General features: G+C 39.5%; 1 pseudogene; it reads right to left on the bottom strand.

Moving 5' to 3' along the window:
• Window positions 1-26,768: 26,768 nt before the first annotated feature.
• Window positions 26,769-26,884, bottom strand: LOC139669152 (5S ribosomal RNA; annotated as a pseudogene).
• Between the last annotated feature and the right edge of the window lie 45,205 nt (window positions 26,885-72,089).

Genomic DNA, 72,089 nt, shown 5'->3' with positions numbered 1-72,089 from the left:
TCTCATTACCCACAATTCAGTTTATTCAAGTCTATGTCTACTGGAGACCCACATTTCTGCTGCCATAAAAAGCAGCTACATCCCCATGCAGAGAATTCCCATTATGATATGTCTTCCCACTCTTCTGGTCAATGTTAAGGTGAAGTCAAAAATGTTGGCTTTTCAATTTGTAAATCCTCATAAAATTTGAATCCTGACTTTTTGTCCCTTCAGCACTACCACTGAAAGCAGGGGACCATTGCTAAAATAATGTAATGCAACTGGATCCAGAGTTTAGTAAATGATTTAATGGCATCAAGTATCAGCTTATTTTTGGAACCTGTCAGTGGTTCCTCTGAACAAGAAATCATACTAAATTCCTGCTATTTTGTAGTGTAAACAGGCCCTCAGAAACTTCAGGCCAACTCCTCAGCTGGCAACATTAGAAAAGCATGGCTGAGCTCTTCTTTCAATGCAGATGAGATTCTCTACTAATGTCTCTCAAATTTAGGGTTTTTTTCTCCCTTGAAATTTCTGTCATGACTCCAGTAGCAACACGTTCACTGAAACTTACAGTTCTCCAGCATCTGATACCAGCTGTCAGGCTGTGTTTCATCAGACTGAACTCTTTGTCCAAGTGCTACCAGCTGGCGTTGCTTCAGCCATCTGGAATCACAGTGCTCTAACCTACGGACTAACGCAGCTCCAACAGAGTCAGTGCTCCCTATTCTTTCGTCCAACAGAATTTATTAGGAAAGTGAAGGGAAGCAAAAGCCACTGCCCCTAAATCAAAGCTCAAATCTTCCTAGTGCTCACAAACCTCCAAACATCAGAGGAAACTCAGTGCTTTGCAGCTTTCAGATGCTGGCTGCTAACTGCTGGCATCGTTCTGATTCCCAGACTGTTGTTGGAAAACACACTGTGTAATGTACTCTGAGGACAGTGCAACAAGATTTCCTCTATTTCCTGCCTACCCATTTGTGGTTTCTTGTGTAATTCAGTGTTATTTGTCACTTTCCAGCCCACACACTTCCAATCTGCAAACTTTTAAAAACTTTCTACTCCTTCCTCCCATTTTCCCTTCACTTCCATTAACTGTATGCCATGCCCCTTCTCAAGATTGCTTTTTTTTTTTAATGCAACTATTAACATTCTTTTAAGAGGCTCCAAAAGTAGAAACTTTGAAAAGCTCTACTTAAAATTACCATAGGAAAAACCCTCTTCTTTTCATTCAATATGTTTTGAACATCTGGCAATACGTTAGACCTTCCCTTCCCCACCAAATTTTGATTCTTTATTTGATCTCATTAGTTAAATTCCTCATGGTAATCTTATTATTCTTATTGACTGCCAGTAATATAATTGGCACTGTAGAAGAGCCTGGGAATTGCCACACTGGATGAAACCAGTGATCCATCTCCCCCAGTACTCTATCTCCAAGATTGGTCAGTACCAGCTGCTTCAGACAAAGAAACACTACAGCTGGCAGTTTGGAGATAATCTGCCTGGAAGCTAAGTTTCCCTTGTTTAGTGTTACAGACTGGCTTATGCACTGAATCCTAGAGATTTATATCCCTCCCAGAATACTTGCTTATGAAGCCAGGTACTGTCCTTGCCTGGTAAACTTACAGATTGGGAAAAAAATGGAAAAGGCAGGAAAGGAATACAGGCACTTAGGTCAATGAGGCAGCAGCTCAGAAATTGTTATCCTCTGTACTGCAAATTTTCCTAAGGCTATATAAATACATTAGGATGGTGGCAGGGGCTGCAATAAAACTTAGAACCTGCTCACCCTGAGCTCGTCTTCGTGGATTATGTTACATCTCAAAGCATTTTAGGTGTGTTTAAATGTTAATTTTGTAGAACTGAGCTCATACTCACTCTTTTTTAAATTTCCTTGCCCCAAGCAGTTTGCAGAGATCAGTACATTCATTTGTTTTCATCCAAAAATACCAAACTTCCAAAAAATGGTAGATGGTAATTTTGGTAGTAATAAATCCAACCTGTAGCACTTTTCAATCTGTGTTAATTTTGGGCTAGGAGACCAAATCTCCCTGTAGAAATTAGGTGTATATTGGATATGTACAAAAAGCTCCTGATTTCCACACAATTATCAGAATGTTATAAATGACAGACCTATACGTCTTGTATAACATGAGAAAAGATTTTTGCTATTTTTTAACTTAAAAACTCTTAGAAGATTCTTTAGATTATAATTTTTGACTGAAAAAAATCTATTTAAAACAGAGTTAGCAAAATTACCTCTCTCCTGCTAGCACAATGAAATGTATTTCAAATTCAACAGATTAATTTGAAAAGTAGTGATCTTCTTGTCAAAACAATTTCCAGTGTCATTGCTATCTGATCATGGGAAGAGCAGGGCCTTATTATTCACCATACACTTACAACACATCCCTATTCAATATGTCCCTCTTTCCAGATACTATTTATTGTTCAAATTAATTGCTACTGCATTTCTGCTTCGATTGCATACATTTAATGGTTTATACATTGCTTTTTGGTAAATAACACATGTTAAATAACCATTCATTTCCAAAATATAAAAGACCTTGCCTTTGCTATGTATACAAATACAGGATGCATTCTTTGCATTTGGTGCCTTTCTCAGCCTTTTCTCTTCTGCACCAGCATATAGTGTAAATTAAAGGAATGTTCAATTAAAAATATTTTCTAGCTTTTCTGAGGTGGAAAACGTAGAAGTCAATTCAGTAGTAAACTGCCTGATTCAGCAAGAAATCAGCCAGCCTCCAGGAGAACCTTTTAAAATATTTTCCTCTCTAATAAGGTAGCAAGCCAGTGAAATGCACAAAATGGACCGGGAGGTAGGGAGAGCTTAGATAGACCAGATGCTCTGCTCCTGTAGGTTGCAATCCTTGATTTGATGCAATTTTTATCCTGCATCCATTGCTGCCCTGTTAATTTGTCATTAACGTATTCTATGCACTCAGTACTATTCTTATATTGCACTAAGGCCTCTAAATTTTCTATGTTCCACAATGGAAAATGCTTTCAATTTTTTTCAGTTTTTTTTTAGTTTACAGTTCTACTTGCATAAGGCTTCATTCTCTACAGTTCATTCACCACTTTGAAAAATAGGCACTGTCCAATTTTAAGAACTGATACAAAAACCCAAACAAATAAACTTGAGAATATGAGAATACAGAAAGATTATTTCCAGAAATAATTCTGTCAGTTGAAGAATAGTGTATTTTCTCTGTTTTCCTTTTTTTCATCCACTATGCACCTTATTCCCAGAAAAGGATTCCAACAAACAATAAAAAATATGCAATATTAAAATATTTAGACTGAAAGAAAATAAACATGGGACTGTATCACTAAAATCACAACAATTTGAGGGTTTATTTAATGCAGTCTTGTTTTCACTAATATGTTTTACTAGTTAAAAGGAATTATTTATGCTTTTTTTGAAACATTTGTTTCCTTTGTCAGTAACGTGAGCTTCTAGCACCCATCTTTTTAGCCTGCTTTTCATTATAATCTTTGCTTCTTATTTTATTTAATATAAAAATCCCCAAACAGTTAAACATATAAGATAAAGTTTAGTCAATTTTTATGTGTTCCTTTTGATTTAGTGAAGCAGGGGTACCTGTATTACATCTAGCATTGCCATTAAAATTTAACAGAGTCTCAAATGAGAGAGATCCATTTTCTGGCCTTTGATTCATTTCTCATTTGCTTAAAAAGTTACAAGCCTTTGTAGAAGCTGTAAATCTGGCTAGAAGTGGGACTACATTTTTTTCTCTTGTAGTCCATGCAATAGCTGTGCCTCTTTCACCTAAATGTGTGCTTCAGCCATTGTGTTTTCCTGAATTTGGAGCCATTTGGTACAGCGCTAATTTATTTTACTGACTGAGCACATGAATCCCTGCTTCAGAGGAGCACGGATGCTGCTTTGGCTCAGAGGGGAGCTTGCATAGCAAGTGGAAAAAGGGTATCACTCTGAATGATTAATTGTAGTCCTCAGAAGGGTCTCAGAACATGATCATTCTTTATAGAAAATTGGATTAAAATTTGACACTTCTACGATTTTTTTTCTTTGTAGTGAAATTTTCATTTTTCATCTGTTGGCTAAATAATTCCATGTGCAGTCATCCCTGAATTAATCTTAAATTAATTTTTAAATCCACTGTCCTCTAATATATAATTCAACATAAGAAAACCCAGAGCAGTCAATCTTTCATTAGACATGGGGTGAGAAAGGGTCAGCAGACACTCCTGCAGAACTAAAAATAAAGGCACCACATCTGGTATGGAATGATGTCTGGAATTGTAATGCATATGCATCCACTTACTCGTTCTGCTGAAAACACAAACTACGGAGTGGCTGCATGTTGAAACATGAACCAGTGTAATAGGAGCTTAAACCCTGGAACAGACTGTTTGTGTATGTAGTCAGTTTATTAGCAAATGTGCAGGCCTGTAGAGTACAAGGACCATCGTTTCAAGCCGATCTGTCACACATTTAACAAGCTGTTTGTAATACAGTCCATTTCAGATATAAGAAAAAAATCTTTCCCATAGGTATAAGAAATATATGATACTTTTAGCATATGGTGAACTCTGTTTTTGAAGCTATCCTACATTAGAAACCCCTGTAACATGTTGGGTTAACTTTTTGCGTGTTTCCAAAAATCTTCCTTTCCTTTGTTGAACACATTATAATAAAGCATATTATAGCAGATGTTAAAAATGAGATTCTGTGCAAGATGTGTTCCTAATATCAGGCACAACTGTGCTCACCGAGAATAAATCTAGCCCTGGTGCAAACAGCTTACGCTAAACCTACTTTAAATACCACTACAGGGCTGAATGGGCAGAAATCAATAGCAGAGGGGCCTCTGCTACTCAAGCACAGCTGTGGCTCTGTGCCTTTCCATCAAGGAGGAGCAAGATGCTGGGTTACCACCCCAAAATGAGACCTGTCTGCCATCAGCAGCCAGCAGGGTGGGGAGAGGGAGGAATAAACATCCTGCAGTGCCTGTGCCATTCCTCAGCTTCTAGTATGATTTGCAAAATGCTGCCTGGGATTCAGCAATTTTGCTTAGAGAGCTGCCAATACACCAGTCCTTCTTGAACTCATCTCCCTGCCAGAGGGTCTAGACTTCTCTGCCATGGCCCCAAGCCACGACTGCTCTCCCCACAGCAGTTGCCTGACTTGTCCCAGAGAGAAAAAGCAGAGAATCCTAGAGGTGAGGAAGAGGAGGGGAGGCTGCGTCCTCCATATTGCCCAGCCTTGCCATGGTGGCCAGCAGAGCCAGACCCAAAGTCTCCCCTGTGGCTGAGTCTGCACACTGGGAGTGGGGGAGCAGCAGTGGATGGCCTCTGTCCTGCAGTGGTGTGGTCAGCTGTGAATGCCTTCCCTCCATGGGGAAGGGGAGAACTCCATACGCTGCCCCACAAAAGGAAAGGGTAAGAAGGATGTTTCCACCAGCCAAGTCTCCAGCTGACTGCTGCCTTGCCTCCTTTGGGCTCCACACCATCTCTGCTCCAGCATTTTCTCAGCAGCTGCCAGGTTCACTTCAATGCAGCAACTTTATTTAAGCCTTTCTGTCTGCCATGGACAAATGCTGAGCAATGAGGACTGTAGTTTGCAGGCTGAACCCAAGCTGGGTTATAATTTGAAACAGATTCAGTAATTGCATTGTGTTTCACCTCCAAGTCAGAAATTAAATCTTGCGCATGTCAGGTGCTAGTGGTTACAAGCTGCCTTCCCCAGCCGGGGCCAGTCCCCAGCAAGAACACAGGGGCCACAGCTGGTCCCGCAGGAGCAAAGGGAAACCCCTTACCCCTACTGGCAGTTCTTAAGGCTACTTCCAGCACCAGCTGGACCCTGTTCCCTGCCTCTCTCCACAACAAAATTACTGAAAAGATTTCATCTTTAACTACATATTCCCCAGTAACTACTGGACCTTGTCAACAGTCTTAGAGAAGTAGCCAAAGGCTACTCAACACAACTGTGTTAGTGGGAATATTTTCCTACATTTGAATGGGTATTGTCTCAGACCAGGAATGAACAAGACTGTTCTGCTTCAAGTCTGTCCATCCAGGCACAGCGGGGAAACACTGGAAAGCTCCCACTCCCCAAACTGTGGAGCTGCTCCTCTTGCCCAAGTCATTCTGTTTGTTGGCAGACACACTCTTCCAGGTCCAGCCCTACAAGACAATGAGATTTCTTCTCTCCTGTACCTCCCAGTTACTCTTCTCCCAGTTACTCTTTTCTTTAAACCTGCCAGAGGTTTTTTTTCTGGCAGAGCAGTTTTAACTTCCATTAATCTGTTTCAGACAAAATCAAAGGGATTTAGCTCCCACAGCTTTCATGGGTGATCTGAGCAACACCAGCTGATCTTACCTCACACAAAGGGTAATCTCTACCACTTGTGCAACTGGATGCATAAGAGGATGCCTGCTCCTGCTGCAGAGTCCTAATGATCCAAGTTTTTCTCCTTTGCTACAGTAATTCCAACAGGGTGAAAATAGGCAGGTACCCCAGTGAAAATTGACAAGTAGTGGAAATATTTAGAAAAATGTGTTTGCATGATATCACGCTGAGTAATATCAACACAGATCATGTGAGCTGACCCACTAATCTGTTGCCATCCACATGTTACAGAAACTTGAAGGCTTCATACAGCTTTGATTACAAAAATGTGCATTGTGTCTCATCATAGTGATTGAATGCAGAGGGAATGGGTTTGTCTTTAGGTTTGTTTATTTTTCTTTTTCAGGCATAATGGAGTTTTGAACAGTGAAATTGCTTTCTGCCTTTTCATAGTCGTTTGGCTATTTGAGTGAAAAAAGGCACACCAGACAGTGAGGCACTGCTAAAGGGAGAGATATAAACACAGTAAAAAGCAACTTTAATGAGCATGTTTTAATACTAAAGGAAAAATGTGTTTTCACTTAAACTACCTGAAAATCCACAATGAATCCATTCATGTTAGTGGCATTATTTACCATATGTTAAAGGTAGAGAGTTTACTCCTGAATTGCCATTCTAACTTTGTACTTTAAAAATAAGTAAATGACTACATTGTCCTGTACCTCTCAATTCTTCAACCCATCTTTCATTGCTTGAAGATGGTCAATTATGAAAGTTACACTTTCCCTTAAAGCTAAAATTACACAGTGAGTGAGATACACCTGATGTACCCTCAGAGTAATTTTTGGTGTTGATGAAATTTTTCCATAATTTTAATATTTACTTTGGGTACACAACTTCAATAAAATAAAATAAAGCAAGCATGAAAGGAGAACAACTGTGACAGAGATTATAAACAAGATGCTTTTTCAGGAGGGATGCCAAGGCATGGAGAGAAATCTGTATTCTTCAACTTGTTTATTTGTATTAGTAGCCACAATTTGACACTCAGGAATTTTTCTGTGCAAGTTGACAGCTATGACAATATGGGACTATCCTTCATGATGGCCAAGCAAAACCACCAATGTGTTTCTGAAACCCAAATGCAGGAAAGAGAAAAAGTACTGATGTTAGTAATTGAAAAGGGAAGCTCATGAGAAGTCCTGATCTTGTGCTGAGAGTTCAGTAAACTTTGAGGGCCCATGAGAATGGATAGTCAGAAGGCTGGAGCCATAACAAAAACTAAAGTTTTTCATGATGTCGTCAGAAGGTCTCTCCTTTTTTATATACATAAGTAAACAATGGCTCTCTCTTTTTTTTGTTGGTTTTTTTTTTTGTTTTTGTTTTTAATTGCAGAGCTGTTTGAGGATGATGAAGAGAAACACTCTGACAGGGCAATTCATCTTATCTGCCTGTATGTTTAACTTGCCCATGCCATTCTTCATTTCAGCTCTAAGTGTCAAGCAACTATTACGTAGAAGAAACAAAAAGGTCCTAGAAGGCATAACACTGCCTATTGCTAGTCTTGCCTATTTTTTTTTTTTGGTGGTGAATATGCTTAAAATTACATTGCCTTCCATAAATATCTCTAAGTTATGACTCTTAAAACAACCATGATTTCCATGGCATTTACCATTTCCAGCGAGGGTGCCATTTGCTATGTGACTTTCTCCCCAAACTGCCACAACAAAACTGAGTTCCTTTACATCACAGTCAAGTCAATTAGAGATCTGAGAGTGAGTGAAAATAAAGCAGCAGCCAAAGAATACGTTACTTCTTGATTTTGCTAGTCTGACCAGAAAGCTAGAACAGACAGTGGGGGATAGGCTAAAGGCTCTTGGTCTAGTTGAAACAATGATCATCTTGTTTTGCTTTCCTGTGGCCCCATAACTGCATGGCAAATAAACAACAATGTGAGCACAGCCAATTCTTTGGCTATCTAGATTTGATTTATAAAACAATAACCAAGTGAACAAGGGGATCCAAACCTTTTGGTTGCTTTTTAATTTTAGCTCCTTTCCATTCTATTTTTAAGTTTACTTTTAAAGAGTTTTGAGTGAGAAAAGCAGCAGGGTGGCCCTCTTACATCTTCATAAGGAGTGGAATACATGGCTTTCAGTTTTAGCCTTGTGTGAGGAAGGTTTTTTGCTTCTTCCTATTGCTTGATTAAGACATTCTTCACAACATTATGTTAATACTATAATTTGGATCTTTACCTCTTAGATATTCAGTTGAGGGACTCACTTTACAGACTAAGAACCCATGGCTCCAATTAGAGCTTATAGGAGCTATCTGTTCTCAGTGCTTCTGTAAATCAGCCTTATGACTGATCTGTGAAGCTAATTGCAGCTCTAAAATTCAAAACTACTTTGCCATTTTTCAAAGGAGATTTGGTAAACCCTCAATTCCTCAAGGAACTGCTTATGCTATTTTACTGTTAATGAAAGGGCTTACTGAAAAGGAAAGAAAAAGTATTAATATTGTCCAGTCAAACTAATATCTGTGAACATAGCAGATGCACACTGAAAGAGCAGAGATGGGATTTGTCAATGTGCTCAATCTTGTGTGCTCATTTAAATTACTACAGAATTTTAAATGTTATTGAAAGATAAAGCAGAACATTCCTCATCCACCCTGTGCTGGTGTAAGCAAGCACAGAAGATATAAAGCAGCAGAAATCCTGGCTCCATGCATGTATATGCCATGTTCCAAATAACATGGAAAGGCACTGATCTCAGCAAGAAGCACGCTGCCCAAGAGCTGAGGGGAACTGAGGATAGAGGCATAGCTGCCCTCCTCAGAAAAGGTCTAGTGTCTGTAGTTGGCACAAGGCCTTATTAGCTCCTCGAGTAGCCACAAATTCCAGTTTTATGTCATTCTGAGTCACTGAACATCAGTATCTGATACCTGCAACGCTACCTGCAGTCAACTAAGCAGCCTCATCATCAGCTGTGGGGGCCGCACCCAGTGGGGTTCAGTTCCCACCCAGTCCAGCAGTTGCAGTTAAATGGGATCCAGATGACCTTGCCACTGGGGAAACTGCCCACCAGTACAAGGGGGTTTCACAGCTCCTGCTGATTTCGGAGCCATAACTTTTATAGAAGCAAAAACGCAATAAGCCAGCCATATTTTTTAGCTCTGAGAATCACAGAATCATACAATATGCTGAGTTGGAAGGATCATAAGGATGATTGAGTCCAACTCTTAGCTCAGCGCAAGACAAACCCCAAGACTCACACTATGTGCCTGAGAGTATCATCCAAACACTTCTTCGACTGGGTCAGGTTTGGTGCTGTGACTGCTTCCCTAAGGAGCCTGTTCCAGTGCCCAACCACCTGCTAGGGGAAGAACCTCTTTCTAATATCCAATCTAAACCTCTCCTGACACAAATTCAGGCCATTTGCTCAGGTACTGTCACTTGTCACCACAGAGAAGAGATCAGTTCCTGCCCTTCCTCTCCCCTCACCAGGAAGTTGTAACTGCAATGAGGTCTTCCCTCAGTCTCCTCCGGCTGAACAGACCAAATGCCCTCAACTGCTCCTCACATGGCTTCCCCTCAAGGCCCTTCACCATCTTCATTGCCCTCCTTTGAATGTTCTCTAAGAGCTTAATATCTTTCTTATATTGCAGTGCCCAAAACTACACACGATATTCAAGGTGAGGCTGTTCCAGTGCAGGGCAGAGCGGGACAATCTCCACTCTCAGCCGGCTGGTGATGCTGTGCCTGATGCCCCCCAGGACATGGTTGGCCCTCCTGGCTGCCAGGGCACTGCTGACTCAGATTCAACTTACCATTGACCAGGACCCCCAGGTCCCTTTCCACAATACTGCTTTCCAGCATCTCATTTCGCAGTCTGTACATACATCCAGGTTGCCTCATTCCAGGTGCAGAAACTGGAATTTCTGCTGTTGTATTCCTGTGGTTGGTGATTGCCCAGTCCTCTAATTTGTCGAGGTCTTTCTGCAGATCTTTCCTGCTTCGAGGGAGTCAACAACTCCTCCCAGTTCTGTGTCATCTGCAAACTTGCTTAGTATCTGTCTTAGTTTAAGGAAAACCAAAATGTTTACCAAAACCAGAGAAGAGGATTCCCCCTCAATAACTACATCATCCCTTATTAAATTAAAAAAAACCCTTTAATTAGAAAATGTATATATGAAGGATAACTGTTCTTAACTACTAGAAATATAGAGATATAGATATAGATATAACTATAAACAGACCAGAGCAAACTACTTCCCCAGCACCAAAAATAAAACAACCCCCAAAAACTATAGGTTCCTTCTGATGCAATTATATTTACGGACAGTGGCAGTGTCACACCTCAGTTGGCTGTGAGTTTAATTCTCAATTTTTTTCCCAGAGAATCAGAAACAAGGAAGGGTGTATGACTCACGTGGTGCAAGATGGAGCCTTTTCCATGGGGGAAGAGCAGACTCTCTCTCTGTCCTTGTCCTTTGTTCAAAAAGAGGAAATGCTGGGAATTGAGGAGTGGTGGTAATCCCCAGAAATCTCCTTGCAGTCGAAGTCGGTCCCCAGGAAAAAGGTCTGCAGTATTTCCTGAAGCAGCTGTGACCCTTCTCTCTCTCCTCTCTCTCTCTCCTCTCTCTCTCTCTGAAGCTCAGGGTGCCCAGAGATGGGGGGGGGGGGGAAGGCGAAGAGCAGACCCAGAAGGAGCTCTCACCAGCTCAGCAAACAGTGGCTCTTTCCCAGCAGCTGCCAAAAACAAAGTGAAGCCAGGACCCAGGAAAGAGCTTCTGCCCCTCCCAGGTGCTGGGAGTGTGTTTCTCACCTCTGCCCCTCCATTAAGTTGGAATCTAGAGTCGTTAACCACTCCTTTTTTCTCAGCCCTAGCACTTCAGCAAGCAAAACCTTTGTGTTGGTAGGGTGAGAAAAATTCCCTGAAGGGCTCCTCCCACCACCACCTTCCTTTGTTTGAACCCTTAACAGTATCCCTTCAAGTACTTCATCCAAATCATTTATGAAGATGTTGAAGAGTGCAGGACCTGTGGAACCCCACTAGTGACAGGTCACCAGTCTGATGTCACCCCATTCACTATTACCTTCTGTGCTTGACCTGTGAGCAAATTGCTCACCCAGCACACGATGTGTTTATCCAGCTGTGGGATGGATATTTTGTCTAGAAGGATCCTGTGAGAGACAGTATCAAAAACTTTTCTAAAATCCATAAAGATGACATCAACTCACTGCCCCTGATCAGCCAGGTGGGTTACCTTTTCATAAAAGGAAATCAGGTTTGATAAGCAGGACTTCTCTCTATGAAGCCATGCTGGCTGTGACCAATGACTGCATTGCCTTTGAAGTGTTTTTCAATGCCTCCTGGAATAATCTTCTCCATAGCTTTCCCAGGCACTCAGGTGAGACTGACAGGGCTGTAGTTTCTGGGGTCTTCTTTCTTGCCCTTCTTGAAAATCAGGACAACATTCGCCAGCTTCCAGTCAGCTGGATCTCTCTGGATTCCTAGGACCACTCAAATATGACTGAGAGAGAGGTTTTGTGATGACATCAGCCAGCTCTTTGAGGATTCTGGGATAAAGCTCCTTAGGTCCCATAGGATTTACAGATCCAGCTTGAGCAGCAGGTCCTGCACAGTTTCAGGTTTGACTGGGAGTTGACAAGCCACATGTAAGGCAGGCTTGCCTGCTTCCAAGCACTGCAGAAAACAGCAGCAATTGTGCCTACTGTGTCAAAAAACATTACTCTAAACGCATACTTCATTATGTCTCTTGTGATAGTGGATCCTGTTGTACTAGACATAGTAGGCCACTTGCAAACAAGCCCATTTGCAGATAATTGCTGGATAATTTCTTAAGCAAATATTTTAATAATTCTCTAAACATTAAAATGGTTTTTCTCAAATCACAACTATGAGATGGGTAAAAATATATGTGAAAAAGAACTGGTTTTCAGATACAAAGCAAAATACGCCAAACTAGAAGGACTGTGCAACAGTAAGTGAACTTAAAACCAACAAAGTTAAATAAAGGTAGAAGGTGCCAAATCATTGCACAGCAATTCCTTTTCCATGGAGAAAACTGTTGCAAACCTCATTCACCTTTACTGCAATTGACCATTTACTTCAAATGAAGTGTGGAACTCACATTTTCTTTCAGAGAGGGATGCACCATCACATGCAGTAGAGAGCACAGGGTCAAATGTAGGAAACCTCCATTCAGTTCTATCCCCTGTCTGAATGTTAAACCTCTACTTTCCATGTTAGGGCCAAACCCATAAAAATCTGGTATCTTCTGATGAAGATGCAAGCTCTGCTCCTTACACTGAAGCTGTCTACTTTCAATAGTGGATTTTAAGCCTTAGACTGTCACAGAAAACATGCACACAAGGGAAAGCACAAGGATCTATAACCACAAAACTCATGAAGGACAATGTGGCATCCCAGTCAATGTTTATGAAGCAATTTATTTATTTCAACTGACGATTAAGAATTTTGACCAGATGGAGCTCTTGAGGGGAGCTAGGTAAAAGGGCACCCAGGTACTGGATTCATAGACAGCTTAGTATTGGTAGAGATGTCAAATCAGTCAGTCCTGTTAAAAATGAACAGCTTTCAAGTATCCTAGAAAAAATAAGTGTCAATGGAATTTCACTGCTAATAGCATAAGGACCACGTCCACATTGATCGATTTGGCTGCTCCCAAAGACTACCCTGATCATTACAAGTGTTTATTGAATAAGGGTCCTGTGACAATCACAGGCAGCCTGCAAGCCCTTGGAGGGACAGGGCAAAACTCTGCCTGTAGCCCTTACCTATTCTGTGACCTGCCATGACAGTGTCTTTTGGCACCCACTTTAGTATTTCTTAAGCATTTTGACATGTTGTGAAATTAGTGGTCTCGAAAAGGCCTGGCTTCACTAGTACCAAATAGTACCAACACCAGCAACCTCTGAGGATAAAAATGGATTTCAACAGGCCATCTGCATCTCCATGGAAAGGGGTCTGGGGTTTCTGGTCAACAGTAAGTTGAATATGAGTCAGCAGTACCCTGGAAGGAGGGCCAGCTGTGTCCTGGAGGGCAGCAGGCACTGCATTGCCAGCCAGTTGAGGGAGGGGATTGTCCTGCTCTGCTCTGCACTAGGGCAGCCTCATCTTGAATATTGTGTGCAGGTTTGGGTGCCACAATATGAGGATATAAAGCTGTTAAAGAGCATACTATGAAGGGCTGTAAAGATGGTGAAGGGTCTAGAGGGGAAACCGTAGAAGGGGCAGCTGAGGTCACTTGGCTTGTTCAGCCTGATGGAGTCAGAGAGAAGACCTTAGAACAGTCTGTCAATTCCTTGTGAGGGAAAAGTAGAGGGGAAGGTACTGATCTCTTCTTTGTGGTGACCAGTGACAGGACCCGAGAAAATAGGACATATCAGGGAAGGTTCAGGTTGGATGCTAGGCAAAGGTTCTTCATACAGCAGGTGGCCATGCACTAGAATACAATCCCCAAGGAAGTGGTGAAAGCAACAAGCCTGCCAGAGTTGAAGAAGCATTTGGGCAATGCTGTCAGGCACATGGTGTGCAGTGCCAGGAGCCAGAACCTGATGATCTTTGTGGGCTCCTTCCAACTCAGGAGAGCCTGTGATTCTGTGAATCTATCTCCATTCATCCTAGACCTACCCTGTTTTGGCGTATACTAGAAGTCTCTGTTGATAAGCTCAGATTGTCCTCAGTATTGGGAGGATAGTTTTATGATGACAAAAAATGATGCTGTGACTTACTCAGACATTGGTTCTCAGGCTTAGCAATCATGTCTTTTGAGGTGACCTGAGCTGTTCTCCTGACAGCACTGACTTTGGTAGCACAAAAATACAGGTACTCTGTCTATGATACCTTTATTCCTGGTACCACAGTAGGTGTGACCTCTTCAATCACAATGGCCTCCATGGAGAGATCATCCACATCCTCATGTGCACCCCAGTGCCTGCCAGGCCCACTGTCACTGCCTTTAAGATCAGCTCAATGTTATATGAGAAACGTAATCAAGAGCGCTTGATATGTGCCTTGCTGATAATGAGAGGAGGAGCAATAGCCTGTTCAGTCCTTTTGGCCAAGCACCCTGAGGACAGGGCTCCCACAAAAAGCAGACCAGGACCAATGTTGTCCAAACAAAGAAGCAAAGAAGCCATCAAGGTAATTTAGACTTCCCAGTTTTCTACCCTATTCTCTTTTTGCACTCTTTAAATCCCTATTGTGCATCTGTCTTCTAGACATCAAAAATATATTTATATTGGGGAAAATAAAAAAATCCTACATCATTAGGAAACAAGAGGCTGATCTCTTCCACTATTCTGCCTTACTTCCACATTAATTTTAGTTCTCATATCTAAATATGGTATTTGACCATTTAGATGGAAATCATGAGAGATATTTGTTGTACTTCAGCAGCAAAACACAGGGAGCTAGTACTAATCTGGCAGAACTCATTTTCTGCAACATTGTGTTAATAAAATCTAAGACAGATCTGAAAGCCAACTATCCTTTTTTAATTTGCAGTTACAGCTGCCACAAACCTAAAAGCATCAAGTTGCAAATGCCAGGGTTTCATTTTTTCAAAGTGGGAATCTGTGTTTGAAATAACCAAATCATGTTGAAAGATCATATTTTAAACATTAGAGATAATTTTTAATAGTATTTACAGTGAGGCTATCATTCAAGGTTAAATATGACTCTGAAATCCTATATTTAGTCAGGATGCCTGAAACAGGCTGCTGGCTTACACATCAGTTTCAGGTATTCAGTGAAGCCAAATCTTTGAAGTGTCTACTTTCATCTCTGGTATTATCTGTAGAAAGAGGTGGAAGACATGGAAGGCCTCTGGAAAAATTTAAATTTAAAAAAATATGTTATATTTATTTGACTTTGCTTACACTTCGACATATTAGAAATCTTCAAAGATGTGTAACAACCCTCTTTAACTGCATAACAATTATACTCACCAGTTTAAAAGGATTTGTTTCATTCATGCTTAGGTCGAGGAACCAGTTAGGGGTCTCCATCCTTACAGTATAAGGAAAGGGAATATTTCCTTGGTTATATGGTGTTAGATTATTTATGTTATTGTTGGGCCTACACTATAACCACTTGTGCAAGGACTACATTGTGGAAGAGCTGCCTGTTCCTTTGCTTAGTGACAAATGAAATAATGGAAAACTGTTTTCCAAAGAATAAATGTTGTCAGGAACAGGCTATGCTAGCCAAGTGCTCCAACACTGAACAGACAAGCAGTGACATTGAGTTGACTGCATCTATGTATTTGTGTAGCAGAATGAACAGAGAAAATCGACAAAGACCAGAGACCACTTAGGAGATGTCTGGAATATAATGCTGAAGAGCAGCGATGATAATACATGGGGGAAAACTTCCAGTTAGACGTGGTTTAGAAATTTGGTTACAGAAAATGTGTTCTGCTGTTTGATTCTTGCCATGTCCAAGGGAAAAGAGTCCTTCTCAACATAACTTATAAATAAAAAGAAGGCCTTTTAAATAAAATAAATGAGAGATTATTCAACTCCATCATCAGCTTCTGATACTGATTAATACGATCCGGTCAAAATAGAATACTATTGTGAACAACAAATTATACATCTTCATTAAAAAGAAGAAATTAAAATGTTTCAAGATGACCCCATCTTTCAGATGTCTTAGTTTGGTATAAATAAAACAGATCTTTTTTCTTCGTATCAAAATTTCTGCCATGTAACCATATCCAGAATGTGGTTAGTTTACTCCTTTGTCTGATGAAATGTGTGTATTTTGACACTACAAAATCACAGCCTAGTGAGTTCCTCTTTGGCATTTCTTTTCCTTTCTCCCTTCCCTTCCAAGTAAGTACATTTTGTGATTCTATAATTCACTTTGCTACAAATCTTCTGACTATCTTTTATAGCTATGTGCATGAACTATAATAACAATGTATAAAAAGTACCAGAAAGAGAACATCTTTTTTTTTTTTACCTCATTCATAGTGATCTGTTGTTATTATTGCTGGCCTGAGTGCCATTCCCATGGTGCTAGTTCCTTTCTACTTATTAAGAAGCTGATCAGATAAGGTAAAGAAAGATATATTAACATGAGCCTGGTACACAGATATTATAATAGTAATAACAATGTAATAAACTTATAATACATTTTTTATTCAAGTATCAATTGGGGGAAAAAAGAGAGAATCTGTTCAGTGTACTTTGTCTATGAAGACCAAATTTCTGTCATAGATTCAAAAGATGCCTGCTAAACAAGATAAACTAATGCAGGACTGCATCATATTCTGCACTGGTTCTGCCCTAGCCCTGGATCTGTGTCAGGGTCATGAACTTTCTGTGCAGCGTAAATAATTGATTTTTCACTATGGTTGTAGAACAGAAAAGAAAAAAGAAAGAAAAAAAATCAGATCAAATAAATTGTTGTTTTCTTAACTCTCCCATACCCCTAAAATTGCATTTAAGGGAAATGTTCTGGACTACCAAAAGCAGAAAGTATCAAGTTTGTTTCTGAAAAGGAACATAAACATTCTAAAATCATAAAACTAAACAGAAAAGAGAGAGCAAAAAGCAGAGTGTGCTGCCTTGTGTTAACTTCAGGATAGAAAAGATTCAGGCCAAACTTCTGCATTGGCTCCTACAGAAATTTGAATATCTGTGTGCCACTGCAGAGACTGTGCCCTATTCCCTGGGCTAGTATGGGCTATGCAGGAGCAGGACATTCCTAGTCTCCTTCCCTGATGCTATTACACTTAACATAAGCTCAAGAATGTCTGAACTGGCATTCAATCAGCCCCCATGGAGGTGACAGATATTCACTGCTTATGGTTAGTACATTCTCAAGATACTTTTGTCTCAGAAATTCTTTCATTGTTTTATAAGGAGTAGAAGAGTTCTAGGGGAAAAGAAATATTGCTGTAGCACACTGTGGTTTAGAAGATGCTCCTAGCCACAGTCAGGGAAGGAGGTGACCTGAGCTCTCACCTCCTCCATGAGCTGACACTTCCACTTCTGTGATGCAACTGGACGAACTTCAGCCAGCTGGAGCCATGCTGGGAGCTTGACTCAGACTCATAGCGGACAATCAATTTTTAGCTGAATATGCTGTTTTCTAAAAATGTTACACAGTTTTATTAATATGCCAAACCCATACTTTTTCATTACACAGACTAGTTCTTGATTCATGCTCTACTGTGAGAGCTCTGGCTGCTAAGGACTGAAAGCCACGAGGTTAAGGAGTCTCAGCAGGAGAGTACTGTAACAGCAAAACTTTGAAAGAGTCCAGCAGACAATTCTTATTGCAGCTATTGAACCCACAACAGTTCAGCTTAGCAACACGGTCTTTTGGGGGAAAAACTGGACAACTCTCCCCCTTTTCTGTATCTTTATTCAGCTTTGAAATGCACATAATAGCTTTTATTCATTGAAAATTTTTAAACTAAATTAACTCCTGGTATAACTAATAAAACCATAGTATTTATGCAAGTGATTATTTTGAATCACTAAGAATGGATGTTGGCTGACCTGTAAGCCTCATCTAGGAATCGTATTTAACAATATATACATTCAAATTTGATTTGCCAATATTGAGAAAAGCAAATATTATGAATATGCCACTCAGACTTGAATAAATAGCATTGAATTTCATCAGCTTGGATCCATTTGCATGCACCCTGGGTTTGATTCCTAAATACCTATAATACATGGATGTTCAAAACATGTGGGTGCAACCTACTGCATTATAAAAAAACCCCAAACATTTATGAACACAAAGGAGAAACAGTCTGATCACAGTTCCAAGGAGTCAGCACAAGAAAAAAAATTCATCTAGGGTTAGCGACTCCTGGTGCTGTACTCAGATAACTGAAGCGTGTCTTGGTTCAATTTCTCAGCAAGAAACCAAAGATTTTCTAAATTACTCTGCAGCTGAATGTGAAAAAAAAATTATTAATGATATTCCTTTTTTTATACTAAAAATTGTCTTCCCTCTAAATATATTGTGCTATTATTAGTTGATATCTGAAATTAAAATGAAGACGAGAAATAGGGTTAAAAATATATTTTCTTGATATGAAGAAAATTTATTATACACAGTTTTTGTCAACATAGTAAGGTGTGTGCAGGGCTTTCTGTTTGTGTTGTGCATTAGCCTGGAGCCCTTAACTCTGCAGCCATTATGCTGACAAAGCTACCCTCAGCTATAACAGAAGTTTTACCTTTCCACATGTGCTCTTAGTGTGTGCACATCTGCATCCAGTGTGAATGATTCAATGTGCTTTGGGATTCAGGATGTAAATAGTGAATTAGACTGAAATAAGAAGCTACCCAAAAAAGAATTAAATGTGAGTGCATATATACACAATATAGAACAGCAGTTTTCTTTTCAGTGCTAGGCTTATCTTCTATCTGCAGCTAGTTGCATTAAGGCATGAACATTCATTCACATGAGATGTTCGACACCATAAATCTCAAATTCTCTCCTTGCTTCCACTCTTGCCTCCATTGTGCTGGCTATGCTAATGAAAAGCAGCTTTTGAGTTTCATATGTACACACATGTGTGCACAAGAAAGAGAGGTTTTATCATATAGGCATTTGTACTGCTCACCATAGAGATAGAAGCCCACTGAAGTAGAAAAAGTATAATTTATGCAATAAATCTGGAGAAAAGCATGTAGATGCTTTCTCTGGCCTCATAACTGTTTTTATAAAAACATAGAAACCAATATATCATTGAAAATGAACCAGTGCATTGTATCGTATTTCATGGTGTTTACAGAGAAAAGCAAGCTTTTTAACCACCTGGCAAGTATTTCAGAAAAAGAAAAAAAAAAAAAAAGAAAAAGCAAGGACAAGCATTAGAAGGAGAGGGGGAGGGGAAGTCAGGGACTTCTCATTTGCACATGTAAAAATGCAAATTTGATCCATGTCTTTCTTATCTAGTGGTAACAGACTTGGCTGGTGCAGTACAATAGCACCTATAGTTCTATGGCTAAAATTAATGAACTTTAAAAAGAATTGACTGGATTCTGGAAGCACTTCTATAAAGCCACATGTTCATTAGCAGATGTCCACCATGTACCTAGGAACCAATGATATGAAAATCTTGAAAGCAGGATGTAGTCCCCTGATTTTGGGACACAGACACGTTGAGTAGTAAGACTTCTTATTGTGAAACTGTTAGGTAATGGAGAGAAATGTGGACACTGACAGGAGCTACCAATTTCTTGCTTCTCCACCTATAATCACAGAAGTTCACAGTCACCTTTAAAAGCAAAGGTCATTCCTTCAACTTGTGCTAGATTAGTTTACCTTTGTGATAGCTGGGATCTACATAATGTTGACATAGCTGCAGAGATGGACCTAGTAGATTAGTTTTCCCCAAACGTCTGTAAAAAACAAGCATTATATTAACAAATCAGATCAAGTTATTTGGAATTATCTGAAGTAGTTTTGTCTTCACATTAGGAGGGAGTTTGCCTTGTGTAAGGGTTTTAAGAATTTCACTATTGCAACCAAGGACTGCTGAATTAGAGGCGATTGGACAAAGTCTCTCTGATACAAATTCATATGTCAAAACTTTTGTATTGCATGAAAAACAGTGGAGCTTTTATAAAACTGAAAAAATATGTTTGCCTTTCCTGTCTTACAAGCAAGTGTATCGAGGAAAGAAAGGGTTGAAATTGACTATAAAATCAGAGTTGGGCTTGGAAATTACAGAGGAATGTACATAGCTGTAGTTTTTTACGAAAAAAAAAGCAAGCTCTCTTCTTTTGCAAGAATAAATCTTCAGCTGAGTAGCAATGCTGGGCAAGAAAATAAGCTTTCAGAGAGTCTACAAAGCACTTGCAAGTAATTTGCTATCCCTCTACCCTTCCATGTGAGCTGAAATCAGATACACAGTAATTACGGCAAAGGCAGACTCAGGCACAGCCGCTGTAGCAGTGAGTTGCCAGGTGCAGCCAGGCTCTGCCAGATGGGCACAGTGTGACTGCGTACCTCAAAGAGGGGCTGGAAACCTGGTTGGGATGGGGGAGGCAATTTGTAAAGAGCACAGTATATGCCACCTGATATTGAGAGGGGTATGTATCTGTTGCAGTTTACCTGTCATTTTTGTAGGGCTTTCTACCACATGGCCCAGTAACTCCATGCTGTGGGAATTCAGCAGCAGATCGGATGCCATGAAACTCTCACATGCTTCCACATAATTACCTTCTCATGTGCCCTTTTTTATTCCTATTCAAGGAAACCATTCATTAGAAAACACAGCCTGCAACTCTGCCTGTGGCCAGCCTGCTCTACCAAGAAAGTTATGACCGTGGCTTGGGTTTTTCCCCTCCTGCCCTGGGGCTCCCCAACTGCAGCCTCTACCTGCTCATCTCTGGACGCTTGTTGCAGAGAGATTGCCAATACATTTTACCCTCATGCAGAACTGGGAATTCCTGCACTCACCGATGTACTCAATCATTATGAAAGATATTTTTGGCCTTACAATGATAGAAAATCTGAGACTGGAGTCAGCTCCCAGCTCTGTAAATGAGGTCAAAACTCCCCTTAACATCAGCAGAATTTCTCATTGGAAATCACATCGAGGTAGGAAAAGGGGCCCACTGTGCAGTTAACAATAGGACAACAGGAGAAGATTTTGTTCTGTAGTTATAGTTTTGCCTTTTAAAACTTGAACAAACCCCATAGCTTTTAATTTCTCCACTCCCTTTTCCTTTTCTCTTTGACTTTTAGGACTAATGGGCATACTGCTAACCCCATAATTTAAAAGGAGCTTTCCCTTTTCCCCCATTTAAACATTCTTCAACAAATCAAGTCTCCTACATACTTGAAGATGTCTGAGGTATTTCAGTGCCATGTTCACATCTGAGTTTGTAGAACTGAACTGAAAGCTAAGTGCATTGGAAAAGACTGCAGAAAACTTTGCTAAACAGATGATCACATGCATGAGTTTGTTTTACTTAGTTAGCATTTTTGCCTGCTGCGAGGTGTTTTCCTTGGATGGTTACCTACAAATACAGCACTGACCTCAGTGTGCATGAAGCAGGCCAGCACAGACAAACAGAGCCAATTGGACATGCTCTATAAATCATCACCCACATCCTTCCAGCAGCAAAAATAAAAAGGAAAGGAGGAGGGGGTAAAACAACTGGTGAGTGTTCCACATGAGGAAAGGGAGGCTATTTGGTGTCACCAGCTGGAAATACTCAGAGTGCTAAAGAGAAAGATACTAGCATGAGCTAACTATGTGCTGGATAAAGCACTAATATTATGAATAAATGATATCATCTTACAGACGTCTTGCATGGGCAGAATAATAGGCCTAAAAATATTCTCTGCTTTAAAAGACACCCACCTCAAAGGACAAGTGCAGAAATGTAATACTATGAATTATGAAACCAGAGTTAAATCCAACATAAAAGGCATTATTCATTTATTCATTAGCATCATTTACATGAGTTTTTCAACTCTGAATGTGTCTGATGTGGTTTCTACTGCTGTGATGGGCCAAATCCTAGGCAAGCACCTAAGTTATCTCCTTCTTTCCCAAGTATTCACAGAGGAAAAGTCATCAGGGATGAAGTAAATGAAGTCCTGCTGCCACCACTTCAGTCTTGATGAGCTGCAGAGCAGGATCTTAGCATACTCCACTGCATAAGTCAGTTTGAACATTTAAGCTAAGACATGTTGCATTATCTGATATATTATTTTCTCAGGAAAAAAAAACTTTGAGAAAAACCAAGATTTTTTTTCCAGCCTATAATTTTCCTAATGATTTTCTCAACCCTTTGCATCACTGCATTTGAGGAGGGACTGAAATTTTACTTTCTTGTGTGCTTAGTGATTTTTCTAACAGTCAAGTTACAGTATCAAACTTGTTCTGATTCTGTTCAGTTAAAACTTCTGCATTCTGTACAAATGAGTAATAATCAAGGACTGAGATACTAATCTGAATTCTCAGTCTTTTTCCTGGCTAATGCCTTGAGTTCCTTGAAAGCATTCAGAATGACCCTTTGTAGGAAAAGGTCTATCCTAAGGGGCCCGTCTTGACAAGAGGAGTCTTAGCTGGAAACCCCAAGTGAAAACACACATTTCATTACTTGTGAGATCTGGCCTAAGTCTTATTCTGCTCCTTAGCATATCCTGCTGTATAGCTCTAGGAGTTCTTTGATCATTCTCTTTGTTAAAGCTCCTTATGCTTTGAAGAGAGGGTCTTGCTGTTTTCCACTTGGTGATAGAGTACATATAATTAAGGGGTGCAACAGTTAAGTCCTTTTGGCAGTATTTGCCTTAGCAAATACAGTGTGCTAGTGACTGTTCTGCACCCCAAGGCCTGCTGCCATGTCATCACTCACATCCATGCAGTTAAACCATCTTGTCTTTTCCCCACCACAATCTTCATCTGAAACAGGGAGACTGTTCAAATCACTGACTGAAAGCATTCCCTGGCTTGTGCTAACCCCTGAACTGTGCCCAGGCACTGGCTGTGACTGTTAGCTGGACGTGGCCAAAGTTACATCGGGAATGATGCTGAAAAGTGAACTGCATGGATGAGTGGGTGCCAGGGCATAAACGCATAATCTGGTTCATTTCAGCTCCCTAATGTAGGCATGGTCTTTGTGGATTCAGTCTTCACTAAGAGTCTCAAGATGCTAGATTCAGCTATCCTGACTTCAGGCTCTCTTATGTTAAAAGTATAATTATGCTAGGCTCTCCATGCAGTCAATAGAAAGACACTTCCAGAGGAGAATTCAGATCTCTTTATATTATACAACATGCCCACTCATATACACCAAGAGAAGCCCAGCCAAACAAAAAATGTTTGATGTATTGATGGGAAGGGGCAAAAATTAAAAAAAAATCAAAATACAGAGAATTTATCACATAAATACAGCATTTCTGCTTCAAAAAGATGATGGATGGTAATGATCTGCTTCTTTTTTGTAGAGCTGAAATGCTTTCCATGGGTAAGAATTTCTGACTGTTCTGGGCAGAACCCCACATTGTAGTTGCCAGGTGGCTTCAGCCTAGAAGAAAGATGACAGACTCCTTCTCTTCATAAATCACTAGGTATAACATTCCAATGCATTCACCTCATCAGCTGGTACAAGATGAATATAAAACTGTCCAAAGAATTTTGGTGCACATCATTTCCAAACTCTTCCTACAAACACATATGGGTTGACTGAGGTGAACTTGTAAACACTGGAAATAGTTCCTGTCCATCAGCAGAACGGTTAAGGTCCAGGAAGTCTTAGAACCAGTTCTGCCCGTGGCTAGTTTACCATTGACCACCTTTGGTTTCACAAATCCATGACCACTGTCAAACTGGAGCAATTTATAAAGTGGGAACCCTATGCCTGCAGGCAGGTTTGCAACAAGTGCTCTCACCAGTGGCCTCAAAATTGGTATTCTACTAGGTTCAGCTTAAAAAGAAGTATAGTAGAAGGGAAACTGCTTTGGCTAACAATGATACAATAACTTATTTAATAATAGAAATTATGTCTTAAAATGTTTAGAAAACTTTGATTTCCAGTTTCAAAGGAAATGAGATTGATTTGCCTTTTTAGTGTTTTCTTCCAAGAGAAGTAACAAGCACAGCACAAAACCTTTTTAAAAAAAATCTGTGAGCAAAAGACATATTTCCTCTTTTCATTATTTTTTTCCTTACATAAAATTTAAGTATTTTTTTCTGCATAGTACTTGTTTAGCCATTTTCTTAGTAACTTCCTTAAATGATTTCCTTTTATTACTTTGCTATTGCAACTTCAAAACTAAAACCTTGCCTTGAAACCTGACATTTGCTGTTTCAAAGTCTAGCTTTTCTGCATGAATATCTCAGATTCACTTTTGGTTTTCTCTTCCTTGAAGTATCATCTGTATATTCTTTGCACACCAAGTATTGTTACTGTGTGTCCTCTTAATGATAGTAATGACTTTCGTACATAATAAATAAAATGGACAACAACATAGTTGATAATGAAAAGTTAAAACTGGTAAATTTATTGCCACTTTTACAACAAAAGCCTGGTCAACTGGAAATATTACCATGTTTATGTAAGTGTAGATTTGTATACATATTTTATGTATGTAACTCATATGGAACTATGTGTAGAATTTATGTATGGTTTCAAAACTGATTGGGAACTAAGCAAAAATGACAAATTATCTCAAATAAAGAGGAAACTAAGCAGTCAGCCATAAGTATTTTACGTAAAGCTAAATAAACATATGGAATAAGTTAGTAGGAAAGGTGACTGCAGCAAAGCACAAAAACAAGTTGAAAGACAGCTCTGAAATATTTTCCTCTCTTTTCTCTCTTTTGTTTTCATACAGGAAAGGATTATGAAGCATAATGAGAAAAGCAGAAAATTATATCTAAGATAGACTAAAAAACCCACATGCATGTGAGGCCAGAGGCCCTTCTCCTGTTCCTTAAAATATCTTATATTGTTGATATGGTCCTCATTTTCAAACTGAACTACAGGTCAGCAAAACCAATTCTACTAGGAAGACCATCTATGTCTTACTTGCAGACACAATGTTTTGTGCAGCTGAATCCCAGTCTTCAAGTAAGGCAGCTGGGCTGGCAGCCTGACCCATGCTCTCATTTCCATCTGATCTGTGGCAAATAGCACAGTGTCTCGAAATGCTCATGGTGTGGGTGCTGTGCTGATTCCCTGAACTCCCACATTCCGCTGCTCATTTATATCTACTTTCTGAGCTGGGATTTATCAGCTTGTTCACAGATTCTCCCTAAGTTGTCCCTGCTTGTAGCACCTCCCTCCCCAACAGAGTTGACATGGGGGACTTTGCCATTTTGGTACATCACTCCATAAACATATATATTGGATTCAGCACCGAGTGGAGCTAACAGTTTCTGGAATGCATACACAGAGCATCTCCTTGCTCATGGGCCTCTTCACACTTCTTGCACTGCTTAAAAATCCTGTGGCAAATCTCAAAACCATGTAACCAGGGGAGGTTTGCATTGCATAGAGGTACAGGTTCTGTTGGCTAAGCTATCAGCTATTGTTTAACACAATCTTTTATGTCCATTTACTTGGGCATTCCTTCAGGGACACGTAAATGAAACTCTATCACTAACTGCTCTGCTGCTATTTTACGAGCTAACGTGTTGTGCATATTACAGAAGTTGACCATGGGATCAACAATTTTCATGGCAAGGGATGTGTCCCATATCCATTGGATTCCTAACTATGAATAAGTATGTTTGGCTAAATCACATAAAAGAGTTGCAGTCTGAGTTACATTTTTTAAATAGCTGAAAGATTTTCTCTTTACCACAGGAGAATTTTCACTTCTGGCCAGTTATGAATAATGATATCAAAATACACATTGGTGCAATCCTCATTGAAGATAAAAGGGTCTTTTCCATCACATGGCTGCCTCATTCAAGTCAATCCTTACTCCTCAGGAAATCTTAATATAGACAATGCTGAAAATCTTTTAAAAATATCAAAGTGATTACAGATGTCTTCAAACAGATTTGAAGAGTAACAGCAAAACCAAAAACTGAAAGGACCAAATTTTCAGCAGTGGTAAGTTAAGGTGTTTTAACATATACAGCAATTGAAAAGTATGTTTTAGGAACACACTGAACAGATCTTTGTGTAAAGTAGTTTCCAACCCAAATATCCTTTGATCTTCTCGCTTACAGAGTCCTACTCAGAGTAAGAGTGAGAAAGTAACACATGAAATGTCCTTTTTATCTGTGGTAGGTAACGCAAAGATTCACAACTATAAAGCTTATAAACATCAGTAACAATAACGGCAATACTGATTTTCTTTCATTATGAAACTGTAAGTAATTTTAAATGGAAGGATATTCTGAATGAAATGTCTCCTTATGTCAGAAATGTAGTAGTGGCACCTCAGCCCTTGCAACAGCAAATAAAGAATATTAACCTCTCTCTTGGTTTGAGCTGGCAAAACACCAACTGTCCAAGACAGAGTAAAAAGAGAAGAAAGGGGAGAGGGAAAAAAACCCTCCAAACCAGGTTTATGCTGAAACTAGCTATATGCAGTTATACAGAAAAGAGAAAATTAAGAGAAAACTACAATATAACACACACTTACACAAGTTATATATATATATATCTATAACAATAAATAACCTCCCACTCCCCAATTAATACAAAGTGTATTACTCTTGATCTATAAGTACTCTGTATGGCCAGACTTCGGGAACGAAGATTTGGGACGGGCTCTCCCCACGTGGGTGTGCCCTTCAGCCTGTGCAGTGGATTTTTTAGGTGAGGCACAGCATGCACAAAACTGGCCCCACCGTTTAAGTCCTAAGGTCCATCTGCCATGGCCAAGCCGAGTTTGGACAGTGACAGTGAAGTCCTGAGGATTAGAACCTACAGCCCCCGGTATTCCCAGGAGGTCTCCTATCCAAGTACTAACCGGAGCTGACCCTGCTTAGCTTCCGAGATCTGACAGGATCAGGTGTCAGGGAGGCATTGCTGTTGAGAATGCAGCTGCACTGGGCAGGACACGTCTCCAGGATGGAGAATCACCGCCTCCCAAAGATTGTGCTCCATGGTGAACTCGCCACTGGCTGCCGCAAGAGAGGAGCCCCGAAGAGGAGATACAAGGACTCCCTGAAACAACACCTCAGCCTTGACCATATTGACTGCCATCAATGGTCCACTCTGGCCTTCAATCAGGATTCATGGAGACACACCATTCACAACACTGCTGCTTCCTTTGAGAACGCACAAAGAGTCAGTCTCGAGGAGAAAAGACAACGCAGAAAGAACTGTTCCTCACCAATACTGCCAAAGGAGACTTTCCACTGTGCCTTTTGTGACCAGATTTGCCTATCCTGTATTGGTCTTTTTAGCCACCAGCACGCTTGCAGCAAGCACAGGCAGTGCCCTTCCCAAATCTTCGTTCGCGAAGCCTAGCCATGATGATGATGAAGTACTCTAAAAGACACCCTGCAAGAAAGAGAAGGTATAACAACAAAATATTTCTACTTCCCTGAACCCAAACAAAATGCAAGCAGTGGCAGCAGCAGGAGCAAGGCCTACTCCAAGACAGGAGCTGTACCACATCCGGCTTGTAGCCCAGCCATAGTGGAACTGCCTGAGCCACTCCCACACACCGGCTCTTACCCCTTCTGAGATGATGCTGTAACATAGTATGGAATACAACATTACTGGCTAGAAGAAGTCAGCTGTTAGCTAGCCCAGCCCAGCTCAAGTCAGCTGACAATTGCAGGCCTAGTCTGAACTTTAAAGCCTAAATTTTTGGCCTACTTGGCTAAACCCATAACAACCTCATAGCCAAACATTTATGTCCCAGGATCTCTTAGCCAGCAGTCATGAGGAAACTAGAAATGAAAACTACTGCAGTAGTGTCAAGTATTTCTAAACAGTTTGGAGAAATAAATTCGCTGAATACAAACCAGAGAAAAATAAAGGCCTGAACTCCAATTCTCTATAACATTTGCTAGTCTATCCCTCCTTTCCCTGATGCCCATCACCCTTTTTCTGTTAAAAAGTTTTATAGAAAAAAATCAAGCAAATTCACAAACAGAAATTTCTAAACTGGACTTGAAATTTGACACATCTTTTCCAAATCTGAAGAAGAGCTTCTCTGTCCCAAAATTTGTCTGGTTTTCCAACCATACATTAGTCTAAAAATGATAATTACTTCTCCCTAAAAAACCCTGCCTCAGGTATACTTCTTTAATCCAGGATTCAATGTGATTCCTACTGAAGTGAATCGAAAACTTACCATCGCCTTCTTTATAGCAGGACCTGGCTATTACCTTGCAGTAACAGCTGTTCCTGCTGAACGAGATTACTGGTTACTCAGCAGCTTCATTTCTGAGTTGGGAATTAGAAAGTTGTTAAAAAGTTTAGGCATTCAAAAGAGATTACCCTAATTTTAAGCTTAATGACAACTCTAAGAGCAAACAATCAGTCCTAGAAAGTAAACAGATGACCACAGAAAATTAAATGAGCTAAAATATTATTTACATTTTGATGCAATTGCTCAGTGGAATTTTGATGGATGACATCATCCCATAGAAGGCTAAAGGGGAAGGTTTCCCTCCCTTCCTCCAGAACAGGAGACAGGAACCAGGCCCTGCATTTTTGTGTTACACCAGTGTGTTCTCATACAGGGACTAAGGATGAAGAAACAGTTATGCCCACCCACTTGTAAGTAAATCCCTAAAATAAAGGCAGAGCTGTAGCTCTGTAGCCTTCCAGGGAATTCAGCAGGTCAGCAAAGTGCTTCTTGAAACTTTATTGCTCTTCTGGGCAGTATAACTATAAGTTGTGGGGTGGGATGAGGGGGTGTTATATATCCACTAGCTGCCATATTTCCAAATGACTTATCATGTTTTTAGCATCCCATGCAGTTAATGCTGCAGAATGGGTGTGCCTGAATTGCTTTGCTAAACCAGTCTCATGCTGATTGCTCCTCACACCCATGAAGGGAAACATTTTCTTGTTTGCTATCTCAGCCTGGGAAACTGTGAAGTTACATCAGTGATAAATCCACCCGAAGCATCATTTCACTTGTTAGAGATGCTGCAGTCACATTTGTGCATTAAGTGTTATCTCCTGGGGATTTGGTCTGATTTGCTCCTTGCCTTGTATTTGTGTAGTTGCCTACTTCATTTCAGTAAAGTATTTTGCGCTAGTCTTCAATGACTTATATTAATGTTTTCCCAGTCTTGCTCTCTAGTTTGTAGGGATCAGTTTGAATTCTGACACCATGTATGGAGCTATTTCTGTTACAGAAACTCAAAAAAGTGGTTACCGGCCTTGCTGGTCTCCATCATCCTCATTCCTAATGAAGACACTAAATAATCTACCAGACCCAAGACAGATCTTTAGTGACATCCTTGTGATACATCCTTCCAGTTTAATAGCAAGCAATTGATAACTAGTCAGTTAACCAGGCAGTCAGCAATAGGACAAGGGGGCACGGGCTCAAGCTCTGCCAGGAGAAATTTAAGTTGGATATCAGAAAAAAATTCTTTCCAGAGAGAGTAATCAGGCACTGGAATGGGCTGCCCAGAGAGGTTGTGGATTCACCATCCCTGGAGGTTTTTAAACTGAGATTGGGTGTGGCACTGGGTGGTAAATGGACTGGAGCTGGACTAAAGGTTGGACTTGATGATCTCGGAGGTCTTTTCCAACCCAATTGATTCTATGATTCTATTAAAGGAAAGCTTTTAAATCAAGTCATGCACCCGCTTCAGAGTAGTTTTAGTCAAGAGTCAGTGGAGTCTAGGGTACAATTCATAAAATTCTTAAGTCAGTGTCTAAAACAGGACAAAAGAATCTCACCATGAAGGTGCCAAATTCTTTTCATTGACCATTCAGATACAGATATCCCCTCTGCAGATGTCTACAACTAGATAAGGCAATTTTCATCTGTTTGCTCCTTTTCAGTTTTCTGTAATCTCATCTGTGTTGTATAAAATGGTCTTAAGAAGTCCCTATGATTTCGGCAGGCTCAAGGCAACCAGCTTAACTAGATACTGTCTTACTTTCTTTTCATTATTTTGGCTTCGACTCACCCTTTGAGTGCAAATGAGGATCTTGTTATCCAACTGAGGCAAAACAGTATTCAAAACTTTTCCCTCTTTGCAACTTTCATTCTTGTCCCCTTGTTTCCTTCATTTTCCACTTGCTGCTAATGTGCTTATGAAATGTTTTATTGTTATTGTTATGGGTTTAGCCAGGTGGGCCTAAACTTAGGTTTTAAAGTTCAGCTAGGCCTAGGATTGTCAGCTGATTTAAGCTGGGCTGAGCTAGCTAACAGCTGACTTCTTCCAGCCAATAATATTGTATTCCATACCATACTACATCATCTCAAAGGGTGTAGAATCCAGTGTGTGGGAGTGGCTTAGTTAGTTCCATCATGGCTGCACTAAGAGGAGGACATCTAGCAGCTCCTCTACTATGCTAGGCCCTGCTCCTGTTGCCTCTGCTTGCATTTTGTTTGCATTCAGGGAAGTAGAAATATTTTGTTGTTATACTTTCTCTTTCTTGCTGAGTGTCTTTTGAAGTGCTTATGAATTTAGAGTAACAGACTTTGCTTTATATTAATTGGGGAGTGGGAAGTTATTCCTTGTTATATATATGTAACTTGTGTAAGTGTGTGTTATATTGTAGTTTCCTCTTAATTTTTCTCTTTTCTGTATAAATACATGTAGTTAGTTTCTGCATAAACCTGGTTTTGAGGGTTTTTCTTTCCTCTCCCTCTTCTTTTCCCCTTAGCTGGTTGGGGGGAGGAGGAACCCTTTTCTCTCTGTCCTGGACAGTTGGTGTTTTGCCAGCTCAACCCAGGACAGATATGCATTTTATTGCTTGTTAGTTTAACTCCATTCCATGTAGGGTTTTTTTGATTTACTGATTTTTTAAAAATATTTCAAGGACTAACAATTGCTGCAGTACTTGGTCCTTGCAAAAAGGATCTAGAGGCTGACCCAGTTCACATAAAGAAGCTAGACTTGAAAAGCTCTGTAGGATATAAAGGTGACAGTTGCTACACTTTGGCTGGAAAAAGTAATTATTTAGATAACAGTACACAATTTACTGCAGTTGCAAATTGATGACATGCCACAGTCACAAACACTGAGAACCTCCAGTTCCTGTGGACCACCATGGAGGATTGCACCAAGAAAACTCCTGCTCCTTGCAGTGAGATTGCCATTTGGAAAATGAAGACTCTCCTGCAATAAATCAAGAACAAATAATATTTCAACTGCTGATATAAGCATTTTCTTGAAGTCTGCAACAAGCTGAAATCTAAACAACCATATGGCATAAGTAGCTATCAGCCCTGATACCTGTCTCTGAGGGTTGCAAAGTCTTTGGGAAAGACTGTTGCTTTGGCAGGTAGAGACAAATACCAACCTGCACTGGATTGCTGAGAATTAGAAAGACAGATACCTAGGCAATGATTCTTAAACTAGTAGTGGGCAAATAATAATGACCTGGCACATCTTTTGGTTATAACAAGACCTATAAAAGCTTTTGTATTTGTAAAAATCTTAACTGTAAGCAACAAAGAGCAAAACATCTGTTACTTCAGTTTGACATTTATCTACAACAACTGTCAAAGTTCTCTCCTGGATAGTGTAAAGTGCTCCTATTTATTAAATGCAATTACTTTAGATCTCTCATAAAACTGTAAAGTTTAACTAGACTATGAGGAGACATGTTATAACATTTAAAATATATTTGATAACATATTTCATAATAAATTTTAATTGTGGGATTCTCATAATTTCTGCTTGGTCTACAATCACACTAAGGTAAATATTTCATTCAATTATACACCTGAAAAAGTAAATAAACTGGAAGCAGCCAAAGAGACTTTGACTCAGACCAAATCATAAGGACAAAAAGGTCTAGAAGTCAAAACAATAAAGAGAAAGTAAAAGAAAATTAAAGAGAACAATTAACAGCACTCATCACCCTCTTCTTATTAATAGTAGGTTACAAGTGCCCTTCTTTTGGACAGTATTCAATGATCTTTTCAAGTCACAGAGCCCATCTTCCTCCAGACAGTTTTCTCCTAAATATAGAATTCAGTCACTTTTCTTTTTACAAGTGTGGATCAGTAATAAGTGCATTTTTTTCTATTAACATATTTCCATTAACCTAAGAAGTTTTCTAAAATAATAGATTCTCTCGATTTAAGAACTTTCTGAATGAATCACTAGATGCCAGAAAACAATGTTCCAGATCCATGACTGCTACCAATGCAGACCAGCTACAATGTCAATGAGTTGTTTTACTTTATACAGGGAACTACCCCAAAACAAATGGCATGATACATTGATTTCAAACTGAATACATGTGGTAAAACCACTACAGAAAAATCTTCCCATCACAAAATATAAGGGCAGACTTGAACTGGAATGAATATAGAAGATGGCTTGTCTTTTTTCAGAAGAAATCCATGCGGTTCAGGATTCTTGGGCAGTCATATAAGAAGATCTTGAGCTGCTCAAACTAGCTAGTCCATTCTCTGTTGTTAAATAAATGGTTCACTCTGTGAGACAAATAAGCAGTTTCATTAATGTTTACCTCTCTTGAATGCAAATAAAGTAAAAATTAATCAAGTGCAAGTTCAATAATTAGTTCAGTTTTCCTGATTTTCTTGGTGGCTTTCCTTTTCCTTTTGTTCATCATGTGCTTACCATGCTCCTGAGCAGTGCTTTTACTGGGAGCAGTTACCTTTTACTGGTATTTTTAACACAACTTGGCTTTCTAACACTGAAAAATGGACCACTGCCTAAGAAAGCTACTGCACCTGATCATCTGCTACTTGATGCCTACCATGTGTATCCCACTGATACATGTTGAGGAGGTGAATTCACAGTGATTCACAGAGGCCTGACAACAGATATGGGAACAAATCCCAGTCTTGAAGTGTTTCAAGGAAATGCATCAAGAGTTTGGCCGACAGAAGACTTGGAGATTGCTGGAAAGGTGAGTGCTGAAGTGAGCAGTCATAGTAGGTGTTCTATTTTTGCTCTGAAAATGCACAGGTAAGAGCTGCACAGGTGGGGACTATAGCTATAGTCCCAGCAATGGAATGAGTTCAAAAATGCTCTTCCTGGGAGTCAGCCTGGCTGTAAAAAGGTCACATGTGAGTACTACCTTTAGCAGGAAAGGACCTGGGTATTGTTCCTCAATGCATATCCCCAGAAGGTACTTGAGAATCTGCAGGGCTCATTTTAGTGTGCTCTGACAGTGTGGGCACTCACTCAGTCTTCATCTCTTCTAGCAAATGAAGACATGCAAAGCTCTTCCCTGACTTGGCCAGCACAGCCTGGCCACATCCAAACTATGAAACCCCACAGCCCTTCAAATCAGTCTGCCCATATACAAACCTTCTTACACGTATTGGCTCTGCTGCCACAGACTGAAAGTCTGCCAGAGACACTTCTATCAATCCAGCAACACGGCCAGCTGCTTTCCAGAGCAAGTACCAATGCACCAGTGCCAGTACAGACACTGTTCCATTATCCAACACTGAGTTCCTTATGAAGACAACAGGGAACACTGATTATCATCCTTTAATACAAGAGCCTCCCTCTCATCTACTTTGTAATTATGCAAAAAGTTAATGAGTACGATCTGAGTCCTTCTTTTTACCGTCTTACAATTTAGCTAAATTCTAATTAAATAACAAATATTAGTTTTGGTGACAAAGAAATATATAAATCAGATCATGGTGATTTCTGATGACTGGCAACAGGTCTTATGCATCTGACAAGGTGACACCTAATAGAGATGTGTGCTGTCTCCAGTTTACAGAAAAATCACCAATGTCACAAAAAGCAACAGAAAGGGAAGTGATAACAGGGCAAGAAAATAGTGGGGGTGGAGGGGAACGACCAAAAAAGAAAAAAAAAGGAAATGTAATATCCTGTAAAATCAAAACAAAGTAAAAAACTTTTCCAAGGAAAGGAGAGCACAAAGGGAAAGAGAATAAATAAAAAGAAAATAATATACCATGGATTAAGAGAAAGTGATCGGAAGGAGAAAACAAATGAGACCATGGCTTGGGAAAAGGAAAAAATATCATAAAAGAGTCTGCATTTAGAATCATGGTACTGATTTTACTTGCACATCTAACAGCTAAATATACAGTATTTCTCTGAAAATCTTTCATGAGCCACTGTAGAATGAGATCAGAGTGGAAGATGATAGCTTCAAATAATGATTGTTGATATTTGAAGAAGTATTATTCCTCTACAGCCACTGGGCTGTTTTAGCTAAAATAAAAATACTTTCCACTAGACTTTTCTTCATCATTATAAACTCTACAAGAATTAAAAAAGCCAGTGCAAGACTTAGACAAAACTGGGTGATGTGTTTCTCTACAACTGCTTTTGTGTTTTTAATTTTCTTGAATTTATTTGCCTTTACTTATTCATTTCCACATGTAAATGATCTTTCAAAAATCTACTGACATCAGCCATGGGCTAACTAAGAACAGAGCCGTTATTATCAGTAGGGGAAACAGACTGTATGTAAAAGAATCTTTTAAAAACAGAGGAAATATCATTGTGAAATATATGACCCAAAAGAGCTTATTGTTATCTTACAAAGGAGTAGGTTGATTGCCTAAATCACCCATATTCAAATTCATATTGTTACAGAATTAGATGTTCTTTACGAAGTGAGGACTGACAGGGGATCATAGGTTTTAATAAATAATCCAACTTCTGAACCACATGAGATACTCATGCATTTGAAAAACTCAGAGGAAAAATCTCAAGAAGAGTGATAGAAGGTTTCATCTCCTGCCTGCTTTTTATGAACACTTGAACAGTGTCAAGGGTACGGTTCCAAGCACACTGAAATTGCCATATGTTAGCACCCACTGTATATGTAAAGATACTCACCTCTGGCATGAAACATCTGTGACAATGGGAAGTTTTATAATATCAACTTATTTTGAGTAAAGAGGATTTTCATGGTGCCACCTGCATTCAAAATGCTGGAGTGTTTCAGATTTACAAAGATGAAATAGTAATGGTACATATGGACCAGGAACAACACGGTGCTCCACAGTGGCAGCAGTGTCATTATTCCATCACAGTCTAGAACCAGTACGAACAGTCAAAACCCTGGTAAAATGAGCAAAGCTGTACCAGGCCACCTGAAAACAACTCATTACTTGCCCACAAAGCTCAGCAGATTAGCCCAGCACACTCTCACTCCAAACACTTTCTGTATAACTTACCCTTCCTTTTCCTGCTTCCCTATGGTGATGTTCTTGCAACATCTGGATCTGCTCTTAGTTAAGGGAAGAAAAAGAGTGGAGTGAAGCTGTTGTTATTAGCTTTACATATCAGTGCCACAGAAGAGCACAGAGTCTGCCTGTATTTTTACATTATCAGTCTGCATTTTCACTGTTTTCTGTCTCTTCCAGTTCCTGCAGATCACCCAGCTGCAAATAGACTCACAATAAATGGAACTTTTTCATCAAGCACAGAACTTTGAAACTTGTAAAACTTCTCAAACTTTCCATTTCCATATAAGTTACAATAATTCTTACTAAACTTGTATTTAAAAATAACTCTACTGTATATGTATATTTCCCTGCATTACGTAATAGGAAGAGAGGTCTGGTATCTAACACAGGGCTGAGTGGTTTGGGTTTTTTGTCGGTTGGTTGTTTTTTTTCAGTGAGCTACAATAACTCCATATGCCAAAACACTAAAATAGCTCCATTTTTTTGTAAGTGGGAATAAGGCATATGCAAGTTTCTCCATATGAATTTTTAACCTGCTATCTCCCCTGTTTGCTATAAGCAATGTGAGGATTTAAAACTTACTCTTGCTCAAAGAGAAATTAAACTTGAGATGAATATTTACCAAATCCAGATTTTTCACTGGTAACATACATCATAACTTGCTATCATATTTTTAATAATCATCCCGAAGAAATCTTGATATAAACAATTGTTTAAAATGGATGGGTTGATTTAGGTAATTGACAATACAAGGAGGCTGTTTGAAGTTTTTTTCCCTAAGTCCATAACTCCAGCAGGGTAAGGGCTTGCAACATCATTTTTCATAATTAGCATGTTCCTAGCTGGCATGTTTAGTTATTAACCTTAACCATATGCGAAAACAAGACACATGGAAAATGCTGCAACTCTTTAGCCAGCAGATTTTAGTTTAATTGAGGAAGGGTTCTGCTTACAGTTGCAATTACCACAGTTGTTTTGGCAATAAAACATGATGGAAAGACTGCTTATAATTTAGTAAGGATCTTCCTTACCCATACCATCCCAGACTTAAAATCTCTTCTCTGACTGTCTGCGGTCCTGCTTACTGACTTCATAGTTCCTTGTTTTCCATTTAAGATTTTATCCTGTTCCTTCCCCAGACAAATTTTGCTTCTCACTTCACCTACATATACTCATTTAGTATTTGAAGCCAACTGGGAAGAATAAGGGTGACCAAGCAGGTTATTAAGAAGGAGCTTATGGGGCTGAGACATGGGAAAAGGGCCAAAACAGAGATTTATGGCCCCTTAAGCCCTAAGAGAGGGAGGGAAATGGAGGATAAAAGGAGAAGCAACCTGTTGAGAAAAGTGCAGACAAACATTCCCAGTGGAGAAGAAGTCTAATTTCTGAACAGCTTTTAGCAGTGGTCTTTTCTGCCCCACATGCATCTCGTTGTCAGTGCCTGCATAGTTTCCTCCTTCTGTACACATGCCATCTTCAAGCTGTCCTTCCACACCACATTCCCCAAGCGGCCACTGTCACCTCATTATCAGCAAAAAGTCACAGAATCAAAGAAATGGGTAAGGTTGGAAGGGACCGCAGTGGGTATCTGGTGCAACCTCCCTAGTAAATCTGGGTCATCCTAGAGCACATTGCACAAGATTAGGTCCAGATGGTCTCCAGTGGCAGAGATTCCACAACCACTCTGGTCAATATATTCCAGCACAGTCACCCGCACAGTAAAGTGTCAGTCAGTTCAAAACAGCAAATGAAAAAAAAAAAAAAAAAAATTCCCCAGTCCAAAGCTGGGTTACCATGTTGAGACACAGCCAGACTGGCTTCCACCTTGGCTTCTGGGCTTAATTTTCTATTGGCCAAATGCCTTTACAGCTCCAAGTCAGTTAACAAGAAAACATGGGGAGATGAGATGCCTACAGACAGAAGCCCAGCTGAACTTGAACAAGTTGTAGTTTTATTACTCTCTCTTCCTGTGTCTCTACTCTTCTTGGCTTCTAGTTGCCTTTTGGTTTGCTTTTTGTTGTGTTACCTCTCCATCCACTTTGGCTCCTCTCCACTGGCATGAAATGCTCTGCTGCCAGAGCTGAAAATGCTGAGCCAGCCTCAGGGGTCTTGTGAAGAATGTTGCTCCATACAATTTAGCTCAGTGTTATTGCTTGTAAAATAATCCTCTTTTAAATACAACCACTTTACAGCCTCCTGTGGCAATGAATTCCACATGCTCCTTAAGGACCACATACTTCATTTTATTTACCACTCATTGTATTTTTGTATAGTTATTCTGGAACAGCCAAACAGGGAAAGACATACACATTTATTTTACCATTATTGCATCACTGTATATTCCACATTCTTAACCCCTTCAGTCAGCCATCTTTTACCAAAGATGAGGAAAAATGCTATTCCTATTACTATTTTAAAACTAAACACCAGTCCTACAGTCATGCAATTAACAGAAAGATTTTCCACAGCCTCCTTTATTATGTTCATATGATATATTTTTCATGTATATTCAGCTGTCATAACCACTTTCACTGATTAAATCAAAATTCTACATTTTCTTTTACTGAAAGATTTAAATTACTTATTTTAAACAATCCAAAATTTTCTTATGAGAAGTACACCATTTGAATTAGGAGTGTGTGAAACTGACAGATGGGTCACTGACCTCTAGTAAATGTGCCATAGTCTCTTCACTGTATTTCAGTTTTCTAACATGAATATGAAAGCATTATAATTCATTTTCTGGGAATTTCGTTCCACTAGAAAATTCAGAACAGTTCTCCTACCAGAAAATCCACCTTGACCTACCTTGCCAAGACCCCTGTTGAGTCAATTTGAATAAATTACTACAACAGCTCGGGTTTTCATGAAAAGAAAGAAAATTGAAATAACTTATAATTTGACACTGTGTGTTTACATTTATTTATTTATACTTTCTCTTATTATGCCCAAGCTCTTCTTCACTTCCCTCACTTTAACATATCTCATTCTGAATAGAAAAAAGATTGCATAGGAGACCACTAAATATGAAACCTGCCAAAATGGAAAGTTGCAGCATTTTGGCTCTTGCCATTAGGCACATAGAACTGTAACCCTCAAATGTATGAGTGCCAGCAGTCTCTGACTTGGCCTGTGGGCAGACAACAGATCATGTAGCCATGGTCAGCAAATAAGGTGGCCTGAGTGCTGGAGTTTATGGCAGATTCCTGTGGCAAAAAGGATTTATGTGCACTGGATGGTACAGGCATGAAAAATAGACTGTGATTTCTCTCCTTAAATATACCTGTGTGCCGCCCCTAAAATTTCGGACTCCTGACCAATGTTATAGTCTTCTACTCTTTCCACAGATGAATTTTCATATTTCCTCTGCTTGAATTCTTAATGCTGCTTGGTGTTGATCTTCCTGTAAATACTGATTACATTAGACTTGATAAAAACACATAAAAAGAAAATCATACATCTCTGTACCATACTGTGCAACTTCAATTATAGCAACAACAACAAAAGGCAATAGACAGCTCACATTCATTCAGGATACTTTTCTTTTTCCTATTAAAAAGACATTAAAAATCTTAATTCCTCATATTCTCAGTTCGGTTTACAATGAAAAGTACAGTTGATTGAAACGTTAATGAAGGAAAAAGGAGATAAAGAAGAAAAGGATTGTGTGAATCTGCAAAGATGGTTTTGCAAAAACACAGAAAAACCCAATTATTAGAATGTCTGTCATCAGACATTATCATGTCTGTCATCTGGTGGTACCAGAAATGCTGTGTGGTGACCTCCTGGTGTGTACTAGAAATTGCTCCCTTGCCTATTCAGGAACTCATCTTAATGTCATAAAGACGAATAAACTGTTATTGGAATTTTCCTTTTCAATTTACTCTTTTTCTTCTTGAACAGTAAAAAAAGCCGCAAAAACAAACAAAAAAGGGTTTAAATGGATTATTTGAAATCCTCACTGTTTTTAGGCTGTGGGAACTCTGTTAATGTAAAACGTAAATATTCTGACTTTCTTATAATTTGAATTTTATACCTTGCAAGAGTCTTTTTGGTATTAAGATGAATTCAGGTGGGTTTTTCTTCATGGTTGTATTTACAGGGCTTGGGCCCTGAAAATGTTACAGCTAATTGCTCTAATGACAACGTAACCCAGCAGCAAACCCTGCCATTTCCTCTTAGCTCACATTCTCCTTCTGCAGATACTTGAAGATATGTAAAACAGTGCCTGTCCTTATGGGCAATGCAGCCATACAAAGAGCAATCCAGGTACAGAGGCCTTAACTCCCTTTGTAAGGATAATGTTCTACAGACTAACAGTATAATCTCAGAGGCAAAATATTTCGTATATTATGGCAAAGAATTAACATTTTCCAGGAAAGCTTAATCTTGCAAAGATGTGTGTCTTTATGGCTCTTGAGCTTTTCATTCAGACAGCAAACATCCATAAGAATAAAATCTTCATTCAAGGACAAATCAGTCAAGAATCTCTTGTTGACTTAAAAAAACGCTGGATTTAAAATGCTACAGGGCTTGTATACAAATATTTGATAGAATTGCATTCCAATTTACATTAAGTAATATGATTCATCTATTACAGAATCACAGCATCATGAAGGTTGGAATCAACCTTCCAGATCATCTAGCGCAACCATCAATTTAGCACTACCTAAACCATATCCCCAAGTGCCTCTTTGAATGCTTCCAGAGACAGTGACTCCTCCACATCCCTGGGCAATTTATTCAAATTCCTAACCACTCTTTCAATGAATTTTTTTCTAATATCTAATTTCAGCCTCCCTGGTGCAACTTATGCCATTCATTCTCATCCTGTCACTTGAGACACAGCAGAAAAGGCCAACACCCATCTCACTACAATCTCCTTTTAGGTAGTTGTAGAGGGAAATGAGGTCCCCTCTGAGCCTTCTTTTCTCCAGAATAAACAATTCCAGTTGTTTATTCTTCCTAAAACTTCTACTCCAGAGCCTTCACCAGCTTTGTTGCCTTTCTTTGGACACTCTCCAGCATCAAAATATCCTTTTCGAAGAGAAGGGCCCAAAACTGAACACAGTACTTGAGATGCAGCCTCACCAATGCTGAGTACACTTCACTGGAACTGCTGGCCACACTATTGCCCTTGCCCTTCTTGGCCACCTGGGCACACACTTGGCTCATGTTCAGATAGCTGTCAACCAGCACTCTGAGGTCTCTTTCTGCTGAGCAGTTTTCCAGCCACTCTTCCCCAAGCCTATCATTGCATAGGATTGTTGTGACCCAAGTGCAGGACCTGGCATTTTGCCTTAATGAACCTCATACAATTGGCTTTGGTCCATCAATCCAGGCTGTCCGCATTCCTCTGCAGTCTTGCTACTCTCCAGCAGATCAACACTCCCACCTAACTTGATGCAATCTGTGAACTTACTGAGGGTGCACTTGACTCCCTTGTCCAGGTCTTTGATAAAGACATTAAATACAACTGGTCCCAATACTGGGCCTTGGGAAACCCCACTAGTGACTGGCCATCAGCTGGATGCAGCACCACTCACCACCAGTCTCTGAGTCCAGCCATCCAGCTAGTTTTTAACCCAGTTAAAAGAGCACCTGACGAGGTCCAAGATGTGGGATGCAAGCTTTTTCAGGATAATGCTGTGGGAGATGGTGTCAAACATTTTACTGAAGTCTAGATAGACAACATCCACAGCCTTTCCCTCATCAATGAAGTGGATCACTTTGTCATAGAAGGAGATTGGGTTGGTCAGGCACAACCTGCCTTTTGTAAACATGTTAGTTGTACCTGATTCCCTGCATGTGCCATGTTATGGTACTCAGAATGATCTGCTCCATGACCTTCCTGGTACTGAGGTCAGGACAACAGGCTTGTAGCTTTCCAGATGGTCCTTCTGACCCTTCTTGTAGACAAGCATTATATTTGATAATTTCCAGTCAGCTGGGACTTCTCCAGTTAACCAGGACTATGGTAAATGATTAAAAGTGTCTTGGCAAGCTCTTTCACCAGCTACCTCATTATTCTTGGATGCATCCAATCTGAAAAAAAAATTATTAAATTTATTGAATTTAATAAAGAGCAATGGCCACGTTGGCAATGCCCTGGAATCCTGTAGTATTGGTTTAGGCAGTGGGGAGTTGTGAACCTTATAATAGCGGAGGCTTCAAGTCTTGATTCTACACTGGATGTGGACATTGAGCTTTCCTGTAAAGAGTTTGTGCTGTGAACAGCCACCTTTGGGACAGGGCATAACTATAATTCCTCACCATTAAGACAGCACCGACACACAACAGTGGAAAGCAGAGTGACATGTTTTTTTCCTGCCACATGCAAATTCAGCTTTAAACAGCTTAGAGGTAATAAAGTATGAAACTCTGAAAAACATATCAGTTAATCTAAAAAATAAGAAATGTAGAAAGGCAAAAAAAATGAAATTAAAGCTGATTTGCACAGGGTCAGTGTTAAGTAATACTGATGTTAAGCCAAGAGTGGGGGACTTACTGTGTTTGGTTTTTTGCTTACATTTTATCTTTCACATCTGCTAATCATATCTTCATGTTTGGAGAGGTAGAGTTTCTTATAATTAGTGGAAAATATAACAGCTTTATATAAAACAGGCTTATAATAAAAAAGGTTTTTACATTTCCACACAGGTTACAATCCTGATAACTTTATATGGACACAATCCAAGCCTGACAAGGGAAAAAAAAAACCTCAAACACCCTCTCCCCACCCCCCATAAAAAACTAAGAAAAAAAAACCAAGAAAAACCTCAACCTGTTGGAATTTTCTTTTTCTTGATATTTTGTTGCTTTTCTGTAACTTTTCATAAGTTATGATTTTACAGCCTTCTTCCAGCTGATTGTTCATGCACTTTTAAGTATTGGTAAATGTTGAACATATGTAGGTCAAAGGCACACTTTTTCAATCATATTTCATTTTTATGTGCAACGGCTGAGTAGCTGAAAAGAAGCAGCTTAGGCCCATAGCAACAAGGCTGCTCTTGACCCCACAGGAGAGCCCTGTGTCCCTCAGTCTTACAGAGTGCTATACTCTGTACAAACTGCGAGCAACTTGATTTGGGAAAGGCTTTTATTAAACAACAAGAAGCATACAGAGTTATGGTGTTTAGACACCATTTATGTGCTTCCAGTCCTGATATAACAGGCCCTCAAGTTTCCTATTTGCAAATGAGAAATATTGCAATTATTACAGAATTTACAAATGTAATTTGAATGTTGATTATTATCAGTTCCAAGGCAGTGTTGTAATGGGTGTGCAACTATTCATGCAGAGAGTCCTGTAAATTAAAGGTATTCAATGCCTTATAGGCATCATTCATCACTTTCCTAGATCAGGGCTTTGATGTCCATTTCTTTCACTGATTTTACAATGCACATATAGCCTCTGAAGCCTGCCAGCCACTACTTCTCCCTTTTGGTTGTTCAAATTCATCCAGGGGTAGTGCTCTGCATCTGGCTAAAAGTATAGTGGAAGCCTATCCCAGTGTGGGGAAGACATGCCTTGTCATCACAGGCGCAGTACAGAAAACGCAATCCCATTTCTATAGCAGACATACCGAAACACTGACTTACGGCAGCCCTGCCCCAAGGGGCACTAAGCTGGAATTCACCCAAAATGACTAAGGTGGTATATGTCTTACTCCCTAACTCCAGGCATTTTGTCTCAGTCCAGTTATTGCTAATGGTCTCCTAGGGAGACAGAATTTGAAACTGTCTTCTAGCAGTGTGGAGTTAGAGTCACCTGACAAGTTGCATACACCATTTTTTTCTGTTTCCTTCAGCAATGTCTTTCAGAAGAAAATTAGCCACTAGAGTTTCTACAACTCTTTTCTTCATCATTTGCTTTCAAAACAATTTTTTTTAAATTGGCTTTAGCATAAAAAAATGTTCAGCAAAAATAAAAAAAAATTGCAGGATAGTTACATAAAACTTTCAACTTAAAAAAATCACGAAGCAAAACACATCCACTCCCCTTTCCTCCCAACTTGCAAGACCAGTAGGAGGCCATGAGCTTAAAAATATCCAACCTTTAAGATACAAAATGATTTTCACCTGGTTGATAAATGTACTTGGCCTTTTTGTTACAAGTGTACATATACTTTATATATACATATACTTTATATATACTTTATATATACATATATACACACACATATATACACACTCTGTTCCATCAGTGAAAATAGTTCTGATTATATTTTACTGCTTTTCTCAGTAACTAAATTCTATGAATAGGTGTAGGAAAATAGTCAGACAAATGTAGAAGTCACACTCAAAACCCTATTCACTTCAATAATTGCAGATGATTATTATAAAAATGTGTTGGTGTTTACTATGACCTGCAAAGGGCAAAACAGTGAATCAATCAAGATTGCAGTTATGCTCTGAATACCATTAATAACCAGACTAAGATAGGCACTCAGCAGATAATTAAGGTAAAACATACCAGTCTGTGGAGTTTTTAAACAGATCCCACAGAAGTTTTCCGTCCTGTTGTTCAACCCCCCTGTGTGAGCTACGCCCAAGCATTTCTCCAGTAATGCAATACCACCTCAAAGAACTATGAAGCCAGTGAAGAGAACAGATTTTCCAGACACCTCCCCAAAGCAAGTAAGTTGGTAGTGGCTTGTTTCTTTGAGCGTGTTCTCTCCAAATAAGCCAGCCAAGAAGTAACATCCTGTGAAGAGACACTTGCTCTCTGCAATAGAGAACAAGAAGTTGTGCAAAATGGCCATCAGTGAGCTAGAAAATGCCCAGAAACTTTATACTCTTAATAATCCTTGTAAAGGCTCTAAAGCTAAATTTAAACTTGGCCTCATCAGTGATGCTCTGAATTGAGTGGTGTTTTGCCACAGTCAGCAAAACCTGTGCTTGCATCAACATAATGGGCTTTTCTGCAGTAGAGTGCTGAGTAACTGACCTCTGTGGAGCTGTACTTTCCCAATGAATTTTCTCCCTTTCACAACATAGATTTTGATTTAGAAGAGGTTTAAATTGTCATAAATGTTACCTTTTTTTTCTTTTTCCTTAGGTTACCACTGAGGAACTGTATTCAGTCCTGTTCTTGTTAAGTTGTGGGTAGATTTCCCCAGCTCACCTCTCCTTTTTATTTCCTTTAACCACTTTAAGCTGTTCCCAAGCTTCCTTTGCTTACAAAAAGTTATGGGAAAAAAAAAGAAACCAAACAAATATACCAAAACAAAACAAAGCACTGTAAATTGGCCAATCTACCTTTCCAAAAATCAACAGAGTTCTGAAGAGTTATTTCCAATTACTGCCTTGTTTCTTTCTTCACTTCATATCCAACTACAAGTTAAGAAAATGTGGAATCCATGTTCAATAGGGCAAAAGAGAACATAAAAACATGGGGAAAACCCACACACAGAGTTTGAGTCTCTCAAAAAATGACAGGCATGAATAAAATATAAAAAGAAAAGCAAATATGCCATCCCAGAATTTTGAAAGAAACAGCAAGTGCTATAAATTTTTTTTTATTTCATAGAAATATTTACATAGGAAGGTTAATTGATAAAATAATTTAAATTAAACAATTTCAAATTTTTAATGTTTTATGCCACTGAATATAGAATCTAGAATGACCTAAGGAGTCTTGAGGCAAGCATAGTGACTTCATTATGAGTAGATAGTTATATAGAAGATGCAAAACATAGCTATGAAAACACAAAAATATCTATTTTATTTATTTCACTTTCTGTTTATACACACAGCATACATGAGCTCAGTTTTTACAAATATTTTCTCTTTTGAGACAATGTGAAGAAAAATGAATCCTGTATGTGTTCATACATTGAACAAATCTGTGGCTCCAATCCCTCTGCAATATGCAGCAGTTAAGGGTTCTGGTAAGTTCCCCAGCCAATGAGATGCACCACATCTGTTTTCATTCTGATAGGAAAACTTCCTAAAAGATCTGAAATCCAGTTGGACCTGTCTCCTTTTCCAAGTAGAGAAGGGGTAGACTTCTCAATTTTTCATAACTTAAAAAGTTGGTAGGCACAACAGGCGAGATTCATCTTATTTAACTTCATTATTTACCATGAATTTAACTTTCTACTGAGCTTTAGTGGTGATGCCCTCCTACTACCCAAACCTTGGTACATCAATTTATTACAATACTCAAGAGAGACAGAGTCACTTATTGGACACTCTCACAAAACATCCAACATATATTAGATATTTACTTCAGCACAAAATCTTTAGTGCTTGATGAATAATATTCTGGAAGCATCACCTACTTCTTTCTACTGACTATTAAAACTCCCTCAGTAACTATTCAAATAAGATATTTAGGATGTGAATTTCTGAAATAATTGAAAGATACCCTCAGAAGTCAAGCACGTTCTACTGACATGTTATTTTCCTGCCTCAACAAATTCATTCCTCCTTTCCAATGGACTATTCTTGATAGTGTATTCCTAGAAACTGTGATGCTTACTTAAAGGTGAGATGATAGAAATTTAATCAATTCCATTAAGAGACTATTTTACACTTAAACTGGTATCATGTTAAGATTTGCTTTATAAGATGTCAGCTAAATATTCACCACTCATTTTTCACACTGCTGAGCATTTTCTTTGTGTAGCTTGCACAGTTCTTTTCCTGAAACTGTCAAGAGCTTTCAGGTCTTTAGGTACCAAGAGACCTAAAAGGAAAGTAATCAGTCTGCTTTTCTGTTTTGGTGTAACTCAAAATCACACGATAATGACTGTGCTAAACTTCTTCAGAACATGAGAAGAAGCAGTCAGAACTGGAAGAAAACAAGGGGGTTTGAGTCAATTTGGAGCACATAGCAAGAGTCAGTGTACTGCTGGAGCTATTACCTTCATAAGACATAGAACTACAATTCTGATTTCTTTTGTCTATTGAAGGCTCCAGAGCCTTTTTTCCAAAAGTGAAATTGCTAATGGTGGTTTTCTATAATGCCTGAGTAAAGCAACAGCACCCTGGCACAGCACACATCTAAAGTGACTATAGGGTAAGCAGAACAAGGGATTATTATTCTGCACTAAAAATAGGATGGCAGAGAATTTCTGTCTTAACAGCAGCAGGAAGACTTAAGTAGAGTATACACAGATAAGAGACTTTGAATGCTGACAGGTATATCTACCATGCTGCAGTCAATTCACACTCAATGCTTACAAGCTTCTGCCATCTCCTACTCTTGAGTGGACAGTCTGAGCTGCACATGAGGGGTGGTTTTTTTCATTGGATAGGCATAATAGCACAGTAGAGTTTTTACGGTATGTGTATATCTAAAACTGCTCACAGGCATCAGGTAATAGATTCCATAGGAAAAGAAAATCAATTAAAATTGATTGCAATTATTTACCTTGGAGTTACACTTTTAGAAAGCCTAAGACCTAAGGCTGAGACATGGAAAAATTGGTTTCTACCTAAATAATAGAGTTAAGATATTTATCAATCTCACTTCTTTTTATTTACTTCTGCTGTTACTAGCTTTTTGAGGAAATGATTTGCAGACTGGGAATTCTGTGTGTGTGGCTCAGCTTCACTGAACAAAGATTTGGGAAGGGCTCTCCCCACGTGGGTGTGCCCTTCCAGCCTGTGCAGTGGATTTTTTTAGGTGAGGCTCAGTGTGCACAGAACTGGCCCCACCGTTTCAGGCCTGAGGTTCATCTGCCACGGCCGAGCGAGCTTGGACAGTGACAGTGAAGTCCTCAGGACTAGAACCTACAGCACCCGGCATTTCCCAGGAGGTCTCCCATCCAAGTACTAATCCGGGGCTGACCCTGCTTAGCTTCCGAGATCTGACGGGATCGGATGTCAGGGAGGCATTTATTGTTCTTACAATGACTCATTCTGCATTAAAGCATACTTTGAAGGACAGTCCAGCACATGACAATTGCCATGGTGAGTTAAACCCTTCTATATTTAGCCCTTTAGTAATAATTCACTGTAGCCATAGTAGTTTAAGACAAGTGATCTTAAAAGAGTTGTAACAGGGCTAGGCTTTGCGAATGAAGATTTGGGAAGGGCTCTACCCACGCTTGCTGCAAGCGTGCTGGTGGCTAAAAAGGCTGATGTGGGATAGACAAATCTAGTAGCAAAAGGCACATTTGAAAGTGGGAAGTCTCCTTAGGTGATATGGGTAAGGAAAGGTTCTTTCTGTGTTGTCTTTTCTCCTCGAGACTGACTCTGTGTGTGTTCTGAAAGGAAACAGCAGCGTTGTGAATGGTGTGTCTCCATGAATCCTGATTGGAGGCCAGAGTGGACCATTGGTGGCAGTCAATATGGCCAAGGCTGAGGTGTTGTTTCAGGAAGTTCTTGTATCATCTCGTTGGGGCTCCTCTCTTGCGGCAGCCGGTGGCGAGTTCACCATGGAGCACAATCTTTGGGAAGCGGTGATCCTCCATCCTGGAGATGTGCCCTGCCCAGCGCAGCTGCGCTCTCATCAGCATGGCCTCGATACTGCTGACCCCTGCCTGTTCAAGAACAGACATAGTCACGTAATCAGTCCAGTGGATGTTTAGGATTGAACAAAGGGAAGCGTTCAAGGAGTCGCAAGTGGTGACAGTAGATGACCCATGATTCAGACCCATATAAAAGAGTGGACAGTACAATGGCTGTGTAGACACTGATCTTTGTACTTTTCTTCAGGTGTTTATTCGACCAGACTCTTTTATGGAGTTTTCCAAAGGCTCTGTATGCCTTTGCTAGCCTGTTGTCTATCTCTTTGTCAATCTTACCATCTGAGGAAATTATACGTCCCAGATAGGTGAACTGCTGGACTGACATAAGCTCTGATTGGCCTATGGTGATGTGGGGATGATGGAAGACTTCCTGAGGTGCAGGTTGGTAGAGATCTTCTGTCTTCTTCCAGCTGATTTCCAGCCCAAGAAGCTCAGCAGATTCTGCAAAGCTGGATGTTAAGTGCTGCAGAGCTGCTTCTGTGTGAGCAATGAGGGCGGCATCGTCAGGAAAAAGCAGCTCATGGACAAGGTGATTCAGGGTCTTAGTGTGGGCCTTCTATTGCCTTAGGTTGAATAGACTTCCATTGGTACGATATCAGATGTAGATGCTATTTCCTTCATCGAGGTCTGCTGTGACTCTTTGGAGCACCATGCTGAAGAAGATTGTGAATAGAGTTGGTGCAAGAAAGCAACCTTGTTTCACACCATTGGTTATTGGAAAGGGCTCAGAGAGTGCATCGCCATATCTGACTTGTCCGCGCTGATCCTCATGTAGCAGGATGATCATTTTGAGGAACTTGGGGGGACTTCCTAAACATTCCAAGATCTGCCACAGGTCTTTTCTGCGCACAGTGAGCAACAACAAATTCCCCACTTCTTAATGAACACACAAATTCTACTGTCTTAACTACACATTACTTAAGAAGAAGCTTATTCCCCAGGGAGACAAACTTAAGCAGAAAGGAGAGACCCAGAACAACACATTTTACTTTCCTGAGGTACCCTGTGAGCCAGCGGTGGGCCTGGTCCTCTCCATCCCCCCTGGGACAGCATCGTGCGTCCTCCCAAGAGGAAGGCTGAGAAGCGACTGCCTTAACCACTCCCACACTGGTTCCTGCTTCCCTGGAGATGATGTCATAATGTGGTATGGAATACAAGATTACTGGCTTGAAGAGGTCAGCTTTTAGCTCAGCCCAGCTCAAGTCAGCTGACTGCTTCGGCCTAGTCCAAACTTCAGAGCCCAAATCCTAGGTGAACCCATAACAGTTGTGTAATGTGCTGAATTGTGAGCCTTGGACTACACGGCTGGCATTGAAGAGAGTCTGAAAATGTTCAGACCATCCATTCAGGATGGAGGTTTTATCTATTAGAAACATTTAGCCATCTGCTCTGAGTAGGGGGCTTTGAACCTGGTGTGTGGGTCCGTACACTGTTTTCAGGGCTTCGTAGAATCCTCTTTGGTCACCCAAATCTGTGCATAGTTGTGTCTTTCTGCTAGGTCAAGCCACCATTTGTTCTGGATGTCTTGGAGTTTCTGTTGGAGCTGACTGCATGCAAGACGACAGGCAGCTTTTCTTCTATGACAAGATGGCTAAGCAAGATGTGCTTGGTGAGCAGTTCTCTTCTTCTTCAACAATTCCTGGATCTAGTGATTGTTTTCATCAAACCAGTCTTTGTTTGTCTTGGAGGAGAACCCTAAGGATTCTTCAGATGACTGCAGGATGCTATTTTTAATATGTTGCCAAAGTGCTTCAGGAGAGGGATCTATGGGATTATCTTTAAGTCTAGTTTGAAGGTTTACCTGAAAGCTGTCTCTCACCATAGGTGTTTCAAGATCGTTAACTTGGAGCCTCCTCCTTGGAATGTCATCCCTCTTAGGTTTGGGCTTGAAGTGGAGGTTAAGTTTGCAACGCACAAGGCGATGGTCAGTTTGACATTCTGCACTCGATATCACTCGGGTATGATGGACATCACGAACATTTCTCTGTTGCACTAAGACATAGTCAATGAGGTGCCAGTGCTTGGATCGAGGATGCATCCAGGTTGTCTTCAGGCTGTCTTTCTGTTGAAAGATAGTGTTGGTCATGGTGAGCTGCTGTTCTGCACAAAACCTTAGCAGGAGGCATCCGTTGCTGTTGCAGTTTCCAACATCATTTTTGCCCAGTACTCCTTTCCAGGCTTCAGAGTTCTTATCTACTCTGGCGTTGAAGTCACCAAGGATTATGATCTTATCATCTGCAGGAACCTTTTGGGTGAGGTGGCACAGGTCACTGTAGAATTTGTCTTTTTCTGCTGGGTCAGCTTGGAGAGTTGGGGCATATAGGCTAAAAAGAACATGCTGTTTGTTGTGTTGTGGGAGTCGTAAGGACATAATGCGATCGGAATGACCTGTCGGCAAATTTTCAAGTTTGGAGGCAATGGAGTTTTTAATCATGAAGCCAACTCCTGAAAGGTGACTTTCAGTTTTGGGTTTGCCTGACCAATAGAGTGTGTAGCTGGCACCATGTTCTTTGAGGCTGCCTTCCTCATGAAGATGAACTTCACTGATAGCAACAATGTCAATGTTGAATTGTGACAGTTCATGGGCAATTAGAGCAGAACGACACTCCACAGTATCAAGCATGATTCTGATGTTCTAATTTGAATGCACCTTTGGAGGCAGGTGTATATCTTTGTCTCTTTGTCTTTCTTTTTGTTTGACAGCATCAGAATATGTCGGTTGCCTGTGGTTATCACACCAGGTGAGAAGACGAGCTTTGATTAGGCCACCTTTTCTAGACCCCCTCCATGTGAAGCAAGCAGTACTGTCCTTAAAAAAGGCTGCTTGGTCATTCAGGATGCTGCCACACGAGATTGTCATCTCCAGGGTCAGACTCAAATGACCAATATCCTGAACTGCCGGCATGCAGGGTTGGGTCTGCAGCTTCCAGCGCTTCCTATCACCTGCCATTTTGACCCTCACCTGTCGCTACAGGGCTTTGCAATGTGGGTGAGCCCTTCGAGCCTGCAGAATTGACTTTTTTAGGTGAGGCACAGTATGCATGGAACTGGCCCCACCATTTACTCCTAAGGTTCATCTGCCAGGGTCTAGTGAGCTTGGATGGTGACAACGAATACCTACGAGGACTTAGGTTTGGTTAGAGTATCCTTCTCTTAGATGGATAGCCTTACAGGGCTAAGTGATGCCCATCTGCCCAGGTTTTGAAGTTAGATTGGTCCTTCTCCTAGGACAGTTGTTGGGGGGCTAGTAAGCCCATCCTGCCAGTGAACACACTTTTTCTGACCCTTCAGCTGAGACCTGTCTGACATGGGAAACCCTACCAGATGTACATACCACCGCCAGCATAGCGCACAACCTCATGAGGGTACACAAGCTTCAACCCCACGAAAAGAGGGTGTCCCCAGAGAAGAAAAGAGTTGTATACAGACATGATAAAATACTAAAACAGGCCTTCTGGTACACAGCCTCTGAGAACTGAAGCTGTGTTGACCATTAACTTAAATCCTGAGAGTCAATAAAATTTACACAGCTACATTAGTAGATGCAGCATCTCTTTGCCTGTTCTACAGAATATTTTTGGGACTTCTTTCAGATAACAGCACTAGCCAGAATAGCTCTTTGTGCTATATCTATTTGTAATTATTTGTTGCAGTTTTAGCTATGGACAATCTATTTCTTTTATCATTAGGTGAATGTTGTCAATGTTATAATTATTCCAGAATAAAATAATTTTTATTCTAAAATACACTCCTCTATCAAAAATAGCATGGCCAGCAGGACCACGGAAATGATCCTTCCCCTGTACTCTGCATTGGTGAGGCCACACCTTGAGTACTGTGTTCAGTTCAGTGCCCCTCAGTTCAGGAAAGATACTCAGGTGCTGGAGCAGGTCCAGAGAAGAGCAACAAGGCTGGTGAAGGGCCTGGAGCATAACTCCTATAGGGAGAGGCTGAGGGATCTGGGGTTGCTTAGCCTGGAGAAGAGGAGGCTCAGAGGTGACCTCATCACTGTCTATAACTTCCTGAAGGGAACTTATAGCCAGGTGGGGGTTGGTCTCTTCTCCCAGGCACTCACCAATAGGACAAGGGGGCACGGGCTCAAGCTCTGCCAGGGGAAATTTAACTTGGATATCTGTCCTAGATCAGCAGGTGGGACCAGTTATCACTGGGTGGGGGTGAGCAAAGCTGTGTATTCTACCCCCTCTAGTCATTTCTCAGGAACAATGGACTATTTGTGGCAGCTGCCCAGCGAGTTGTTAGCACCTTCACACCCAGCCTGAGGGCCGTGGCTGCTCATGGGCCATCAACGGTTCAAAAATATCCCATGACTCCCAGAGTTAATCACCCTTTGTGTGAGTCCCCACCCTGGGGGAGGGACTGGGTGCTCCCTGAGGGTACATAAGTGGTGGCTAGGAAGACCTCAGGAACCACTCGTCAGATCCAGAGGAGCAGCAGGACCTTGACAGGAGGAGACCACCACTCTTGACCAGACTATAGCCCTCACTTGCACGAACAGGTTTTTCACTTCCTTTTGCTTTGGACTTGGAGGAACCACGCAGATCTCAGCACAAGGGCTAACAAACCCCTTTGGGTTTGTGCCCCAGGACACTGGGTTATACTGCTGGGGTTTGTGAGTTGAAAGCAATTTCTCTTTGTATCAGTGTATTTATGGTAATATCTTTCATTAAATTGTAACTCTGACTTATAATGTCTCTTGTGGTGGGTCCATGTCTCCTGCCAGTTTACCTTTAAACCAGCACAATATCAGAAAAAAATTCTTTACAGAGAGAGTAATCAGGCCTTGGAATGGGCTGCCCAGAGAGGTGGTGGATTCACCATCCCTGAAGGTTTTTAAACTGAGATTGGATGTGGCACTGAGTGCCATCATCTAGTAAATGGACTGGAGTTGGACCAAGGGTTGGACTTGATGATCTCAGAGGTCTTTTCCAACCCAATCGATTCTATGATTCTATGAAAGGAAGTATTTCAATGTAACTACTGCTAACTAATTTATTCCGCTAGAGCTATCTCAGTCCATTTCTTTGCACAGACAAATTCAGAGACAGCAGGAATGAGCTCCAAATACTGTACACAAATGTGTTACATGCATTTTATAGTTTCAATAAAAATCTCATTTCTGTATTTATATTTTTACAATTCCTTAAAGAAACATGAGACTAGATACTTGTCCTGGGATCATTTCTCGTGGGACAACTTGTTATTAAGTATGTTATGACATTTCATGAGAATTGGTGTTAATGACAGTTTTTTCAGCCAGATTCCAATTCATGTAATTAATTCAATATGATCAATATAATAACTGCAAAAGAAATTTGGAACTGTGTTGCTGGATTTAAAACTACATCTGAAAATACTTATGTGGCATAATGTCATTTGTGTTCATTGCCTGAATGGAATATAAGAATCAGAGGTGAAATTTATCCCTCAAAGAAGATTAGACGTTTAAGTATCATTTAATTCCAGTTTTAGTGCATGAAAAACAGTGAATTTTTGCATAACAGTGGATTTTATCTTTACCCAAGACAGAGATTACATAGATCCCTAGAGAACCTTTACAGTGGTGCTGTGCTCAGAAAGAAAAGAAATGTCTACTCTGGTGATCAGTTTCTGATCTGTTCTGAAAAGCTGTCAGTCACCAAACTTGTCAAGATGGCATCTCACTCAAACAAAAAATCCATTATGAAAATAAATTCCAGCTAGTAAATACTGTCTTCTGTGGGTGAAAGAATCAAGGGAATTAAAATTGTAACTTGTATTTTCACTTGTTTTTATCTTATACCTATGCCATCCAAGTGCAAGTAAACAGTCTCATCAGAGAATGGTCAGATGTTAGAGAGCTTTGTGTTGGCAAGGTGGGACCAAGTGAATTAAGTCTGTGATATTTTCCATTCCAACAATAGGACAGAGATCCTGCAATCATTCCCCCTCTCTAAGGTACCATTAGTTACTGTGTGAGCAAAGCCATGATGAGAAGATTTTAATTCAGGATTAAGAATTTCATGCATTAACAAAATAATTCTTCACTTTGTTTTTCAAAACATGAGTAAATGGAGAACTGAGGGAAAAACAAATCTTTAAATTAGGTCTCAAGAGGAATAAAAATTTAATCCCTGCACATTGTAAATAAAGCAGTCTATTCCAGCCAGTATATTTGCTAAACAATAAAGATGATAGCACACACTTTATACACAACCAATGAAGATATCACAAATAACTCTTCCAAGCAAATACTTTGGGTCTGTGCACAGACATTTGATGACTGATAAGGTTTTCTCCTTAGCTGTGGTACTGGTGAGCTTCATGAAATTGAATGAACCTAAAAATATTATCCCTAAGGCTTGTTTGGGGCTGATGACAATTACATCCCCACCCTATAAAAAGAATTTTGTATTAACTGTGCAGTTAGCAACCAGGATGTACTTTAGAGAGGAGGTATATGAAAGGTTGTGATGTTACTCTGCAGATTTTCTCCAAGCAGAATAATGAGAAATTTACAACAAACTGAAGGAGTTTGTTTAGTGTGGTTCCAATTACTATATCTACGCATATCTACATTTCAATCCTTTTTGAGTTTCATGTTTGTAGCTTCCTGTTTGTCTTTTTTCCTCTCAGATTTTCATCATTGCCTGTAATTTCCTGGCTTCATCATGACTCTTTCTGACAAACCTTCTAATTCAGAAGGTTGCACAAACATGCATATGCAAGGACTGAGTAGAAAAGGGGCAAGTTGTCAGAAGTATGATAATTGTTCTACTTAATGTATGCACGTGTGCTTTCACATTAAAAGCATGGTGCCAAACATTTACATTTAGGTAATCAGCAGAATTGTGAGAAAAAAGTATAAACACCTGGCAAGGTAGTCCATGAGTTTTTAAGTTTTCTATTTTAATACATTGTCTTCCAAATAAAATAAAAAAAAAAATGAAAGTGAGAAATCCCTTCAAGGTCACCAGTTTAGGAAGAGCTTTTAAAATTTGACACCAAAATCCACAAGAAGAAAATATTAAACATTTAAATACACAAATTGTGTTCCTGATTCACAGCATTTTCTTGGCTGTTGGTCTCACTTAGCTAAAACAACTGGGTTAAACATCTATGTCGGTGCTGGCAGTTTGGAGATTGGGCTTCCCTTTCACAATTGAGTGAGCAAATGAATGGCAACAAGTCTGTGACTCTTCTCCAGTGGGAAAAGAGAGCCTCTGGTTTACCACATGGTGAATCAACAGTGAACTGCTTACTGAAGCTCTGTTAATTATTCTGAACACATTTATGGACATCACAAATAAGAAAAGATATAATTTTCTTGACACATCTGAATGGGATCAGTTACTGATGTTCTCTACCTTTTTCTTAAACCCCTCCCTCTGTAGGGATGTATATTTATATATATATATGCATATTCTGAAGAGGGCTTCTTAAATACACTGCAAAAACTTGAGAGACACAAATGAAAAACAGTCCAAACTTTTTCACAGCTAATTTAACTTTGAAAGTAAGTTTGACAACTACTATCAATAAATTAATTTAAAATAATTATTTTTAAAATTTTGCATATTAAAGCAAAAAAAGTATCTTCCTTTTAGGGAAGGCAGTACAAACATTTAAGTATTTCCTTCTAGGGTTTTTTTTATGGCACATTTTAATTATAACCAATTTTAATTTATGTCTACTGGATTTCTGTCTCAGATTCTGCTTCCTTCTATACAGATGTCATACTCTTAGTTATAGCAGGGTTAAATCTCTCTAGAACTGGAGGGGTGCAGTAGAAAAGGAGAGGTAAATCTGTAGAGGAAGAAATAGTGAAATGAAAACTAAAATCAAACAGTAAACATGGTTGTACCTTGACAGTCTTATCAACCTTAAAATGCATGTACTTTCATTTTTCCAAGACAGTAAAATAATTTCTTTTCATCCTCATTGTAGAGCAAGTGACATAACAAACCATAGTGGAAAGTGCTAAAAATAGATACTGACCAAAATTGTAACTTTTGTACCTTTTTTTCTTCTCACTTGTCTTCAACACACACATACTTTTCAATTGCTTATTTTTGCATTATTGTTTTTAAGCAGCACTGATATAAAATGTTCATGGCCTTCCTTTACTTATATGTACACATACAAACATACACATATGTATTTATTGCAAATAAATCAGTGCTATTATCTCATTCATCAGGAAAATGATGCATTGACAAAAAGAAAAAAGAAAAAAGAAGAATCTCAAGTATTCAATCTGAAGGGCTCAGTTGCTTATTACATAGAAAGTCAGGATTAAAACAAATATTACCATTGCAATAGCCTCTTTATATCGACAAATGTCAGCTCTGGGCTTGGTCTCTAAAGGACATTTCAGGATCTTACATGTTTTGCATAAAACTGATGTGGAAGAGTGGGTGTGCAATGGCATTTAACAGAAAGAGCATCCTAAATATGCGGCTGCCTACAGAGTCAGGGTGGGGCTTGGCTGTCAATATATATGAGAAAAATGTCATACATTGCAAAGCTATTATGGTTTTTGGTCATAGAATGAAAATGAGCAGGATACTATACTACAGTAAGGAAAAATGTAATACCTTCTATCAGTCCTGTGGACTAAGAGTTGCACACTCCATTGCAATTAGATGTGTGCTTTGGAAGCAGACTAAATACAACTTATCTGTAAAGAGTGTAGAGAGAGTTTGCTTTCATCATAGATCTAATTTATGTCAGTTACAGAGCCACGATTTTGGAATAGCTGATAGGACACCACCATCCATAATGAATTGTTGCTTTCATACCCTATAGAGAAACACAATCTAACCTATCTGCCCATAAAAACAACTACAAGAAAACACAGGCTTGAAGCCAGTCCAGCTCTGAGGTGTTGGCCATCTCCAATGGGTCATGGTGTTTGCCCCCACATCTCTCAGCTCTGCCAGCTCCAAGTGCAGCCCATGCTGCCCACAGCAACAGCTGGATGTCTATTCCCTCCACCCTACACCATGGTGAAGGAGCCACACTTGCACTGATCTCCAAGCAGAGGAGAAAAACCCACTTCTGGACCTAACCAACATAGTTGGTAAGCGGTGAAGGTGACTAACTGCTATGGCCAGTATAAGCACCGAAAAATAGGTGTTGAATTTTGTGTTTGCTAAAGTGGCTTTACCCTGATTTATGCAGCAGGCACCTTTACCTGCCCTTCCCCTGACAGATGAGTACTTTCAAACCTAAACACACAGTGTGTCCAAGTATGTCATCAAATGACCTCCTGCTACCATTATTGATGAATTACACCTGTTTGCCAACAAATACCCTCCTTATCACTGTCATATGAGTAATCAGGGAAATGTCTGAGTAAAGAAGTCTACACAGCATGAGGCCCCTGCAGCTATCTCCACTGGATGCAGATGAAGACCCTTTACAGCTAATGAGGAGGTAATGCTCCCCAGTGACAGAGAAGTCCATCACTCGTGGCTTTACCGTGTTTTCAAAAGGCTACTGTAAGGGCTAAACTAAATTTAGAAACTAAAATTTACAGACCTCAGTTTTCTCTAATTTAAATTCTGGCATGGCACAAAGGAAGACTATTCATGGATGCCCCAGCAAGACAGTCCCTGGTGAGAGGGATCAGACTGTGAGCAGCTCAAACAGCAAGCTGGACTGCCTCCAAGGCTGGCCTGTGAGTAGTCTGCCAGCATAGACAGTGTTATGGTAACAATAAATTAGCCTTCTGTCTCCACAAAAAGCTCTCCTCTGATATTCACCCACCTGTGAGGGAACCTGAGGCCTGGGGACTTTACAGGTGCCAGGGTATTCCCTGGAAACACGGTGACTGGAGACTGCAGTATTTGCTAACAGACTCTCTCAAGTAGTGTTAGAGCTAGAGGGCTAAATAACACTTATGTTTAGATGGTGTATGTTTGTCATGGATGCACAGAATAAAGAAAGAATTTGAGAGCACAGCTGAGAAAAGTAAGCAGTCAGAATTTTGCAGCTCCAAGGAAATACACTCAGAAAGAGGATGGGCAAGAAAAACGGAGTAGTAGGACCACTTCACCCATCCCAAAGAATGTGAAGAACAAACAAAGGAGCAGTCTCTGTCATCACAGGAACTTTGTGCAGTCTTTTTCCAAATATCGCAGAGGAAGTTTGGTTCTGCCCTGTCCCCGCTTTAGCCCTTCTTTAAATAGCACCATTTAGTATAGTATAAGCAGAGTCAAGGTTGCTCTTTTTTTCTCTTTCTTTCTCAGAAAATTATTGCTGAGTTCACTACTGAAAATGAAAGAGCACAATATTTGTTTCCCTCAAAGAGTAAGCAAAATAATATTTGAAGTTCATGCCACAAACATATTAAGCTCTTATCTTTAGTAAACATGTAGTAACAGTGAAGGTCTCATTATCAACAAGAGCTATGTACCCAAATCCCTTCCCTCCTATCCTGATGTCTTTTACGACAGAGCTGATAAAATGCTTTCAGTTACAGAGCTCTGCTTACAAGAAAAGACATGGACACAAGAAAAACATGTGTGTCAACTGTGTGGCAGAGACACTGTACATTGGATTGCATTAGAGGGTTCACAATAAAAATTGGTGTGAATGATTGGAATACCAGAATGGGAACAGCTTAGAGAATAGTGTTCAGGATTACAATCTCTGCTAGTTCTGCTATAAATAAAAGGTTATAAACAATTCCATATTATGAATCTGAATTTCATGAATTTATAACCTGGTGATTAAAAAACCCCCTCCAGCTAACATTTAGAAAAATACTAAATTTGAATATTGTGGTGGTTTTAGCTAGGCCTCAAATTGGCAGGCTCAGAGAATCTACGTGGATTGGGAGAGACAGCTCTCACCTGACTGAGTACCCAAGGAGATATTTCATACCAGATGACACAAACCTAAGATATGAGTGCAGGAGTAGGAGGTGTTAGATCAGTTCCATCATGGCTGAACTAAAGTCGAGACACGCAGCTGCTGTCTGGGCCCTGCTGCTGCCACTACTTGCATTTTGTTTGAACTCAGGAAAGTAGAAACATTTTGTTGTTATACTTTCTGTTCCTGGTTGGGTGTTTTTTTTAGGGTGCTTATAGATCTAGAGTGATAGAATCTGTTTTTGATGGGGAGTGAGAAGTTATTTCTTGTTCTTTCTAACTTGTTTAAGTGTGCATTGTAGTTTCTCCTAATTTTCTCTTTTCTGCATAAATATATATACTTAGTTTCAGCATAAACCTAGTTTGAGGGGTTTTTTCCTTTCCTCCCTTTTCTTGGCGGGAGTAGGAAAGCTCTAACTCCGTACTTGGGCAGTTGGCGTTTTGCTTTTACTGAGTACATACTTGGAAATATGTACAAAATCTCTATTTGTAAATCTATAATTTTCTATCTATCTATCTATCTATCTATCTATCTATCTATCTATCTATCTATCTATCTATCTATCTATCATCTATCTATCTATCTATCTATCTATCTATCTATCTATCTATGACATAGGTCATATCTATCTAACTATCTATGACATACTGGCTTCAGAAACACTTTCTAGAATCAGAGAGAAGACACTTGAATTGTTAACTGAAGTTTTTAATGGGAAAATTCAGTGTTCGAGGTTTGCTTTGTTCACATTTTAAGTCATGGTGTCGTATTTGAAAAAAATAAATTCTCATACCTGAAATAATGGAATTCCTTGGTACTTATCCTGTAAGTCACAAGTGAAAATGAGCCTGTCCACTCTCTGCATTAACACTGGAAATGAGCTGCACAGCATGAAACTATCCTTGAAAGAAAGGCTCAGGAGTGTTAATTATTCTCTGTACTTAGACCTCTAGTGTTACAGAAAAGGTAAGAATATTAAAACAAAACCACTGTTGTTTAAAGGAAGATACATATTTGAGTCTCTAGATTTGTGTACCTTTATCTGCTCTTCTAAATTGTCAGAACATCTACCATTAGGGACAATGCATGTTATCTCTCCACTGACTGCACAGAAAGCCGAGGTCTGGAAGCCTAGACAGTGTCCAGGATGAACTGTCACCACAGCCTCTGGAACAGGAGTAACGCCACTTGTGGCAGTTGGTGGAGGAACTGGGCACTCGACATCTGGTCAGGCTTCAGCCCAAGAAGCTCTTAGGCATTGTCTGGAGTGCAGTAAGGTCTCATGAGAACAGTACATGTCCATGGAGATCTCAGGAGATAGTAACTACCATGCTCATGTGTTCTGTTCCTGCTTCAGGTCCTGTGTGTGTAACTGAATCTTTACCACTTATTTCAGAGAGTGACACGTGAAAGGGAGGAGGGAGACAGAAATACAAAGATTTCTAGTTTTAACTGTATTAATTAAAAGTTATTAGCTGTAAGCACTTCCAGACAATCAAATCCTTATGTACGCCAACACTGTCTGTCTTTTAACTGACAGCACACCTCTGATATGAAGCCACACTTCAGCCAGGGAGAAAATTATTAGCAATAAGCACCTCCAGAAAAATTAGAGCTTTATGAACCCAGCACTGCCTGCTGAACTAGAACAGAACACAGGCTGAAAGGTTTTCTAAACCCTGATACGAGGACCACACTTAATAGCTAGAAAAGAACTTTTCCCACAACAGCTCCCGAAATAACATTTATTAATACAAACATGTGACAGTTATTGTGAGTTTTGCGTTGCTGGTGATCAGGTTTAGGTGCAATCAAAAAACTCTGGAGATGAAGTAGTAGTCTGAAGTCTCAAAAACTGACCCTCAAGAAGAGAGTATCAGCAAACGTAGACAAGTATGAGAGTAATTTTTAAAATCAACAGAGGAGTTCAGACTTGCTACATCAAAATGATGTTGTTTCAGACAAATGATACAACATTTCTTTGCTTGGAATTTTGTGAGTATTTTGTGTGACAGGTTTTTAACATATCAATTATTCAGAGCTATTATTTAGTGTAAAATAGATGTGGCTTCATGCAACCTTTTAATAAATAGTAATCAAAAAAGGGAAACATTTGCAGTAAAATCTAGAAAAATAGGATAAGCTTAATAATTCTCTTTAGACTGTCAAATAGCAACAAATCACTGGGGGAAAAAAAGGAGTAGACAGATTTGAAAAAAAAAAAACAACACAAAAACAACAATGTTGTATCAATACAACTTCATGGTTGAAATTCACTGAGAAAAAATGTAGTTCAGCTACTAGAAATGAGTACCCTTCAGGCCCTGTGTGGAAGGAAATAACTGTGACCCACGAGGAGGTCGAGGGTCAGACACTCTGATTGCAGGTAAGGTTGAGTGAGGCAGTGGAGGGTGCACAAGATGAAAAGAGAGAGGTGTACTTAGCTCTGCACTCTGGTTTAAAGAGCTGCTTATAAAGGTGTTGATATAAATAGTCCCCTGCTTTTCACACACTGTCTCCATATCTTGTACCAGTGCTGGAAGTAGCAGAATAAATGATTCTGTGAGAGGCAAAAAATGGAAATGAAGGTTTTTCTAGGAAAGTCTATGACACATTGTGAAGGTATTTAACTGGAAAAAAAGAAAACAAAACAAAAACAAATGCAAAACCAAACCAAACAAAAAAAAAAACACAAACCAAACAAAACAACAACAACAAAAAAAAACCCACCAAAAATGTGCATTTTACCCACAGATTTAAAACTACAGCTTTTGTCACGCAGTCAAGGAGGATAAAAAATGAGCAGTCGCCTATTCCAGAGATTCTGAATAGCATTAAAGTCAGTTGGGAATGCCATATTAAAAAAAAAACAAACTGTTACCAAATAGGAAAAAAATTGCAGATAAGTGAAATGTTCCCTGGCTCAAACAGAAATTCCTCAAAAGCTAACATTTATCCAATATTTGGTTCAGAATATATTACTTGAAAATACTACTTTTTATGCTTAGTTTTCAGAGTTTTAAAACACTGAAAGACATTTACTTTCATATTCCTGTAGCACAGTCTTTCCCTGTTTTGAGCATATGTTTTCCTAGATAACGCACAAACAAAAGCCCTCAAAACATTCAAAGCATTGTATTTTCATGAGAAATAGTTTAAATTAGGAACTGTTCTGCTGAAATTAATACAGCTTCACAGATGCAGCCACAGCTCACATCCTTGTATTTGGACTACATTGTTTATTACATTAAAGAGTTCTGTCTTCTTCTGTTTCCTACAAGGGGAAGGCTCAAATATTATGCAATATAAATAGAAAACTTAGGGAAATAGACCATGAACTGCAACATTTTTTTTTAGTGGGGGTTTTGATATCTTCAATTTCATAAGCAAAAAGGTAGAGATCCTATCAACAATTTATTCTTATTCCTTGTAAGTACTATTCATCTTCTAAGAAGACAACTTGTAAGAGAGGAGTATTTGGTCCAATGATCATGAATTTTGTATCAAAGATATTAGTTCACAGCTTTAATGCTCAAACAGTTGTTCTTAGTGTTCTCAGCTAATTGGAAAAATATTTTCCATTTAATTTAGAAAACTTGTGATTTTAACAGCCTCAGAAATGTTCTTTTGAGAAACAGGGCTCTTTTCCCAGCATCAGAGATAAGGGAAACCCTATGGTTCAGCAGCTACAGAAGCAATTTTAGGCTGAATAGCATTCTCATTATTTGGTGGTTTTCCAGATGCTTTGCAACAGGGAATTTCTAAAAAAAAAAATGCAAAAGTGTATGCTCATGTGTGCCAGATAGGGTTTTGTAACTGCTCCACATACGCATACTCCAGCCTACACAAATCAATCAGAGCACCCAATGCTCTCATCTTGTACCATCTTTGTGACTAAAGCCAAATGGGAATGTGGATTACTAAAGCACTTGGCTTGAGATGGTGATAATGGGAAGCTCGGTCTGTACCAAATACTTCAAACTTCAGCTTTATTGGGTTACTGTCTCTGGCAATGGTGGAGGAGCCTGGGCCTGAGTGAGCACTGGAGCTCTGCAAACGATTTGGCAGAATGTGCATGTGCCCTGCCATAGTCTGAATTTGGCCATTTGGCTGGCAGAATTAGTTACTGCAAAAGATTGCAGCATTAAAAATGGGCTGAGACAATAGGTTAGTATTGATTTGGTATAGGAAAGTGAGTGTATTTGTTAAATACATGCTCTGGTGTGCATACTTTTGTGATAACAATCGTTATTTATCCCTTAGACATTTATGGCTTCTTTAGAAATTTTATTGTTGTATAAATTCGTACTTGGGCACCTAATAAAAGTAGAGTTGTGACAGCATAATAGTCCATAAAGAAAACACAGTTTCAAGAACTGGACTACAGATTTTGTGGTTTGCCATCTTAATGCAGTACCACTCAAAAATACCAAAACCATATTTTGAGACCTTGAACACCTTTTCATGATATGCAACAGGGCCTTCTTTCTAAAACCACTCTTTGAAAGTGAATCATTCGTTTGATATCAGGTGAATCCAGCTGCTTTCTATCCATCTAGTGAATCTGAAAGGCTTTCTAAAACATTACCAATGTTCTGGGAAGATGGACTGGAAAATTCAAAGGTTTCCAGCACACAGAATTTCAGCTCTGCAATTTTTTTCCTGAAGTGCCACAAGAAATAATGTATCGATCATTTGCCAAATTACTATTTTCAAATACAAGCTGTTTATTATTTTTAATTCTCTAGTTGCATGAGGATAGAAAATATCTTTTATCTAGTAAATAGATCAGGGAGACTACTGTAACAAGATGGTTGCACATCATTTTGCATACTGTATTAATAAAGCCAGTTGCAAATTGGAATAGTGGGTGTATCGAATAATTGTGAATCTTAGGCACTAACTCAATAATTAGTATTAAAAGGAGATGCAGCTCCAAAGACATACTCATGTAGTTCTAATTTTTAGGTAGTGTATATAACAAAATAATAATAACCTAAACTGAAAACCCGCAGCAGTTTTCATACTTAATCAAATAATGCTGCACTAATTATGTTAGCCACAAAATGTTAATTCCTTGGAAAAGCTGTGTAATGTTTATAAAAGGGCATTGTGAAGAAAACTCCTTAACCTTATAGCACTTTATTCACTACAATAATTGTTGAGTTCTGCATGAAACAAATATTGGATATTTATGGGAATCCCTTATGTCTTTTCCACAGTGGTGCAAAGTGAAATTTCTGCCGGTAAGATCCTATTAAGCTTATCTGAAATACAGTGATGACAGCAAAAAAATGTGTTTCTAAGTTTTTAGGTATGTGTAATTGTTGTGTTAGGATCCTTCAAAGAATTTTTTCTTCTTTTTTTTGCTTATGCTCCATTTACAAAGGGGCAAATGATTGAATTTGCTTCACTGAATTGAACTTATACAGCTTCCTGCTGGGTGCTGGGGAGCATTTATGGAACACCACCTGGAGGGCAGCTGCTCTTTTCTCCTAGCCCTGAATATCATTAAATTTCAGCAGCAACATGACACACTGTAGAAAATTTTGTTTTAAGGCTGCAGTTTTCTGTGCTGTTGTTGTAAAGAGCAAAGGGAAGCAGGGGGGAGCGTTTCTGGAAAGCGAGAGAGATAGATTTCATTCCTCATCAGCATGTGCCCACAACCAGGAAAAGCCAAAGGACTGGAAGTACAAAAGAGACTTTTTTTTTCTAATATTTTTATTGAGGGTGGATGAAAAAATAGTCACTAGAAAGATAGGTATTTCAAAACAGTGCATTGTCTTTCTGTAAATATGTGTTTATGGTCTGTGTTGAAGCATTCACAATTTATATTTGAGTGGTAGAATGTCTTCACTTGAGAAAGGAGAGCAATTGCTAACCTCATCTTGCACTTGTGGGTGACACTGGAGCTGCCCTAAGAACTCATTTTCTTGTAACTATTTGCTTAAGCATTTCACTACCAGATTAAGCTAAAGACAAGATTGCAGAGAAATGCTGTGAAGCACTGCATTACGCCTGTGCCTTCCAAAGTAGCAAGTAACTGTGGCTCAGACTATAATGTTTTCACATTTTGAGCAAGTAGAAGTAAGATGGGACCAGCTTCTGGCAGCTCACATCTATTGCTTGCTTCAGGTTTTTTCCCTTCTCTAGTATCCAGTCTTTAAGTGTTAAATGCAATATAAAGAAAGGACTGTGTTCCTCTAGGAATTACAGTGTATGGTCCAGCTATCTGTGCTGCTCATATTCCCTGAAGCCTATAGTGGTCATCTTGCTAATGCTAACAGGAAAACTAGCACAACAATCAGAAAGAGCAATCTATATACAGTAAATGTCACCAAGGTGATTTACCTGCTCAGTGCCTTTCTATATAATTTCAGTGTTTTTCAGAGGACTATGACAATTAATTCATATTTCTGCCAATTTTGACCTCTATATTTCCCTCTTTCTTTCCATGCTGCACCTTTTCTCCTTACCCTCTTTGCCAATTGCACCAGCTCCTGATTCCCCTCTCATTCTTCCTTAGTTTACCACTAAAATGCCTAATAACAACATATATGTGGTCTCCAAAATAAGCTGGAGTGTTGTAAAATTGGCCATCAATTAATATTGCTGTGCAATATTAACGATCCACAATTTCTTCTCAAAGCAAAATCTGTAAATATGTCATTTTTCCAAAATAATACTGAAAATGCATGACTTTCAATAGCAGTGAGAAATTACTGTTACACATGAGAAAATCTCAATAAAGAAAATAAGAATAAATTTAAAATTCACATTTCTTGTTGGTTTAATTTAAAAGTCTGTTTCAAATAGAACAGTTGACAGAAAGTTAATCACTTACTTTCAAATTGAAATCTCTGTGTTCTCATGCTGAAATTTCTATATCAGAAGCTTTTATCGTATCCTTCACAAGCAACATTTCAACCAGCAGTTCCAGTTTCGTCAGGGTAGTCTTTCAAAATTCACAGTGACTGCAAGTATTGGCACTTCGGGGAAAAAGGACCCCTGACCTGGACCGGAGCATCACTGTGGTAGATATTGCCCAAAGTCTGAACCAGACTGAGGCACCAGGTCACAGATAAATATTTTGAGCTCCCAAGAGAGATAGTGGAACAGTGACTACCTGACTTGGACTAGATGGCTTAACAGTGTAATCAGGACTGGGTTTCCCTCATGACCACCAGAATTGACTAATGCTAAACTTTCTTACAGGAAGGAAATATTGTATCCGAAATAACTTTATCTCTTGCATATTAGTTGAAGGAACGAAAAAGGATCAATGTTGGCAAAGCAGCTCTCATCACTGAGATTACACTGAGTAGGAGCTGCAGGACTACCACTTCAATTTCATTCAGAATCTTAGAATTAAAAACAAAATTATTTTGTTTCTTGGGTGAAACAACATTGGCCATTCTGAAAGCCAGGAGCAGCCCATGGAGAAAAGAGGCAGATTCCAAGTGGAAGGCGGGGATGCTAAACTGTTCTCCAAAAGCAAACCTCAATCAGGCCCACATTTTCCAAGCTCAGCACTCAGGAAAACCAGAAAAGCTTTTTCTATATTGCAAGAAAGCTCATATTAGTGAAGCCATTGAGTTTGTCTATATTTCTTCTGCCACAGTAATCTTGCTGGAAATGAAAACCTGCATATGAAGAACACCAAATAATGGATTTTCAAACTAGCATTGAAATGAAAAAGATGTCTCTGGGTAAGACTGGTGTCTAGATAAAATGTAAATTCAATCTCTCTGTGAAGCAATTGTGAATAATCAAAAATGTGTACAGTCACTAAAATACATTACCAGAATAACACAGAAATGGAACAACATGACACTACTTTTTTTTTTCTACTGAAGAATACAAGCAGTTGGTTCTCCCAAATTATTATCTATTTCAAGAGAAAACTGTTCACATGCAAAATAACAATTATTCCATTTCATGTATCTCACTTCTTGGGTTGGCTCAAGTTTTGATCTTTACCCTGTCCTAAAATGCGAGCAATTGAATGGTACAAGCTGTCTTTTAAAATGTGACTCCTCAGCACACTTCTTCATTTAGTATCAAGACTGTAGGGTGAAGAGTCTGCAGAACTGTAATGGGGAGAATTCCAGGGCTATTCCTGTCCTGTCAGGCTTGTTGTGTAGCCTTAGATAAATTATCTTAGTACTGGCTCAGGCCTTCCTTTCCTGCTTTGGCTTGTTTATGTGTAAATTGCCAAATGAAAAGCTTGGAGAGCACTCTGAATTAGTGTGTAGCTGGTTAGATTCCCTCTTTTTACTCTTGAAGTTTGGGAAGTGAAGAAGGAAGGACATGCAAAGGTATGCAGAAGCGGTTGAGCAGGCCTCCATTGATCTTATTGACAAGAAATGATTTTTCACAGTGAATTTAACCTGTAAGGTGAGGAATATACTGGACTAAGTTTGTATCTGAATGAACGTTTTGTGCATGCACTCAGGATTTGGGGCAAGTCTGTGCTTAATAAATGGTTCTCTCTGTACCCTACTTAGCCAGCAGCACAGATATTTCCCTGGGTCACACAGCTAGGCCCTCCCAGGCAAAGCAGAAAACAGAAACTGGGAAGACATTTCTAGCTCCCCGTACCATCCTTTTCTGACCAGTATTGCTGGTGCAGGCATAACTCTATAAATTTGCAGCTCCCTTCAATAAATTTCTGATAATAATTCCTTACCTTAGACTTCACATTGTCACAAAATATCAACTACTGTACAAATAGTGAGTACAATTAATTATTAATTTCTGGTTTATTATTGACTGACCACTTTGCCAAACTAACTATCAGATGATCTGTAATAATCTCTTTCTATTTGCTGCTCTGACTTAGCAATTCCTAGTACAGCAAAACTGAAAAAAATAAGATAAAAGTCTCAACTGACTTACAGAGGTCATTAGTAACCATGTCTTGTATGCAAGAACTGGATTCAGGCCATGCTGACACAAGACAAGCAGTTTCCTATACTTGCACTATGCTGTAATGAAATGCCTGATCTGATGAAGTTAAAGGCATTATGATATTTTCATCATCGTGTAATAAAGCATCAGGAAACGTTCAAGCCTCTAATGTTACTGAATATCTTGGTGGTGTTAATAATAACAATGTACAGTTTGCAACATTTGGGAAGGAGGAAAGAGAAGGATGGCACAGTTCAGACTTTTGGTTTAAGGTGAACAATTTTCTCCAAATTATTTTTTCTCGAAGCAGTTAACTGCTTCCCTGACATCCAATCCCGTCAGATCTCGGAAGCTAAGCAGGGTCAGCCCTGGATTAGTACTTGGATGGGAGACCTCCTGGGAAATGCTGGGTGCTGTAGGTTCTAGTCCTGAGGACTTCACTGTCACTGTCCAAGCTCGCTCGGCCGTGGCAGATGAACCTCAGGACTGAAACGGTGGGGCCAGTTCTGCGCACGCTGAGCCTCACCTAAAATCCACTGCGCACGCTGGAAGGCCCCACCCACGTGGGGACAGCCCTTCCCAAATCTTCGTTCGAGAAGCTGAGCCACACACACACATTTTTTCTCGATCATTAAGTGACTGGTACAGTCAGGGGTTTGCATGCATGTAGAATCTCCTAGCATATTCATAAATAAGAAATAGTGAATAAAATAGGCAAATGTTTCTCTTTTTTTCTACCAAGCAGAGGCTATTAGGGGGAACAGTATGCTGTGGTTTTATTCGGTTACCTGTTTTTGTCTAATATTTAGTAACATTCTTTTAGGAACTGAAAGAACACAAGGTGATTTTCATAGTAGTTAGTAATGTGGTTTTGTATGCATATACATTTGCCATAGGTTATTATCCAAATTTATAACAAATTATTAAAAATGGAAAATTAAAACCAGTATTAACTGAAGTGCTGCTTGCCCAGAGTCCCACTCACAGTCAGCATATTTAATTCATTCCTGTAAGTTCAGCAGGGCTTTGTATAAAATAAAACAAACAGCATTTTGATGTGCCTTCATTGTTTAGCTACTGTGCAATTTCTTTTGACTGCTGATATTATTTATAACTAGGAGGTTTGTTTGTTTATTTTTCATTTGGAAAAAATAGGCAATGAATCATTTGTTAAATTTATTTAATTTTAAAACAATAGTAATAGAAAGATTTACATGGACACAACAAAACAAGGACATAAAGAGCCTTATAAAGAACTTCATATAACCTTTCTTCTCTAAATATATACAACCAATAGGAATATTATGTGGTTTACTTCTTTGTTCAGTAACGAAGCTCTAATTTCCATTTCCACTGTACAGCTGTTGCACTTCTCTCACTTGGATTTTGCCAGCACAAGCTCAGGATTACCAGAAAGAACAGTCTGCCTAGAGCCCAAGCTCACATCCCAGCTTCTCCAAGGCAAGCTCCACCAAAACTGGGCAGAGGTAGCTCGGATGGGAATACAGCCAGGGCACCTGGAAGATGTGCTGACTTGACACTTCAAGTAGCTCCTGCCTATGCTATGGAGCTTCACAGCAATCTGGAAAGGAGGTTACCTCATGCAGAGACAGCACATATCATGGAGCTTGTCTGCTGTGGCTCCAGGCATCATACTCGGTGCTTTCACAGATCACATGTGGGAAAGCACAGCTGGAGGAAACCTCTGAGCTGTTACCTGGTGGGTGACTCCTGGCTGATCTGAGAGGACAGGTCACACTATGGCCCTGTCCTTGGGTACATTCAATTTTGTTATTAGGAAATGGCACGGGGCTTAGGTGGCATTTAGGGCAAGGACTTTCTTAGTGAAACCTCCCCAGGTTTTTGCAGAATTCTGCTCACTGGGTGACTTCTGTAAATTTAAAATCTTTCAGGCATATGCCTCATAGTGGCTTTTCACTTACCTTAAAATGGTATATACAAAGGGCTGTGTTCAGCAGAGCCCAATTGGGCAAGCACATGGGACAAGTGTCTTATTCATGGCAGCACAGCCACAGAAAACACTAGGTGTCCATTTTATAGTTTTCAATGTTATTTGGCTGTTAGCAAGGACTAGGCCAGCTGCAGCCCTCCACTGCTCCTTAGGAGGAAGGAAAAGGTAAATGATAAATCTGTGTATCTTGATCTATTCAACTGTGCACATGCTTTACATCTCTAAGGAATATATTGGTGTGATGCCTAATAAATACATTTTGTTATCCATTTTTCTCAAGTCCTTACTAAATTTCCACATTCTAAGGAGCCTGATGGACTAAAAAGAGTTCCTTCCCCATCTAAAAAGAGTAAGCAAATCCCATGTAATAAATAAGATTATCATTCTAGACTTCATGAAGAGAAGCTTTAAAGCATATTGCATAAATTAAGTACATAATGTAACAAATCCTATACGAGTTGTAAGTAGTCTCCAACTAAGCAGGTTAACTGGCACGGAAGTGTGAAATACTACACAGTGAAACCTGTGTGCCCTAAAAGACTACCCTAGGGTACTGACAAATATGTTACAACATCAAATTACCCATATTAAGCAGACTGACTCTGCAATTTAGCCAGAGAGGGTCTATAATTGGTTCAAGGTACAATACTTTTTCCTAAGAGACCTGCTAAAACACCATGGATTTCAATGTCTATAGGCCAATAATACAAATTTATGTTATTATGAGTTAAAACTCTGTGACACTGAATTGTTTTGAATTTTGTGGCAGATTTCTATTCAATCAAAATAAAACATGTTAAAAATAAGCATTTTCTATTTAATTACATGTAACTGGAAGCTGAATAATTAAAATTTAAATTCACATATACACTTTTTACACATATCAACTTTTCAGCAGAAATAAGTAAACATTTTCATTTAAACAAGCTTAGTAACACTCATTTCTGATATCAAATACCTCTGACATAATCTTTTATGGGATTCCTTTCACTTTTTTTCAGATAAAATTTTCACTTTTGTTAAGAGACACATCTCTTCTAAATTGTTCTCCTGCCCTAAAAAGTCATTTGGTAAAAATGGCATGATAGGCTCTGGATTCATTACCACACTGATTTTTCTACCCAATGAGCTCAGTTTGCAAGTAAATTTCTAACTGCCAGCTGCACAAACTCAGCCTGAGTCCTGGATCCTTTCCATCTCATGCATCATCACCACAAATAAATGTCCCTGCCTGCCAGAGTATGCCCTCCATGGCATCTGTGCCATCTCAGTGCCATCCATGAACTTGCAGAGGTGTTGCTGGGGACAGACTTTCAAATCAATAGAGTTACACACAAGTGGCTGAGGAAATTATCTGCCAAATAGAACTACTAGTACTACAATGATCTGTGGGATGGAAGGGACCCTGTCTGACTCACAGAGTCAGGTTTTATTCTCACAAGCAGGAAGAAAAGTGTTTTCTCTTGCAACCAAAAGTCTTAGAGAGGCGTGATGTATACGAAACATCCCAACACTATTTTTCATGCTGTTCTTAGAGCATAAAAAGGTTTTGTAGTGTACATGTTGCTCAAAGAACACATTCAGAATTGTGGTCTTTTTTAAATAAGATGCACTTTGCAATCGAGATGACATTATGAAAAACACTAAGTGATGCATCTTGGTGTCTTAAAACATCTCCTTGTGTAAGATCAGTATGTTGGGGCTGAGAGCAAATGGCCTGCCCATATTGTCCCAGTGAGACACCACTGTCATCCAACAAGAACTCAAGGGAGGATGCTAGAGCAATAACAAACTCCAGGATGCCAGACTTGGCTCACAGCATAGCTGGAAGAATAAGGTTACTTATGCTTCTGCTCGATTTTTAAGTCTTGGATTATTCCAACCAATGTAGACAATCTCGTTGCCTCAAGATGTTCTTGCTGATCCTAGGTTTGTAAGCAGTAGCCAGGCTGTTTCTAGAGCTACCCACAGGCACCAGGCAGTTCAAAGGCAGTACTTTAGTCACAGCTCTGTTGTGTGACCAGGAGTAGAGCTGTGCATTGGACGATGAGTAAGTTGAATATTTAGCTGTAGCAACAGGTAAGGAGGAGCTTCTCCTACTTCCACTAACAGATTCTCTGAGCTCCACACAGACCCCTCCAGCAGCAGAGGGCCACATCGTCTGGGGAAATACCACACTTTATGCTGAGCAGCCAGAAAATCACCCCTGCACTGCCCTCACCAGAGTGGTATCTGACGGACACACTTTTGACAGAGTAAAAATTTCAGCACAAAAAACCAAGGTGAAATCTATCTGGATAACCTTGTCTGCATTTAGTTTCCAACTGGATTTAAACTGAGGTTTTCTAGATTTTGATTAAACTAGTTTATCCTCTGAAATGTTTACTTCAATTAAATGAGTACACTTCACCTCTTTATGTGAAGTACAGTTGTTTCACCTCTCGGTCCCAGGTGCCTATATTTTTGCATTTTCAAAATGAAGACTTTGTTTAAACCAGTCTTAAGCAATCTCAGCTCCAAGGGCATGTGGTAGCTATCATACAGTAGCTGAAAAGATAGGAGAGGATGCCATTTTCCTAGCAATGACAAGGAAGCAGAAATTTTCATGTGAATTAGCAACTTAAGATAAAAATTCCAGGGAAGGAAAGATTTACCAAATCTTAAAAAGCACAGCCGGTGTGCCTTTTCAC

This window comes from Pithys albifrons, chromosome 2, assembly GCF_047495875.1.
Source record: "Pithys albifrons albifrons isolate INPA30051 chromosome 2, PitAlb_v1, whole genome shotgun sequence".
Lineage (NCBI taxonomy): Eukaryota > Metazoa > Chordata > Aves > Passeriformes > Thamnophilidae > Pithys > Pithys albifrons.
Note: the sequence above shows the minus strand (reverse complement) of the source record. Positions and strands in the feature narration are given on the sequence as shown.